The sequence below is a fragment of the Rattus norvegicus genome, chromosome 10 (assembly GCF_036323735.1).
Source record: "Rattus norvegicus strain BN/NHsdMcwi chromosome 10, GRCr8, whole genome shotgun sequence".
In the NCBI taxonomy this organism is placed as follows: domain Eukaryota; kingdom Metazoa; phylum Chordata; class Mammalia; order Rodentia; family Muridae; genus Rattus; species Rattus norvegicus.
In genome coordinates this window covers 8,471,085-8,543,173 of record NC_086028.1, presented here as the reverse complement: position 1 = coordinate 8,543,173, position 72,089 = coordinate 8,471,085, and positions in this window count along the sequence as shown.

The following is a 72,089-nucleotide window of genomic DNA, read 5'->3' as shown; positions in this document are numbered from 1 at the left end:
GATGTCATAAGGGTTAAATAAAACAACACAGACAAAAAATTTCAAGAAGTACCTGACACACAGAAAATGCTCAGTGCTGGCACTTACAGTGATTTCCTTCATTATTCAGTAGTCCAAGTTTTACCTCTATGACTGCTATGTTGGCCATTTATACAGTGACCAGGAAATAGGATAGAAACTAGCGTTTCATGTGACATTTTTTTCTGGTTTAAGTAGAAAAATGGCTCCCTTCAGAAAAAAGACCTTCACCCGCAGAGCAGCTGTAAAGTATTGTGCAGACACTGCACAAAGTTATAACACAGAAAGTCTGAGACATAGAACAAAACTTGGCAGGCCTATTTCTCCAAGGTCTCCAGAGGATCAGGGCAGGTGCATGTTTCTGACCTTATTCCACAATGGTAGGATTTCTCTCAAGCACTAAGCATGACTACACAATTCCTGTAAGACCTGGAGGCCATGGCCCAGGGAAATTGGGATCACTGAAAATAAACATTCAGAATTTTAAAATGTTTCATCTTATTAGTATAGGATTAGAGAACAATACTTGCTTCAGTTGAAAACTTCAAGGTTCACTTACACATGCATATGCCTACCTATGGCTTCTTGGTCTAAGTCTACTATTCTTTTGAGAATGTCATGAGAGAAGCGTGTTCTTTGCCTATATCATAGGATTATTATCATAGTTGATTTCAGTTTTCTTCTGATTCTTTTTTAATAGAAAGCAGAAAACACAGGGAATTATGAAAAGGAAATAAGTCATTCAAGATCTTAGCTCATCATGGGATCACCATGAAACAGCCCTTAACATTGGTAATATCTTATCCTGTGCATTCATGTTTTCTCTCTCCTCCTTCCTTTTCCACCCTCCCCTATTTATGAATTTATCAATGCATACTTGTGGGGATGTGTTGTAAAAATGAGTCAATAGTAATGTACTGTTCTGCCAAGTTATGCTGCCAGCATCTATATCAAGTCACTCACAATTACCTGTAACTCCAGGAGAGCTGATATTCTATTTTGTCCTATTCAGCTATACAGGATATACTCACACTGTACACACACACACACACACACACACACACACACACACAAACACACACACACACACACACTTTTCAAATTTATTGTTATAGTTTTAAAATATTGAATAAGAATTAGAATGCTCTATTCTTTAAACCTATTTATCAACTTTAAAAAGAATAAGAGAAAGAGGCATGTGCCCAAAGAACTATGCAAAATGTTTGCTAAAATAATTGTAATAAAAAACTAAATGTCCATCAATATAAAGATGTTGATGAGGTATTCACTTGAACTGAAAGACATAGAATATGTTACATCTATATGTACTAACAAGCCCAAATCTACTAAACATTGATGACTAGGGCAAACAGGAAAATGATTCCTGAAATTAAAGCAGTTATGTGAATTTAAAAAGTACAGTGAGTCAATTATATATACTATTAGATTATCTGTAATATCTTCTTTTGGTGATAGTAATGTACCATGATAACCATTTTGGAAAGTGGTCTAGAAATAACCACCAAGACTGTTCTAATCTTCTGGTCACCTATTTTTACTCCTTAGAATGAGCTCAATGAAAGGAACAATGACATGCTCCAAAAAATTCATTAGAATACTTTCCTTATCTCTATTATTAATAGCTTCAGTTGTCAACCCAATCCCTATCAACATTACAACCGAGTGGAATAACTTTGTTGCTTCAAACAAAGTTGCTACCCAGAAATAAAAAGAATAAAACCAAATGCAATAAAAATATCACACAGAGGGTTGGGGATTTAGCTCAGTGGTAGAGCACTTGCCTAGCAAGCGTAAGGCCCTGGGTTTGGTCCCCAGCTCTGAAAAAAAGAAAAGGAAAAAAATATATATCACACAGAAAACAGAATAATTGGAGTCAGACAAACCTTATGTTGTATTATTCCCTGTATAAAGTTCACAAATATGCAAACATAGAAACTGGAGACAGATGGTACTTTTGGGGAGGGGGAGCGCTATTTGCATTTGATGACTACTTGGAGAAGGGTAGTCATTTTCTTGATCCCGTGGTATAGCCATGGGAAAATTGTTCATACCATGCCCATGTGGATGGCTCTGGTAAAAGAGTGTGGGTTTCGAAGCAAATCCAAATAGTGGCACTTGTTTGGAGGAAGGTGTGTTGATGAAGAGAGAGAGTTGAGTGGATGTTGTGAGTTAAGTATTAAATCTCTGTCATAAGCTCTGGCATTTGAACATTTGGCTCCAAGTTGCTGGTGACATTTGTGAAGATTACAGAATCTTTACAAGATGGAGTCTTGCTGGAGGAAGTACCTCACTGGGTATAAGGCAGGTGGCTTCATTCTGTGCACATTTAGGAAGCAGAGAAAGATGGATGCTAGTGCTAAGGTTGCTTTCTTCTTTTAAGTCCATGACCCCAGCAAATGGGATGGTGTTGCCCAAATTTATGGTGGGATTTCCATAACCCTAGTTTCAACCTAGTTTAAAGACTCACTCACAAACTTGCCAAGAGACTTGTCTTCTAGATGATTCTAGACCTTGTCAAGAGGACAATCAAGATTAACTACCACAATTCATTCCTTAATGATATTTTTCCCATCATTCCCCCAAGGCTGCATCAGATAGAAGTGTTTCATTTCAGCCTTTGAAGCACTGAATATATATTCCTTACCAAAACTGAAGCAAAAACTGCTCTTACTGGATTTTGGAATCATCCAGAGTCAAATCCTGCCTAGTGCAACTGAACACTAAAGGACAGCACACTTTCCAGTGCTCTTCAGGGTCATAACCAGTGGCCACTGAATTGAGTTCTGAATCTCTCCTTTCACTGGCAAAGGTGGAACTACAGTTGCCTCAATCCCACTCTTCCCAAGGGTGCTGGTGTTTATAGGGCTTTGGCTAATACCATACTGACAGTGCTCTTTGCACAGGGCCTGTTGGAAAATTAGATCAAGTGGCTTCCCCACTGTAACATATGACACTCTTCTAATTAGGGCAATGTTTAATTTACTGTCTCATGGCTTTTTGAATAAATATAAATTGTCATACTAAAGTGACAGGTGTAAAACCCAGGATGGCTGTGTTAGAGAGGTTAATCTGCTGTTAATCAAATCAGTTCTGCTTGACTTTCTCTCGGGGAGTGAGAGATAATGGCCCTGTTTAACTGGAGATTAGCCAGCTTTTGGCTGGAAATCCCTCAGGGTTCACCTGAGCTTCTTTGTGCCTTGTTCAGAATGAAGATATTCAAATGTGTCGATAATTAAACTTGGGCCTTTCTCCCTCCTTCAGCATCTCAGGACTGAAGGACATTTTCCACTGAGCCTTTTTCTTTTCCTGGAAGGTTTTCTCTCTAGATATAGTTAGTATCAGAACATTCTGGAATATGATTAAAAGCTCCCATTGTGTACAGAGTTGTCCTTCCAGTTCCCATTGCTATAGGACAGAGTAAAGATAGACAATCACTGCATGATGGGAAGAAGATTGGCCTTGCCCTTGATGGGTACCCAATTGGCACATACTTTCTCAACTTTGGATCTGGTAAAAGTAATTAGTATAAGGCACTCAGAAAATGGACTTGACTGAATCATTGATTTACAGCCTAGATTAGAAGAGTTTAAAGTGAGGAAGAAGGGACATTATCTTCAATTTTTGCCAAGTTTACACCTTCTTTGGTACTATGAATATTGGAAGAACAGCATCTCTGAGTATCCCTAGAGATTAGCAGCTTGCAGGACACTAAGGATCTCACAAAGAAAATGTCAGCTTCAGCATATAGAAATATCAGATCCATCTTGGATTCTGGTGACAATAATGAGGTATTCTGGTGGCTGGCTCTTCAGGTAGTGAGGCTAAGTAGCTACAGACAAGGAGAGATCTGCTCTGACTCCCTGTATTCTCTCTGGAAGATCTTAGAATGGGTTCCTGCATTCTTAGGCTGATAGGAGAACAGCAGACCTAATTTTTGTTATTACATTATGACTGAGTCTCCTGTAAAAGAAAGGTGTGGTAGCCTATGTGTGACTGTGAACAAACCCCTGGGCCACAGCAATACTCAGCATTCCCTCTGTCAAACAAGTTGGCTCTGACTAAATGCATAATGCATTTAAAACTGCTTTAAAATTAAAATATTATTAGTGATATTTCCTAATCATCACAATGACTGTTACTACCTTTACCACCATCTTTATATCATCTTCATCATCTCAACTATCACGAACACCATCACTATCATCATCTTCATAATTGCTGTCACCATCACCATCATCGTCTTGCCATCACTACCTTCACAATCATCAACCCAGGTCTCTTCACACATCTCTAGGGTCTGTCCTCTTCCCTGAAAAAGAACTGATGGAAAGAGAAATGAGCCTGTGAGACAAGTGACCAGACAGCAACAAACAGTGCAGGGTTCTCCATCTTCATTAATTTAAGCTGTGACATCATTACATGGTTAGCTGGTTTCAGAAGCAAAATGTGTTCCTAATTACTGGGAGCTGGAGTTTTATTTTTTATTTCCTACCTATAGATTGATGACCTGGCAGAAATAGGCTAGTTCTCTTCTATCTTCACAGCCAGCATCACACTGTTTATCTCCCCTGTGACCCTGAACTGTCTCTGGATTTTGGAGAGCACAAAAATACATCCACTTATTTTCCCGTAACTCACCCAGCATGTAAAACAAATAACTAGGCTGACATGTCTGAAGTGCTGTGTCGTGGGCAAAACAAGGAGGGAAGACAGTCTTGGTCTTCTATTTATGGACTATAAACCCTTTACAGTGGCATTGATGAAAGGTTTATAGTCAGTGCACAAGCTGGTTACACCATAAATTGTAATGTTATATGATAAACTGGGACTTTATACCAGTAGTAGATATCAAAGAAAAGAATGAGTTGGAACCTAAAAGAATCCGTCACAGAAGATGCTGTGGCATGTTTAAATATTCAAGCTTGTTTTGTCTTCATTTTGTTCACACATTGGGTGATTCATCTTCTTTGAGAAGAGATTTATAGATTTACCTAGAGATCAGCAACACAAACAAACAAACAATTCAAAAAGCAGAATGAGCCAGCAACAGTGAATGGCAGAGGCTTGGTGTGGCTAGAGAACAGATTCAGCACTGAATTATTCAAGCGTGTGGGCTTTCTATTTCTGTACCAGCAGGTGACAGGTGAGGCTTCCTCCCAGTTCCCAGCCCCACTAATGCGGCACTGTTGTAAGACATCTTGGTTACTGTATGAGAAACAGAAAATATTTACAAGAGAAATGTGTTGAATATAACTTAATTGCCTCACATTTACATTAAAGCTAAGAGCAGCAGAATGTCAACAAATGTTATCTCCCAGCCTCTCTAATGGGTCTGTACTCTTTTAGCTCCCCATTCTATCCTTACTCATTATGGAACTGAGACTGCTAATATTTACTTATTACTTATTTATATTTTCATTTGAAAGTAAAAATAAGCTCATTTGCCATAATAACAGCTTAATATTAGCACTACCAAGAAACTGACTTTTAGGAGATTTCCATTAATGGACTCTCAGCAGAAGAGATAAGAGAGCTCTCACATTGTAAAGATGGGATCATTGACTGCAGATAGGATTACTGTGCACTATCATGCGGGCTCAATGCTATGGACCAGAAGATTCCCTGAATGCTCACAAGGAAGGGTCAACTTAAGAGTGGCAGGGGGTTCAAATCAACCTGCAGAGAAGTGGGGCTAACAGAGGCTGTCCAAAGAAGCTAGGAGCTTGCAACCCATCACAATGATCATACTGAAAATCTAGGAGCATAGAGATAAAATTCCTCAGTACTGTTGCCAGAAACTGGGGAAATTGTCACCATGAACTCTGAACTAAGTGGATTTCCTCCAGAGAGTCACTCCTCAAAGCTCTTTTAGAATCTGTAGGTCAGACATTCCCAGACCCACAAATACAATAGCAGATTGTTTTCCACATTGATGACTGCTAACTCAGATGACCACTAGAAGAGTCAAGCCTCAAAATTGGTCTTGAAGGATGTGACTTCTGGGGACAAGGCTTCTACTTTATATCAGTGAAGTCCACACACAGGAATATGCTCCCCCTCTGTGACCTTATGTTACTACTAGCAGTGGTTGAGGTAGAGGAATTCTTATAGCTCTTTATGTCTGGGTGAGATGAGGGAATGAGAAAGATATAAATTGAGCCCTGGTGTGATAGCTCTAGAAAAGAAGAGAGGTCCAGACAAAATAAGGAAACCAGCACCTCCTTGGATTATGGCTCTGATTGTCCAGAAATGAGAGCCTGGAGTGTTGGTGTTTTCAGAGGTACAGCGAGACCACGTCCTGATACAACTCACAACTCAAAGTAAAACACGATCAGCAAATACGTAACTTAGAGGCCTGGGGCCTGGGAGAGAAGTCAAGGACACAGAGGTGGGGGCTGTGGGAGGGAGGAAGGATGAGAGAGAGAGAGAGAGAGAGAGAGAGAGAGAGAGAGAGAGAGAGAGAGAATCAAATACCTAAGAATAGGATGCAACCTCTGTTTAAAACTTAATTTAAAAAAGTGTTTCTAAATAAGCTGGAAGCCATCATGACCGTGGAGGAAAAAGAATGGAAAAACCCAAAAGACTGATGCAAATGGGACTGTGTCGTGTTCTGTGCATAAATGAATTCTCAACAAATGCCCCTGTTTGTGTTGTTTGGCTGAATTATTTTTTTGTCTTACTGTGTTCAAAAGGTTGTATTTTAAGCAAGACCTTTTGTATTAAATATGATTCTACACCCTCGCTGCAGACAGCTGTGAAGTATTATTACAGAGTATGTCCAGGCTTGCTTAACAGCTCTTCCATTATGAGACATTTGACTGTTAATATTTTTACCAAGTAACACTGTAGTTTTACTCAGTTTAATCTGAGAACACATTGGATCCCATGCCAACCTAGTAAGATATGTCCTATAAGAGTGGCAGCACTGTTTTTCTCTTTATTTTTCTTTCCTTTGAAACAGGATTTTAGTGCACAACTTAGGTTTGCCTTGAACTTGAGATCTCTGCAGCACAAGTTTTAGGATTTCAGATGTATACTAGCAAACCCAGCTGTAGCGATCCTTGTAGCTAGGAGTTAAACACTTCTACTACTTTTTCTTAGGGAGAAACTTCTGAAAGATGAGTTGAAAATTCTAAACATGCACTCATTACAATCCACAAGCCATCTATATTTTGTTTTGGTTTGGTTTGGTTTCCTTACTAGGTACCTTGGCTGGGCTAGAATGCACTACATAGACTATGCTAACCTCTGACTCCTAGAGATCTCCCTGGCTCTATCTCCAGAGTATTGCATTAAAAAGTGTGTATCACCATGTCCACCAAGACATCAAATCTTATATTTTTTATCACAGTGTGTTGGTTAGTTTTAAATACTTACTGTCTCCTATAATATAGGAGAATGCTAATTGAGAACAACTGTAGATTAGATTGGCCTGTGAGCATATCTGTAGAGACAGTTTTTACTATAAATTGATGTAGGAAGTTACAGCCTACTATGAGTGATGCTAAACCTGGGCCAGGGTCTGGAGCTGTATAAGAGAAAGCTGAAAGAGAGGAAAAAGTAAGTAGGCAGCATGACTGCATTCGTTTCTTCTGCTCTTGACTGGGCATGTGATATGACTAGCTACTTGAGTTCCTACCTTTATCCCCCCTCAATGATAGCCTATAACTTGGATTTATAATCCGAATAAGCCCTCTCCTCCCTGTGTGCTCAGGGTATTTTATCGCAGCAACAGAAATGAGACTGGACCACATGAGGTGGTGTCTGTACGCTGATCCACAATCCACTATGGAGAGAAACACCTGTCACAGCAGCATGGTGTGCTGTCCAGAGATGTGCAGAGCAGAAGACAACCTAAACAGATACATGCAGGCTCTCCTAAAATGACAGAAGCCCCTGACCTTCCTACTGAAGGTTCAGAATAGAATGAAGCAAATATGGACACCATGTTCACTCTTAAGAATATAGCCAAATTGAAAAGACATGCTTAGGCCACTCAGTGGGTCTGTATCAAAACAGTGCTCTTCCAGCTCCAAAGAAATCTTCACACTCTAGCTTTGTCAGCATACATGTCCTAAAGTATAGGAATTATTCATGGGATAGAGCAGAAAGCATATACATTCTTTTGTTATTTTTTCCATGTTATCTACCAAATGCATCAAAACCCTAATATTTTTCTCATACATATTTGAACATTGTTATTTTGAAGTCTACTCTTAGACAACCAAAGTCATCCCATTTACCCATACTAAATGGGATGTGCTGGGAAATGCATAGATATCCCAGAGTATCTTTCAATTATCTTAGTTTATATGGAAAATAGAAATCTAATGAACAAGAAGTGAGTGTGTGTGTGTGTGTGTGTGTGTATGTATGTATACATGCACCATCATACAAACATCAGGGTCAGAGGACAACTTTTAGAAGTTGGATCTCTCCTCCTACACTTTGGATCTTTGGGAACTGAATCTGGTAGTCAAGCTTCACAATGAAGCATAGTTCTGCACTGAGCCACCTCACTGACCCCCTTCCTAATTCATTGAGACAGAGTCTTCGCTGGCCTAGGACTCACTAGGTTAGGCTGGCTCACTAGGGTAGGAGGAGCATAGACTCACCTACCTCTGCTTCCTCAACTTCGGGATAATAAATGCTTGCCAACACACCCAGCCTCCTGGTGTGGATTTGGGGGCTTGAAATCAAGTCCTCCTGTATGAAGTAAGTACTTTATCAAGTGAAATATATTCCCAGCCAAACTCATACTTCTGAGGGTGCTGGGAGTGAAATGGAGGCTACTGTAATAGCCCTAGGTTTTTTCTAACTTGGCAAAGCTTATCCTCTCAAAGGGTAGTGCTTTTAGAAATTGTAATGGCTCCGCTGGCACTCCCGTAGACTTTATGAAGAGCTTGCCCATTTCTTGGTTCCTTTCATTCTCGTTGCCTTTCTATCCATCAGCAGGTAAGAGGTTGGCTACATTTCTTTAGAAGGGCATGTTGAGACTGTGCCATTAAGAGTGTATCACAATGACCTAGAAACTGTGCTGTAGAACCATGATGCCAGGCTCTCTATGTGCGCTGTATTTAAGGGACAATGGGATAATCAGGTGCCTGAAATTCCAGAGTTTTCATTCTTGTCTTGTAAGTGGGAACATCTTTTGCCTGCCTTGTCTTCTCTTTTTGTTTTCTATCACTCAAATAACACTGAGTGGGCTTGGTTTACTGAGGCTTCTCCCTTTAAGCTGGTGAGTCTGAATTCCTAGCAGAATTCATGTGTTGCTTACACTTCTCATTGCCACAGCCTGACAAAAGTAATTTAAACAAGGGATGGTTTATCTTGGCTTATTGTACAGTCTATCTTAGCAGGAAAGGCATGGCATAGGAACATGAAGTGGCTGGCTTTATTGCATCCATAATCAAAAGCAGAGGGAGATGAATGACAGTGTTCCATTAACAGTTTCCTTTTCCTTCGGTCCAGGACTCTGGCCTTTGAAATCCACTCTTAAGGCAAGTCTTCCCATGTCAATGAACCAACTCTGGAAACTGTCTCATAGACACAGCCAGATGTTTGTCTCATGGGTGATTCTAGACTCTGTCAATTTGACCTTCAATTTTTACTTATCATAATCACCCAAGGTACTAAAAAATATACCTAATATATGAACCCCAATATGCTAATTGAATTTGCCAAGGTGGTGCCTAGAAAGTGGTGTCTCAGAATATGAACACCAACAATAATACTAAGGTGTCCTTGGAACTCACTGCATGTCCAGCTTAAGATCAGGTTGGAATTTCAGAATACCAAGATCATCTTCCCTTCATGGCCTATGTCTGCATGAGAACAAACCTCGTGCTTTGCATGTGCATTATAATTTGACAAGCGCAGTTGTCTATCCTCAGCTGCTTTACCATTGTGTGGCTTACTTCTTGTGACAGTTTTGTAACAGGGTTAAAATGGCAACCAATTCTGAAAAACTAGTCAAGAAGCAAGTGAACAAATAGCCAACCCTAGCATCTTGGCTTGAGGAAAAACACAAGGCAGTTTTTCATCATGAGGATGTTGGTGTTACCACCAAATCTCAAATGTTGGTACCTTATCCTGAATGAAATGGAATAATTAGAGACTTGACCTTCATTGAGCCCTTGGATGTTTGAAAGGTGAAAAGGGCTTGGGATGTCAACAGCATTTTTAATGCAAGTGTCTCTTTGCAATTGACAGTTTGAGTAAGTCCACAGGATTCATTTGGGAGTGAAAGAAATCATACAAGGAACTCTCAATTAATGTATGTCCATTAGATGTCCAACCTGAGGGAAACATGACCACATGTGTGGTCTTCCAGCTCTGCTGCAGAATGAGAACTGTGTGAAGAGACCCTGGAATTAACAACTATACATCTAGTAGAATTTCTGACACTGAAAATACTCAATGAATGATTATTTTCTTGGTCTCTATCCTTGGTTCCTTGAGATGGCATCTCAGGTATGTAGATTGGTTTTGATTTAGGAATCTGACCTAAAAGTTAAGATAGACAAATTAGAAATGGTAATAGTAATTGAGAGAATCTAGAATCACTTGGGAGATGAGGTTCTAAGCTTGCCTGCGTGCATGCGAGCGTGCACGCGTGTGTGTGCATGTGTGTGTATTTCGGTTGTGATATTTGAGGTTTGAAGACTGGGCCCACAGTTGGTGGAACTAGTACCTGGGCAGGAATTTTGGGCCCTATATATGGAGATATGGAGCTGAGACCAGCGTTCTCTGATTCTTGACAGAAATTTCAATGTAAAGTGCTGCTTTTCCTTCCTGCCACTGTGACATCTGTTGATGAAAAAACCATAGCTCTCACTTTAAAGGGAGTAAAAGCTTCCTCTGAAGCCATTTTGAGTGACTGTGGCTCAGGAACACAGATTTGGGCTACTTCAAATTCCACCTTCCAATATGGAAGCAATTTTATGAAGACTTTATAGTTTCACAGAACAATGAAAGTCAAAAACCACAGTAAGTTTAAAAGATTCTGGTCTGTACGTAAGAGACCCAGGAACATCAAGACAATGGAAGCTTTTCTATAGGTTCAAGAAGCTATCTACTAACATTCTTCAATTTTAGATTGGTGGGAGCCAGTGGCTTCCTAAGTTAATAGCTTCCAAAAGGTTTTTTACTTTGTTAGTAACACGATGTTACTTCTAACACGGGGGCAAAGAACTGGTGTTCCAGGAGGCTAGAAATAGTGGGGGTTGAGGAAATTAGCCTCTAAACATGCTACATTTTAATATCTCCATGAAATTCTAATCACTCAGTCAGTCTGTAGACACAGCTTCTTTTCAGCTTTTGTTTACAAATTCATGCTTTCTATACCATTAGACTGAGTCAGAATAAGCTCACTCCCTTAAGTTGCTTTGCTCAGAGTTTTTTTTTTAAGATTTATTTATTTATTTTCTAGGTGTATGCATTATTTCCTTTTATTAGATACTTTTTATTTACATTTCAAATGTTATTCCCTTTCCTGGTTTCCTGGACATAAGCCACCTATCCCATTGTCCTTCCCTTCTTCTATAAGTGTGTTCCTCTCCTCATCCACCTCTCTTTCCCATCCCCCCAACATTCCCCTACACTGGGGGTCCAACCTTGGCAGGACCAAGGGTTTCTCCTATCATTAGTGTCCAATAAGGCCATCCTCTGCTACATATGCAGCTGGAGCCATGAGTCTGTCCATGTGTACTCTTGGGGTAGTAGTTTAGTTCCTGGGAGCTCTGGTTGGTTGTTATTGCTGTTCTTACGGGGTTACAAACCTTTCTCTAACTCCTCCAGCAGGGTCCCATTTTCAGTTCAATGGTTTGCTGCTAGTATTCTCCTCTGTATTAGACATGTTCTAGCTGTGTTTCTCAGGACACATTTATATCCAGCTCCTGTTAGCATGCACTTTCTTAGCTTCATCTGAATGGCCATTTCTTCAGCCTAAGCTCCAAACTTTACCTCCATCTCCCCTCTTACGAATATTTTTGTTCCCCCTTTTAAGAAGGAGTGAAACATCCACACTTTGGTCATCCTTCTTGAGCTTCATGTGGTCTGTGGATTGTATCTTGGGTAATTTGAGCTTTTGGGCTAATACCTACTTATCAGTTAGTGCATACCATGTGTGTTTTTCTGTGATTGGGTTACCTCACTCAGGATGATATTTTCTAGTTCAGTCCATTTGCCTATGAATTTCATGAAGTCATTGTTTTTGATAGCTGAATAATATTCCATTGTGTAGATGTACCACATTTTCTGTATCCATTCCTCTGTTGAAGAACATCTTGGTTCTTTCCAGCTTCCGGCTATTATAAATAAGGCTGCTATGAACATAGTGGAGCACGTATCTTTGTTGTATGTTGGAGCATTTTTTAGATATATGCCCAGGAGAGGGATAGCCTGGTCAACAGGTAGTGGAATGTCCAATGTTCTGAGGAACCTCCAGACTGATTTCCAGAGTGGTTGCACAAGCTTGCAATGCAACCAACAATGGAGGAGTATTCCTCTTTCTCCACATCCTCACCAGCATCTGTTGTCACCCGAGTTTTTTTTAATCTAACCCATTCTGAATGGTGTGAGGTGGAAATCTAAAGATTGTTTTGATTTACATTTCCCTGATGACTAAGAGTGTTGAGCATTTCTTTAGGTGCTTCTCAGACATTTGATATTCCTTAGCTAAGAAGTCATTGTTTAGCTCTGTACTCCATTTTTAATATGGTTATTTGGCTCCCTAGAGTCTAACTTCTTGAATTCTTTGTATATATTGGATATTAGCCTTTTGTCAGATGTAGGTTTGGTAAAGATATTTTCCTAATCTGTTGGTTGCCATTTTGTCCTATTGACAGTGTCCTTTGCCTTAAAGAAGCTTTGCAGTTTTATGAGGTCCCATTTGTTGATTCTTGATCTTAGACCATAAGCCATTGGTATTTTGTTCAGGAAAATTTTCTCCAGTGCCCATGTGATTGAGATTCTTCCCCACCTTTTCTTCTATTAGTTTGAGTGTATCTGGTTTGATGTAGAGGTCCTTGATCCACTTGGACTTAAGTTTTGTACAAGATGATAAGAATGGATAGATTTACATTCTTCTGCTGACCTCCAGTTGAACCAGCACCATTTGTTGAAAATGCTAACTTTTTCCCACTGAGTGATTTTAACTCCCTTGTCAAAAATCAAGTGACCATAGGTGTGTGGGTTCATTTCTGGGTCTTCAATTCTATTCCACTGATCTACCTGCCTATCTCTGTAACAATGCCATACAGTTTTTATCACTATTGTTCTGTAATACTGCTTGAGGTCATAGATGGTGATTCCCCTAGAAGTTCTTTTACTGTTGAAGATAGTTTTTGCTGTCCTGGGTTTTTTGTTATTCCAAATGAATTTACAAATTGTTCTTTCTAACTCTATGAAAAATTGTGGGAATTTTGATGGGGATTACATTGAATCTGTAGATTGCTTTTGGAAAAATGGCCCCATTTACAATATTAATCCTGCCAAACCATGAGCATGGGAGATCTTTCAAAATTCCAAGGCCTTCTTCAATTCCTTTCTTCATAGACTTGAAGGTCTTGTTACACAGCTCTTTTAATTCCTTAGTTAGAGTCACACCTAGGTATTTTATATTATTTGTGACTCCTGTGAAGGGTGTCATTTCCCTAATTTCTTTTTCATCCTGTTTATCCTTTTTGTTTGAGTTAATTTTATATCCAGGCACTTTGCTGAAGTTGTTTATCACACTTAGTAGTTCTCTGATGGAACTTTTGGGTCACTTAAGGACACTATCATGTCATCTGCAAATAGTGATATTTTGACTTTGTCCTTTCCAATTTGTATCCCTTTGACATCCATTCGTTGTCTGATTGCTCTAGCTAGTACTATATTGAATAAGTTGGGAGAGAGTGGGCAGCCTTGTCTAGGCCCTGATTTTAGTGGGATTGTTTCAAATTTCTCTCCATTTAGTTTAATGTTAGATACTAGTTTGCTGTATATTGCTTTTACTATGTTCAGGTATGGGCCTTGACTTCCTGATCTTTCCAGGACTATTATCATGAAGGGATGTTAAATTTTGTCAAATGCTTTCCCAGCATCTAATGAAATAATCATGTGGGTTTTTTCTTTGAGTTTGTTTATATAGTAGATTACCTTGATGGATTTCTATATATTGAACCATCCCTGAGTCCCTGGGATAAAGCATACTTGATCATGATGGATTATTGTTTTGATGTGTTCTTAGATTCAGTTTGGGAGAATTTTATTGAGTATTTTTGTGTCAATATTCAAAAGGGAAATTGGTCTGAAGTTCTCTTTCTTTGTTGGGGCTTTGTGTGGCTTAGGATTAAGCGTAATTGCGGCCATGTAGAAGGAATTTGGTACTGTTCCCTCTGTTTCTATTTTGTTGAATAGTTTGGACAGTATTGGTATGAGGTCTTCTATGAAGGTCTGATAGAATTTTCCACAAAATCCATCTGGTCCTGGCCTTTTTTGGTTGGGAGACTTTTAATGACTGCTTCTATTTCTTTAGGAGTTATGGGACTATTTAGATGGTTTATCTGATCCTGATTTAACTTTGGTACCTGATATCTGCCCAGGAAATTGTCCATTTCCTCCAGATTTTCCAGTTTTGTTGAATATAGGCTTTTGTAATAGGATCTGATGATTTCTTTTACTTTCCTCAGATTCTGTTGTTATGTCTTCCTTTTCATTTCTGGTTTTATTAATTTGGATACACTCTCTGTGCCCTCTGGTTAGTCTGGTTAAGGGTTTATGTATATAATTGATTTTCTCAAAGAACCAGCTCCTTGTTGGTATAGTCCTTTTTGTTTCTACTTGGTTGATTTCAGCCCTGAGCTTGATTATTTCCTGACTTCTGCTCCTCTTAGATGTATTTACTTCTTTTTGTTCTAGAGCTTTTTGTTGTGCTGTCAAGATGCTCATGTATTCTCTCTCCAGTCTCTTTTTGGAAGTACTCAGAGCTATGAATTTTCCTCTTAGCAGTGCTTTCATTGTGTCCCATAAGTTTGAGTATGTTGTGCCTTCATTTTCATTAAATTTTAAAAAAATCTTTAACTTTTTTCTTTATTTCTTTCTTGATCAAGTTATCATTGAGTAGAAAGTGTTGTTCAACTTCCATATGTATGTGGGTTTTCTGTCATTTTTGTTGTTATTGAAGAATAGCCTTATTCCATGGTGATCTGATAGGATGCAAAGGATTATTTCTATCTTCTGTATCTGTTGATGCCTGTTCTGTGGTCAATTTTGGAGAAGGTACCATGAGGTGCTGAGAAGAAGCTATATCCTTTTTTTTGTAGGATGAAAATTTTTATAAATATCTGCTAGGTACATTTGTTTCATAATTTCTGTTAGTTTCTCTGTCTCTGTTTAATTTCGGTTTCCATGATCTGTCCATTGATGAGAATGGGGTATTGAAATCTCCTACTACTATTGTGTGAGGTGCTATGTGTTATTGAGCTTTAGTAAGATTTCTTTTATGAATGTACATGTCCTTGCATTTGGAGCAAGATATTTAGGATTGAGTTCATCTTTTTGGATATTTCCTTTGATGAATATGAAGTGTCCTTCCTTAGCTTTTTGAATGACTTTTGATTGAAAGACAATTTTATTCAATATTGGAATAGTTACTCCCCTTGTTTCTTCAGGCCATTTCCTTGGAAAGTTGTTTTCCAGCCCTTTACTCTGAGGTCTTTGTCTCTGAAGTGTGATTCCTGTATGCAGCAAAATTCTGGGTTCTCTTTAGTATCCAGTTTGTTAGTCTGTGTTTTTTATTAGGGAATTGAGTCCTTTGATGTTAAAGATATTAAGGAAGAGTGATTATTGCTTCCTGTTACTTTTGTTGTTAGAGGTGGAATTATGTTTGTGTGTCTCTCTTCTTTTGGTTTTATTGCAAGGGTATTATGTTCTTGCTTTTTCTAGGATGTAGTTTCCCTCCTTGTGTTGGAGTTTTCCATCTATTATCCTTCATAGGGCTGGATTTATAGAAAGATATTGTGTAAATATTGTTTTGTCATGGAATATCTTGGTTTCTCCATCTATGTTAATTGAGAGTTTTGCTGGATATAGTAGCCTGGACTGGCATTTGTGTTCTCTTAGGGTCTGTATGACATCTGTCCAGGATCTTCTGGCTTTTATAGTCTATGGTGAGAAGTCTCGTGTGATTCTGATAGGTCTGACTTTATATGTTAGTTGACCTTTTTCCTTACTGCTTTTAATATTCTTTCTTTGTTTAGTGCATTTTGTGTTTTGAGGAGGAATTTCTTTTCTGGTTCAACCTATTTGGAGTTCTGTATGCTTTGTATATCCTTATGGGCATCTCTTTCTTTAGGTTAGAGAAGTTTTCTTCTATAATTTTGTTGACCATATTTATTGGGCCTTTAAGTTGGGAATCTTTATTCTCTTCTACACTTGTTATCCTTAGGTTTGATTTTCTCATTGTGTCCTGGATTTCCTGGATGTTTTAGGCTAGGAGCTTTTTGTGTATTACATTATTTTTGATGGTTGTGTTGATGTTTTCTATGGTATTTTGTTCCCCAGAGATTCTGTCTTCTATCTCTTGTATTCTGTTGGTGATGCTTGCATTTATGACTCCTGATCTCTTCCCTAGGTTTTCTATCTCCAGGCTTATCTCCCTTTGTTCTTTCTTTATTGTTTCTATTTCCATTTTTAAATCCTAGATGGTTTTGTTCAATTTCTTTAGCTGTTTCTTGTGTTTTCCTATAATTCTTTAAGGGATTTTTGTGTTTCCTCTTTAAGGGCTTCTACTTGTTTACTTGTGTTGTCTTGTATTTCTTTAAGGGGGTTTTTATCTCCTCTTAAAGTCCTCAACCATCATCATAAAATGTGATTTTAAATCTAAGTGTTGCTTTTCCAGTGTGTTTGGATATCCAGTATTTGCTTTGGTGGGAGAACTGGGCTCTGACGATCCCAAGTAGTCTTGGTTTCTGTTGCTTAGGTTCCTGTGCTTGCCTCTTGTCATCAGGTTGTCTCTGGTATTAGCTTGTCTTGCTATCTCTGACAGTGGCTTAACCCTCCTGTAGGCATGTGTGTCAGCACTCCTGTAGATCTGTCTTCTTCTAGCCGGATCTGGGAACAGAGAGCTCTGCTCTCAGGTGTGTAGGCATGACTGGTGACTGGCTTTCAGTTCTCGGTGCAGGCAGAAACCAGAAGGATCCTGTCCCTGACGGCTCCTAAGTCCCTGTGCCCACGGGGCACAGATGGCACTAGGCAATTTCCTCTTGGGTCAGGAATGTGAGCAGAAAGTAGTCGTCTCCTCTGAGTTCTCAGGAGTGTCCCCACTTCTGAGAGTCCAGCTCTCTCCCCTTCAGGATTTAAGTGCAGGAAGCTGTGGGTCTGGTTCAGTTGAGTTCTGGGTGCAGGCAGAAGCCAGCAGGTTCCAGATGCTGACTGCCTATTTATTTATTGTGTGTGTGTGTGTGTGTGTGTGTGTGTGTGTGTGTGTGTGTGTGTGTGTACACTGCAAGCCTCTTCAGACCCACCAGAAAAGGGCATGGAATCCCATTACAGATGGTTGCTGGTAATAAAACTCAGGACCTCTAGAAGAGCAGTCAGTAGTCTTAACCTCTGAGCCATCTCTCCAGCTTCAGAGTATTTTTTTTAACCACAGCAGCAACAACAACAAAATAATAAAATAAAATAGCCAAAACATTATGTATGTCTTCGTTGTTTATCTCCTCTCTGCTGCTCCTCCCAATTTTGCCCTGGTTGGTTAAGTTACTCTCATTGCATTCCTACCCCAATAATAGACCTATGAAAGGTCAAGCCCATCTTCTCCTAGACATGATGCCATTACTGCATTCTTAATGATCATCTTCCCTAGTTCCTGGTATCAGGAGCCATGTGGGGCCTGAACAGGGACTTCATCTTGGTGATATGCCAAGATTTTAATCACCTAGAATGAACTGGTTTTCTCAGACACACCACAGAGCCTGCCTCTGAGGTGGGTGAGCAGGACACAGTTCTGATTAGCTACAGAGAGTGGGGTGGGGATGAGGCAAAGTGCAGACATTGTCTTTAGAGAATGTCTTTAGAAAGCACCAGAATGCTCGTCTTTCCCAGTCTTCTCACACGAGGCAGGACCCTCCTCGACACAGCTGCCTCAAACATTAGACCCTGCCTTTTTAATAGGATCCTGAACACTTGTTTCCCAGATTTGGGTCTGATCCAGCAGCTTCCTCCTCCCTTCCTTGCCCCACTGAAGTTGGAGAGTCATCCAGCTTCTGTGTTCTCCTGTGTAGAATTACCCAATTATCTTCTAAATTATAAAAAAGGGGGATCTTCCCCACCAATGGTTCCAGGCAGGAGCAGGATAAGCAGTGTTGGTAAACTGTAACAAAAAGCTTTAAAAAAATAATAAATAAACAAAAGAATTCCTCGGAACAGAGGGCAAGCTGTCCACATCCACCAATCCCAGCGGCTTCAATCAAGGCAGAATTGCTTCTCCAATAAATGAAGCCAGAACAACGAATAAACTCTGGTGCTAATTGCTGGCTGCAGATGTATTAGCTGAAGCAACTGTGATGTGGGCAACCATTAATTATCTAATGAGGCCAGCAGTCTTCTGCTGAGGTGGGGGCTGATTAAATATTAAAGGCTGGCATATGGAAGATGCCAGGAACAAAAGGTTTTGCTATGTGGGGGAAAGGAAAAGAAAGGGAAAAGAAGGCAGGAAGATGAAAAATGTGTGCATCAAGGAAAATATAAAATCTCTCTCTCCTTCTCTCTCTCTCTCTCTCTCTCTCTCTCTCTCTCTCTTTCTGTGTGTGTGTGTGTGTGTGTGTGTGTGTGTGTGTGTGTCTTTCTCTCTCTCAAGACAAGAGCCACCCTTGTGTCTGAGAAAGGTAATTAAAGTCTCATTGCTAGCACAAGTCTCAGAGTGACTTCAGTGAGGTGCCTTCTGAAGCTGCCAGGCAGATGAAAAGGGTTTACCTTAAAAGAGGCTGACAAAAATCACCCCAACGTGCAGGCTTTTGGTTACCTCTTTGTTTAACCCTCAGAGCTGGGGTGAGCACCTGCTGTTCAACTGCTGCTCCTGCTTTTCATCTGGTAGAAGTGAACTTCCCCACTGAATCTCCCCAGGAGGCAAGAGGTGGGGAGGGTCCCCCAGGAAGCTGCTTCCAATTTGGGCTTCATGCTTGCTTCCAAATCAAAGAGTAGAAGTCTCAACTTTATTAGCATTGTTGTTACTGTTGCTTTATTTTTACTTTGTTATACAAGGTTAAACTCAATCTTTTTTCTTAACTTTTGTAGTGTGTGTGTGTGTGTGTGTGTGTGTGTGTGTGTGCGCGCGTCTGTGTGTGTCTGTGTGCGTCTGTGTGTGTGAGCTTATGTCGCAGCACACCTGTTTTTTGGCATGCAGGATAACCTCAGGTGCCAGTCTTTCTCTTCCAGCTTATTTGAAACAGAGTCTCTTGTTCACTGTTGTATAGGACAGACTGCCTGGTACTGAAGCATCATTAGGCTCTCTTATCTCATCACAGAGCCCCTGGGAGTACAAATGTGCTTTATTGCATCTAGAATTAGGTGAGTGCCTGGTATCTGAACTCAGGTCCTTGCCCTTGAGTGCTTGACCTACAGACCCAGCTCCCCAGCCCTTCTGAAAGTAATAGTGTATTCTCAGCACATTCTCTTGTAATTCAGCATGTTGCCTTCTGCTCCCTTTAACCACATCTTGTTCCCCATATTTGATTCTGCCATCACATCATCTGCACATGTCTGATTTTTGTCTCTGTAAAGTCTAGAACCCTCAAAATGAAAGAAAACATGAAAATCTTGTCTTTCCGAGACTGTCTTCTTTACTCCATATAATAATCACCAATTTTTTCCTGCAAATGATACGATTTTATCCTTTATAGCTGAGAATGATATAGAAAGAACTAAAAGAAGGAAACCTAGCAGTCCAGTCAATAAACAGCGAGTGAAATGAGCAGAAATTTCCCCTAAGATGAAATCCAAAGGGCAAAACAGATGTAAAAGAGTGTTCAGCATCACAAGCCATCAGAGAAATGTAAGCCAAAACTACACTGAATTCCACCACTCCCCAGAGGGCTCTGTTTATGGCATGCTACCCATGCTGGCCACACAGCTGAGCACAGGGCACAGGTGATCTCAGTGCATCCACCAAGTGTCACTCAAGATAGATGTTGATTTTCCTCCTTCCAAAGGCAAAGCTCTATGGAGTGGTCAAATTAATATTGCTAGTGTCCCAGTTATGTTTCTATTACTGCAATAAATATTGTGGCCAAAAGCAGTTTGGTAAGGAAAGTGTTTATTTCACACATTTCTGGGTAACATAACTGGGAGGAGTCAAGGCAGGGACTAAAGCAGAAATGATATGTTTGTTCACTGTGGCTCGTTCAGCCTGACTTCTTATATATTCCCAGGACTGCCTGCCCAAGGGTGATGAGACCCAAACTGGACTAGGTCCTCCCACATCAATCATTAATCAAGAAAATTTCCCACAAGCCAACCTGAGAGTGGGGGGCAGACTAAGAGATAGAGCCAGGATATCCTTTCTTCATTTAAAATTATTAAATTTGGATTCTTCATGGACAAGTTCACACACATGCAATTCATTTAAGTCTTGACTCTTAATCACTGTACCATCTTTCCCTCAGATAAAGACAATTTTCTGTTGTGTGAAACTTAAGCCCTCCATGATCATGTCACCTGAGAAGAGGAGAAAGTTGGGAATGCAGAATAAATGTTTTTCTAGGTGGTTCTTTAGAATATTGGAAGATGCCTCAAGTCAGAAAGGAGATTTAGGATTTCTATCCACCTAGTTTTCCAGGTGTGAGGGGCTCTCTAGAGGCAGGCAGGACTCTAAATACTGAAAGCAGGGCCATTATGGCCCCACTGTGATGGTGCAAACTTCAACATGTGATTACAAATGTTTCTCAAATTCTTTCATTTAAAACCAAGTAATATTCAGAGGACATTTTAAAATGATATAAATGAAGCTAGTTTTTAAATGGGATATAATTATGATACAACAAGGATATAGTTGAAATAATATCTGGAGTAACTTCAATTATAACCCTACCTCAGCCAGGACCAATTGATTGCTCATACCTCCATCACGTTTGAAAATCTGAAGTGCATGGGCCAGCAAGATAGCTCAGTGGGAACAAGCTCTTGTTGCCACTGTGGTGACTTGCATTCCATCCCTGGCCCCTAAATGGTGAGAAGAAAGAGAACTGACCCTGAAAGTTGTCCTCAACACATACATATGCTGTGGCACATGCACACATACTCATGCATGCCATAAATGAAATACTATAAATAAAAATACCATAAAATACTTTTAAGTTAAAATGCTCCTTGAATTAGGTAATATCTATATCCTGTTATGACTTTAAGTTCCCAGGAGCCCTGATATTCATGCTGCTGTCACCAATGGCAGTAGTAAGCAAGCACAGAGAAATTTACAGTTTGGGGAGCTCTTTATTTTGGATACTCCTTGCCTTACTTAGGGTCTTACTGCTGCGAAGAGACACCATGACCCAAGCAACTCTTACAAAGGCAAACATTAAATTGGATCTGGCTTACAGTTTCAGAGGTTTAGTCTATTATCGTCATGGCAGGAAGCACTGCAGCGTCTAGGCAGGGATGGTGCTGCAGAAGGAGTTGAGAGTTCTGCATATTGATCTGCAGCCTGAAGAAACTGACTCTTCCACACTGGGAGAAGCTTCAAAGCCCCCTCCTACAGTGATGCACTTCCTCCAAGGCCACACCTACTCCAACAAAGCCACACCACCTAATGTCAGTTCCCAAGGGCTAAAGATATTTACACCCCCACAGTCCAGTTCAATATTTGTGAGGTATAAGAAAGCAACTGTGTGTGTCACTGAGAAAGAAATACACATTAACCTGAGGCTGTTGTAGAAATTGTTTATTCAAGTATGCTATTTACTAATAACCCAGGTTTCTGGGAGGCAGCACAGTTGGAAACTTGTTTGCCACACAAGCGTGAGGATCTGAGTTTGAAAAGCCAGGAGTTGTGCCTGCTCCCTGGAGCTGACCCTGTGCCACAGGTCTCTGTACACAGATCCTATGGGAGAAAGCTGTTCTCTCAGAAGTGCTGAAACACTCGAGAGCACAGGTCAGACCACCATTACTGCTCACATTCCTGGCCCAAGAGGAACTCATCCAGAGCCCTCAGGACACAGGAACCTAGGAACAGTCCAGGACAAGATCCTTCTGCTTAACACCTGTGCCCTGAGCTGACCTTGTGCCACAGCATTCTGTATGCAGATCCCACAGGGAGAGAGCTGGCCTCCCAGTAGTGCTGAAACATAGGCTTACAGGAGGGTAAAGCCACTGTCAGAGACAGCAAGACCAGCTAACACCATGGATAAGCAGATGGTGAGAGGTAAGTGCAAGAACCTAAGCAACAGAAACTAAGGTCACTTGGCATCCTCAGAACGCAGTTCCTCCATCACAGCAAGCCCTTGATACCATAACACAGCAGAAAAGCGAGACTTTGATTTAAAATCACAACTCATGAAGATGTTAGAGGATTTTAAGAAAGGCATAAATAACTCCCTCAAAGAAACACAGGACAACAAAGGTAAACAGGTAGAAGCCCTTAAAGAGGAAACACAAAAATCAACCAAAGAGGAGAAGGAATTGAACAAAACCATCAAGGATCTAAAAATTAAAATAGAAACAATAAAGAAAGCACAAAGGGAGACAACCCTGGAGATAGAAAACCCAGGAAAGAGATCAGGAGTCATAGACTCAAGCATGACCAACAGAACACAAGAGACAGAAGAGAGAATCTCAGGGGCAGAAGATACCAAAGAAAACATTGGCACAACTGTCAAAGAAAATGTAAAACACAAAAAGCTCCAAAACATCCAAGAAATCCAACACGCAATGCGAAGACCAAACCTAAGAATAACAAGTATAGAAGAGAGCAAAGATCCCCAACTTAAAGACCCAGTAAATATCTTCAACAAAATTATAGAAGAAAACTTCCCTAACCTAAAGAAAGAGATGCCCATAATCATACAAGAAACATACAAAACTCCAAATAGATTGGACCAGAAAAGAAATTCCTCCTGTCACATAATAGTCAAAACACTAAATGCACAAAACAAAGAAAGAGTATTAAAAGCAGTAAGGAAAAAATGTCAAGTAACATATAAAGTCAGACCTATCAGAATCACACCAGATTTCTCACCAGAGACTATGAAAGCCAGAAGACCCTGGGCAGATGTCATACAGAGCCTAAGAGAACACAAACACTATATCCAGCAAAATTCTCAACTAACTTAGCTGAAGACACTCCATGACAAAACAATATTTACACAATATCTTTCTACAAATCCAGTCCTACAAAGAATAATAGATGGAAAACCCCAAAACAAGGAGGGAAACTGCACTCTAGAAAAAGCAAGAAAGTAATATTTTTTCAACTAACCCGAAAGAAGAGAGACACACATATAATTCCACCTCTCCCAACAAAAATAACAGGAAACAATAATCATTGGTCCCTCATGTTTCTCAACATCAATGGACTCAATTACCCAATAAAAAGACATAGACTAACAGACTGGATACATAAACAGAACACAGAATTTTGCTGTATACAGGAAATGCACCTCAATGACAAAGAAAGACACTACCTCAGAGTAAAAGACTAGAAAACAATTTCCAAGCAAATGGTCCCGAGAAACAAGCAGGAGTAGTCATTTGAATATCGCTTAAAATCAACTTTCAGCCAAAAGTTATCAAAGAACATAAGGAAGGTCACTTCATATTCATCAAAGGAAAAGTCCACTAAGATGAACTGTAAGTTCTGAATATTTATGCTCCAAATGCAAGGGTACCTACAATCATAAAATAAACCGTACTAAAGCCCAAAGTACACATTGCACTTCACACAATAATAGTGGGAGACTTCAACACCTCACTCTCATCAATGGACAGATCATGGAAACAAAAAATAAACAGAGATACAGAGAAACTAACAGAATTTATGAACCAAATGGATTTAACAGATACCTATAGAATATTTCATCCTAAAACAAAAGGATATTCCTTCTTCTCAGCACCTCATAGTACCTTCTCCAAAATTGACCACATAATCGGTCACAAAACAGGCCTCAACAGATACAAGAAGATTGAAATAAATAATCCCATACATCCTATCAGATCACCATGGACTAAGATTGATCTTCAATAGCAACAGAAACAAAAGAAGTCCACATACACATGGAACCTGAACAATGCTCTACTGAATGATAACCTGGTCCAGGAAGAAATAAAGAATTTAAAACCTTTTAGAATTTAATAAAAATGAAGTCACAGCATACCCAAAATTATGAGACACAATGAAAGCAAGCTAAGAGGAAAACATGAGTGCTTCCAAAAAGAAACTGAAGGGAGCCTACACTAGCAACTTAACAGAACATATGAAAGCTCTAGAACAGAAAGAAGCAAATACGCCCCAGACGAATAGACAGCAGGTAGCAATCAAACTCAGGGATGAAATCAACCAAGTAGAAACAAAAAGGACTATACAAAGAATCAACAAAACCAGGAGTTCTCTCTTTGAGAAAATCAACAAGATACATAAACCCCTTAGCCAGACTAATGAGAGAGCACAGAGAGTGTATCCTTATTAACAAATTCAGAAATGAAAAGGGAGACATAACAACAGAAACTGAGGAAATTCAAAAACATCATCAGATCCTACTACAAAAGCCTATATTCAACAAAACTGGAAAATCTGGATGAAATGAACAATTTTCTAGACAGATACCAGGTACCAAAGTTAAATCAGGATCAGTTAAACCATCTAAACAACCCCATAACTCCTAAAGCAATAGAAGCAGTCTTTAAAAGTCTCCCAACCAAAAAAGTCCAGAACCATATGGGTTTAGTGAAGAATTCTATCAGACTGTCATAGAAGACTTCCTACCCATAATGTCCAAACTATTCCACACAATAGAAACAGACAGAGCACTACCAAATTCCTTCTATGAAGTCACAATTATGCTTATACCTAAACCACACAAAAATCCAACAAAGAAAGAGAACTTCAGACCAATTTCCCTTAGGAATACCGATACAAAAATACTCAATAAAGGGGTTGGGGATTTAGCTCAGTGGTAGAGCGCTTGCCTAGGAAGCGCAAGGCCCTGGGTTCGGTCCCCAGCTCCAAAAAAAAGAACCAAAAAAAAAATACTCAATAAAATTCTCCCAAGAATCTAAGAACACATGAAAATGATCATCCATTGTGATCAAGTAGACTTCATCCCAGGGATGTAGGAATGGTTCAGTATACAAAAATCTGCCAACATAATCCACTATATAAGCAAATTCAAAGAAAAAACAAAAGACACATGATCATCTCATTAAATTTTGAGTAAGCATTTAACAAAATTCACCACTCCTACATGTTAAAAGTCTTGGAAAGATGAGGAATTCAAAGTCCATACCTAAACATGGTAAATAAATTTACAGCAAATTAGTAGCCAACATCAAGCTAAATGGAGAGAAACTTGATGCAATCTTACTAAAATCAGGGACTAGACAAGGCTGCCCACTCTCTCCCTACCTATGCAATATAGTACTCAAAATCCTGGCCGGAGAAATCAGACAACAAAAGGACATCAAAGGGATAAAAATTGGAAAGGAAGAAGTCAAAATATCACTATTTGCAAATGATATGATAGTATCCTTAAGTGACCCAAAAAATTCCACCAGAGACCTCCTAAACCTGATAAAAAATGACTTCAGCAAAATGTCTGGGTATAAAATTAACTCAAACAGATCAGTAGCCTTCTTCTTCTCAAAGGATAAGCAGGCTGAGAAAGAAATTAAGGAAATGATACCCTTCACAAGAGTCACAAATAATATGAAATACTTCAGCGTGACTCTAACCAATCAATTGAAAGGTCTGTATGACAAGACTTTCAAGTCTCTGAAGAAAGAAATTGAAGAAGCTCTCAGAATATGGAAAGATCTCCCATACTCATGGATTGGTGGGATTAATATTGTAAACATGACCATCTTGCCTAAAGCAATCTACAGATTCAATGCAATTCCTTCAAAATTCCAACTCAATTCTTCATAGAGTTAGAAAGAGCAATTCACAAATTCATTTGGAATAACAAAAACCCCAGGATAGCAAAAACTATCCTCAACAATAAAAGAACTTCTGGGGGAATCACCATTCCTGACCTCAAGCTGTATTGCAGAGCAAGAGTGATTAAAAAGTGCATGGTATTGGTACAGTGACAGGCTGATACATCAATGGAATAGAATTGAAGACCCAGAAATGGATCCACACACCTATGGTCACTTGATCTTTGACAAAGGTGCTAAAACCATCCAGTGGAAAAAAGATAGCATTTTCAACAAATGGTGCTGGTTCAACTTGAGGTCAGCATGTAGAAGAATGCAAAATGATCCATTTCATCACCTTGTACAAAGGTCAAGTTCAAGTATATCAGGACCTCCACATAAGACCAGATACACTCAAACTAAGAAAAGAAAAAGTGGAAAAGACCCTCAAACACATGGGCACTGGGAAAAAGTTCCTAAACAGAACACAAATGGCTTATGCTCTAACATCAAGAATTGACAAATGGGACTTAATAAAATAGCAAAGCTTCTGTAAGGCAAAGGACACTGTCAAGAGGACAAAACCAACCAACAGATTGGGAAAAGATCTTTATCAATCTTTATCTCTTGCATCCAATAGAGGGCTAATAATTATATATATATATATATATATATATATATGAAGAACTCAAGAAGTTAGACTTCAGAGAATCAAATAATCCTATTAAAAATGGGGTACAGAGCTAAACAAAGGATTCTCAATTGAGGAATACCAAATGTCTGAGTATCACCTAAAGAAATCATCAACATCCGTGGTCACCAGGGAAATGCACATCGAAACAACGCTGAGATTCCACCTCACACCAGTCAGAATGGATAAAATCAAAAACTGAGGTGGCAACAGATGCTGGCAAGGATGTGGAGAAAGAGAAACATTCCTCCATTGTTGGTGTGATTGCAAGCTGGTACAACCACTCTGGTAATCAGTCTGGAGGTTCCTCAGAGAATTGGACATAGTACTACCTGAGGACCCAGTCATACCACTCCTGGGCATATACCCAAAAGATGCTCCAACATGTAACAAGGACACATGCTCTACTATGTTCATAGCAGCCTTATTTATGACAGCCAGAAACTAAAGAGAACCCAGATGTCCTTCAACAGAGGAATGGATACAGAATATGTGGTACATTTACACAATGGAGTACTACTCAGCTATTAAAAACAATGACTTCATGAAATTCACAGCCAAATGGTTGGAACTAGAAAATATCATCCTGAGTGAGGTAACCCAAACAGAAAAATGACACACATGATATGCACTCACTGATAAGTGGATATTAGGCCAAAAGCTTGAACTACCCAAGATACAATCCACAGACCACATAAAGTTCAAGAAGGATGACCCAAGTGCAGATGCTTCATTTCTTCTTAGAAAGGGAACAAAAACCACCATCCAAAGTTTACACATGGACAGACCCATGGCTCCAGCTGCATATGTAGCAGAGAATGGCCTTGTTGGGCATCAATGGGAAGAGAAGCACTTGGTCCTGCCAAGGCTTGATTCCCCAGTGTAGGAGAATGTCAGGGTGGGGAGGTGAGAAGGGGTGAGTGGGTGGGGGAACACCCTCATAGAAGCAAGGCAATGGGATAGGGGGTTTAATGGATGGTAAACCAGCAAAGGTGATAACATTTGAAATGTACATTAAAAAATATACAATAAAAGAATGAAGAAAGAAAGATAGGAAAACTAAAAAAAATGAAAAAAAGAAAAGCTGAGAGTTATGTAAAAGCAGGTTATCTGCTTCCTACATATGTCTCCTCAGCACTTCTGGGACAAGGGAAGCCTATCCATGCCATGATGCTCACTGGTCAGCCAGTGTAGCCAAAAATGATAAGCTTTGAATTCTATGAAAGAACTGTCTCAAACAATAATGTAGCTAGAGAGACCAAGGAAGACACTTGACATCAACTGCTGGTCTCCAAAAGTACCTGCATATGTGAACATGCCTATGTCTATACATGTACACGTATGCACACACGTGCGTGCACACACACACAAACACACACACGCACACACAAACACACACAAAACAAAATTCTACAAAACATACTTTTAAAAAAGTATGATGCTCTCTCATTCATCTAGTTTTAAAATATTCCATATCTGTGCAGGAGAGACATTTAAAGAATCCAGATTGATTCAGTATATATTACTTGTGAAAAAAAGTTAAAATAAAATAAATCCAAGCTGAAAAGTGGTGGTTATTTCTTTATGTTAAAGACAAGAGTCTAAGTTCTCATTGTTTTCCAAAATCAAGATCCTCTGATTCATAGGACCCTATGATTCACACTCATTGTATAGCATCCTTCCACAGTGACACATTCAACAAAGGAAAGTACACATATGCTTAAAAGCCCCCTCATGAATCCCACAGCATCTTGCAAAGTGAGAGTAGATTCCATTTAAATAAAGTTTTAAAACTCAAAGAAAAACAAACAAAAACAAACTAGTTCCCTGTTGAAAATCAACTGTGAATGGTGACTTTTTTCTCTGAGGTAGTGAGAAAATCTAGGACAGTGCATTTTCTCTGAGAGAGTGGGTGTGAGTGACGTCGAATTGGATGAATCTGTGGAAGTATTCTGAGCTGGTGAATTTAGACCATACAAATAGATGATGTGTTGAAGTCATCGTTTAGTAAGGAAGCAAGCACCTCTAGGTGATCACAATGTGTCATGTACATATGTACCAAATCTCAAAAAATGAAATGGTGATCCCATTAGCAAAAGATTGGTTTATATTTTTAAATATCTATATTAATATCCTTATCTATATATTCTAAATTATGTTTAAATATGGCTAACAATATAGATTGACGGGTGGGTAGATAGATAGAAGGAAGGATGGATGGGCAAATGGATAGATAGGTAAAGAGCTAGCTGGTGGATGGGTGGACAGATGGGTAGATAATAGGCAAATAAAGTGTCTATTACAACATTTGTATGATAATGTGAGAAATCACACCATAATTCAAACCTTCAATTTGTTTGAAAATTTTCACAATAAAAAGTTTGAGAAAATAAACAGAATATATTCTCTTAAAGGTTTTTTTAATTAGGAAATGCTACTCTCTTTATCCTTCTCATCCTCCCCTGGGAGATGTTCAGAGCACAGAAGCAATCAGAGGTTTGAAGTCTTGTAGTTAAAGCAAAAGAAGTGAACCTTATTTAGCTTAACATTTACTAAAATTAAATTGTGAAACTCCTGGTTTTGCTTATATTTGTGTTTTGTATTTACTACCATAGTTAGCTCTTGAGTAAGAGGCTATCATGAGAATATCATGCATGTAGAATCAAGTTTCAGGACCACATAGACTGTTCAAAATGCAGTCTGTTCAGGGGTGGTAATCATTAGAATACGTTCTTGATCCTTCACATTCTGAGTGGGAGTTTGTTGGCCTGTGAGGTGGATAAAATGCTCCCTTCTTTGCGAGGATGTTGTAGGAAGCAAATGAAGCAATGATGCAACTGTCTGACTGTAACAAAAACTTCACTGCAGCCTTTGTTTTTCCCATGAAAACCACTCAGTCATGCATGGAATAAGGAATAAGTCCATCTCAAGATACTGCAGAGGAAAACCAAACCAACGGCAGCCAGTTGTGGTGGCCCACCCCTGTAATCCTAACACTTGAGAAAGACAGGAAAATCTGGAGTCCAGAGTCATCTTCAGCTACAATGGTAAGTTCTTGGCCAGCCTGGGGTACAGAAACAAATAAAAAAATTAAAAATTGCCAAGACAGCAACAACAATTTCAGGCAGATATTCCAAGAAGGATGTTAAATCCCCAGAAGAAAGACTGGAATATATAGAGCACAATACTCCACCAAGCTATGCAAATGAAGCTCAGAACAAAATGAAATACTCTCTCCAAACTTTTAGAAGACACAAGAAACCACCAGGCCATGTATAACCTGGAGAATGAGCGAATGCATTGTGACAGTTATAATAATGACCAGCAGTGATATAGGACAATACAGATGCATTCTACAAAGTTTATGCTATGTTAAAAAGCCATCCCTGAAATGTGCACAACCTATCATTTTATTCATGTTTGTGAGACTTGGTGAGTATAGGGCTGGTAACGGGAAACAGAAGAGAGTGGAGGCAAACTAACAAAACAAACCAGAAAGGAACACTGTCGCTGTGGTATCATAAAGACTTGTATCTCACTGGAGAGGACCCACATTGCGCTGCTGAATTCTCTTGAAATGACCAAGCCTAAAGTTAATTGTTCTGTTTTAATGAAAAGATCACAAACAGTACAGAGAATCAGACAAGTTTTCTATACTTAGCATCTGAAGTGTTGGATTTATTCGTGCGTGTATGTGTGTGTGTACTCATGAGCACAACATTGAACATATGTATTCAGGTGTCTATGCAGTCAGAGAAAGATACTGGATCACCTGGAGCTGGAATTATCAATGGCAGTGAGCAACCAGATGTCAGTTCTGGGAAAAGAAATTGGGTCCTCTGCAAAAGAGCTCAATGTTCGTAACTATTGAACAACCTCTCCAGCCTCCATGCTGAACATCTTATGAACATAAGAGAATAGTAACAAAAATAATTTGCCACCAGACAGAACATAGCCCATGTTCACCAGCAAGGGAATACATTTCTGACTGAGTTGGTTGAAAAAATACATTACCCTGAAGAACAGTGAATAAAACAGACATGTTCAGATAGGGAGTGACAAGATCATCAACAAGTGAGAGTTGAAGTTACAATGCTATCACCAAGAGGCATCTGCTGCCGAGCAGTATCTGTTGTTGGGAACTGCAATCCTTTGTTGTATACATTAGAATTCTCACACGAGGAGACTGTGCCTCCCTTTGACAATCTAGAAATTTTTAATGATGTTATGGAACCAAGTCTTTCAGTGTTCTGTGTACACCCTAGAGTACAGAGTGTCCAGGACAAGGGACAAAGGAGAAAGGGAAAATCGAGGGAAAATGCTGACCTATGGTGGCCAGCTAAAGAGACAAGATTAGCTCTTAGCAACTGCTGTAGTTTTCAAAAAGGGCCCCCATGTTATACTCGTACAAAATTTTTGTCAATGGCTTTATCAATTTTAAAATGTTAACATAAAAGTTATTTTGAGCCAAAAAGGGGTGTTGCCTAAACTTTAAGTGTGTTAAATTTGGCAGAATTGCTAATGCATGGAAAGTACACTGCAGTGTGTGGGAGGTGTGTTACAGTGTGTAGCTGCAGTCTCTTTCGTGTTGTTTTTGGATAAAAGGGGTCAGAGGAAAATAAGTACGGTAGGAACAAAAAAAGCTCTTTTCTCTCTCTTTCTGCCTCTGTCTGTCTCTGTCTCTCTCTGTCTCTGTCTCTGTGAGTATGTGTGTGTGTGAGTGTGTGTGTGAATGTGTGTGTGAGTGTGTGAATGTGAGTGTGTGTGTGAGTGTGAGTGTATATGTGTGTATGTGTGTGAGTGTGTGTGTGAGTGTGTGTGTATGTGTGTGAGTGTGTGTGTGTGAGTGTGTGTGTGTGTGTGTGTATGTGTATGTGTGTGTGTGAGCACAGGCACCTACAGAGGCCAGAAGAAGATGTTGGATCCCCTAGGGCTGGAATTGCAGACAGTTGTAAACTGTTCACAATGAGTGCTGGGCAGGGAACTTAGCACCTCTGCAAGATCAGATGTTTGCTCTGGGTCATCTCTCCAGCCCATACCCCTTTCTGTGAGAAAAGTTCTTCTCTAGCCTAGAACCACCAGTTCAGCTAGATTGGCTGGCCAGTAAGCACCCAGGATCCATCTGTCTCTGCTTCTCCTCTCCAGTGCCAGGATTACAAGTATGTGCCACCACACCTGGCATTCAAAAAATATACCTACTTCTCTATTTCAATGGTGTTTTATGCATGTTATAGTACTGAACTGGAAGACAGAGGGTATTTGTAAGCAGTATGCAGAATGTTCTTTCTCTCTGCCATGTGGGTCCCTGGATTTGAACTCAAAGTACCAGACTTGGCAGCAAGGGCCTGTACCCACTCAGCCATCTCACAGGCCCACATGCAGAACTTTAAATAAAGGTTCTGGTGGGTGAGTGGCAAATGCTTTAGCAACTGAGCCATTTCCCCCAACCAAAAGAGATTGACTCTTTTAGGTAGCAAATACAGTAAGGGGACCTGAGGAGACACTGCATTTTTAGAGAGGGATGTTGCACACACTCACATGCCATAGGCAGTGGGAGAGAAGCTGGGGACTTAAACACTCACGGCACACTAGTGCAAATCCCTGTGGTATGACCAAGATGCTGAGGGGTTTTACTTCCTAAGAAAGCCGTATCAGACATTGGAAAGCACTTTACCCCCAAAACTGATTTGCCTTAAGTGTGAGAGCCATCCTTTCCCCAACTCCCATTTTCTTTTTTCTGATAATCCCCTCTTTATTATAAGCTTCTTAATATCCATCTGTTACCCTTTAGGCAGAGGCTTCTTAAATTCAAATATCAGACTATTTTTATCACAGAAGAATATGTAAACCAATAGAAAACAGTTTAATGGATTTTGGAGCCTGTGGTCCTCTTTAGCAACATTTCCATAATGGAATCCAGTTACAGGCAACCGTGTAGCCACAGTTGATGGTTCACAAGGTGAGAAGTGAGTGTTTTCCTCTTGTAAGTAAGGAATTCAGTAGAAGAGTGTGAGATGTCTAGATAGGCATGCCATCTTGTCCCTTCTGCTCTACACTGGAGGCCCATGTGCCCAACTTGTGATTTGGCAACAGGCTGGCTCTTGGGAGGTGTGTTCCAAGCTTATGTGGAGGAAGATCATGAGGTGATTTCAAGAATAGGGCCTAGAATACTTTGGCACCGGGAACAGGTGTGCCTATTAATCCGGAAGCCAGAGACTTCCTGGGATCGCATTGGGCTAAAAAAGGTATGGTAGTGCAATTCTGTCATCCCAGCAACTCCAAAGGCAGGGGGATTGAAAGTTTAAGGCCAGACTGCAATAAAGAGTGAGTTCAAGGCTACCTTGAGCAAATTAACAAAAGCCTATCTCCAAGTCAAAGGTTATAAAAAAGGCTAAGGTTATGGTTCACTGGTGGAAGGCTTGCATAGTAAGTGTGTTGCACTTTTAATCCCCAGGGCCACAGAAATACAAATAGCGTCCTCAATTCTTTACATACTAGCAATAAAAGCAGAAAGAGGAGCTCGGAGAAGAGGGCTCAGGCTCTACAATCAGATGTTTCTATGTATCAAGGGAAATAGCAAAAGCTTCCTGGATCCTATGAGATTCTGCAGCCTTTCAGTTAGAAGTGGTATGGTGTTCATGAGAGAAAACGAAAGAACTGAGAGTTACATGCGGGTAATAGGATCGTCAGAGGACGAAACTGATAGAAATAAATTGACAGTATGAAAATGAATTTACAAAACCATTTCAGCAACTCAACAGGGCTGGCCTACACTCTGGAGAAGCTCAGAACTTGGTAGCTGCTCCAAGAGGTCAAGTGCCTTAGTCTTCTAAAGCTAGTCCTGTAGTTGTGCAGGATTGCTGGAAAACAACTGGTCTTCATTCCAAGTAGAAAGGTTGAAGAAGCTATTATGATGTCAGTGGTGGATGCTGGTAACAACAGGGTAGGCATATGCATCAGCAAGAGGGGAAGATGGGCAGGCAAAGCCACACAGCTCTTACCTTGGACCTCTTAAGGCCTCTGCAGAAAGGGTTCTCCATCTCACACAATTCTTCCCACAGTTAAACCCATTCAGGAAATACCTCCCCAGACCTCCCCAGAGGTGTGCTTCATTCTTAATTTCAGATCAAATTAAGTTACAAATCAAGATTAACCACATCATGCTATGTTTGGCTAAGTGTTTTGTAAAGTCTCATGGAGGACTGTTGAATTGTATGTGCTCTGGTTCTGCCTTCCTGGTAGCCAGCCTGGTCCTAAGATCCATGACAACAAGTTATTGGTTCCATGGGAAAGGAGCCCTCTTCTTCTTGTTCAGCATGGGCAGACCAAGGACACAGCAAGCAAGGAAATCTAGGGAAAGGAAGAGTCTTAAAGCAGAAGCGAAAATGAGTTGAGTTCTGTGTGTCATGGTAAGTACAGCTCTGTGTGTTCATGTATATGAGTGGGTTCATATTTGTGTGTGTGTGTGTGTGTGTGTGTGTGTGTGTGTGTGTGTGTGTGCATGCACTGGCACCAAACAACAACCTTTGATCTTATTTCTCAAATGCGATTCTCATTGACTTTTTTCAGTGTGTAAGCACACACGTGTTTGCGTACACTAATCTGTGTGTATATACATAGGTAGCAGTCAGCACAGATTGTCACTTTCCACCTCAATGTTTGAGATTAAAGTATAACACTGAATCTGTAGCTTGCAGACTTGACTAGAATGCCTGGTCAGAGAGCCTATGGAATACTCTTGTCTCTGCTTCCATCAACACATGGGGTTACGGCACATTGCTACTTCTATCTTTTATATAGGTCTGGATTTCCCAACTCAGTTCCTCATACCTACACAGACAGGCACCTTTCTGAGCCATTTCCCAGGGCCTCCTTGGTTTTGGAGATGGGATCTCCTACCAGGAGCTGGGACCTGCACTTAATCTGCTAACTAATTTGCTGTCTGGCAAACGAGTCCCAGAGTTCTCTCTCTCTCTCTCTCTCTCTCTCTCTCTCTCTCTCTCTCTCTCTCTCTCCTGGAATTATAGGCATAGACCACCACACCTGTCTTTCACATGGCATCTTGGGATTTAACTTGGATACTCATGCTTGGGAGGCAATTTATTAACTAGATGATTCTCATTACTGCCTTAACAAGTTCTGAGGGTCATGTCTTTGAACCTTGAAGCAAGTCTATGGCGCTTTCTATTACTCTCGCCCATTTTAAAGAAGGAAATACAGAGGCTCATAAGATTCCTTCGCACAGTCAGGTTTACTATTTACTGAATGGAGTTGGTTGTGCAAGAAGCAGATCCATCTGTCTACAAATATTGTAGCTCACATGACCAAAATGAAACACCTTGCCAGATGGAGGAACTGGTATTTTATGAGAGATGACATAAACATCAAAGGATGTGTTGACATGATGGAGGGGAGGTGGAAATCAGGTGTCTTGGGAAAATCATTCTCTGTAAATGTAGATCATTCAGATGGTATCAACAGGTGGGGAGACTGCATCCCACTGGATTTGCTCTGTTGACTGAGAAAATGACACTGGGTGCAGGCCCCTGCCCTGATAGTGCTGTTGAGCCCATCGGTAGGATATGGTTTTCAAGCAGAAAATGTGGCTAATAGCAGCAATAAAAGAGAAAGCCCAGTAGGGTCCATATCTACTTCTCAGATCTGTTTAAGTCACCTTCGTTGTCAGAAAAATAGGCTGTGTGACTGTAGAATAAGAAACTACCTACAAGACCTGAGCGATGGCTCAACAAGTAAAGATGCTTGCTTCCAAGACTGATGGCCTGAGTTTGAGCCCCAAGATCCACCTCTCTCTCTCTCTCTCTCTCTCTCTCTCTCTCTCTCTCTCTACACACACACACACACTCGCACCCTATAAATAATAATAACAATAATAATAAATAAAATAACATTTTAAATAATATTATCCATATAGTGTGATTTTATAGGGAACAGTCATACCTTGAAAACATCACATGATCTTTTTCTCTTACTCAAAGGATCTATAAAAATGTCTGGCTATTTTTCATTTTAGTTAACACATATACCAAGTCATGCATGCATTTTTAAGTTAATCTCTTGTAGAGAGCGGCGTAGCGAAACAAAGATGGCGCCGACATCCAGCCTTGTCTGGATATAAACGACTCACTGCGCATGTGCAGGCTTGTCCCCTTGCTAGGGCTCCCTCTAGTGGTGAACAGCGGTACTGCACATGTGCGGTTTATGCACCAGGTGTTAGTTGACCGTTAATATGCTAATGAGGTGATTCATTCTCCGCCAATCCCTGGAGGACAAGTAGTGGGGTGATCCAAGCCCCACCAATCCCTGAGAGATAATTAGCATACTGTTGTCTATATAAGCCGAGCGATTTTGCTGCTCGGGGTCCCTGTTCAAGAGAGCTGTAACACTAAGAGAGCTGTAACACTGAGAAGAGCTGTAACACAGTAAAGGCCTGTTCGCAGAAGAATCCTGTTGCCGCGCGTTGTTCTTGCTGGCGGGACATTGGGCGCGCGATAAGTGGTGCCGAGACCCGGGAACCAACATCGCCGGTGCCGAGGGGACCCTTCAGTGTGCTGAAGAGGATTCAGAACTGCGAGAAGATAAATTAAAAGGTAAGCTTCGAAAGGCATGCCCCTTTTTGGAAGAGAGCATGTCAGAAACGGAGCAGAGTGAGAAATTAGGCTTCGAGAGGCATGCCCCTTTTTGGATTTAAGAGAGCATGTCAGAAACGGAGCAGAGTGAGAAATTAGGAGCGGGCAAAAAAGAAAAAGGTTACTAAAACAAAAGTGAAAGAGATACAAAAGGCGGAAGAAACGCTGCCAGAGGAAAAAATAGGTATGCCCCGGAGGACGAAGTACAAGTCATCCGGAGAGGATACTTTGTATCCATTAAAAAAATTAGAAGCCTTAGAACTGGCTGGCAGTGACTCTGAGCAAGAGTTGTCAGAGTCCGAGGAGGAGGAAATAGAGGAAGAGGCAGCCATATATGAGGAAGAAAGATATGGGCCTAGGTGGAGAGCCACTGTGAAGAAACCTAAAGTTATGGATCCTTTGTGGGCAAGGCTGGTAATTTTGTTTTTTTTTTTTTTTCTTTGTGTGGGATAGAGAAGCCACAGACAGCAAGCTTAAGCCCGGACCAAAACCTCTTTGGCGAATGGTCCCTGCCTGCTTAGAGGATAAACGATGTGAGGAAGCTGTTAGGACAGGTCAGAGAGTCCTTGCAGAACAACAAGAAAGTATGTCAGAGGGAGAAAAGGTCTCGAAAGAAAAAAGAAAAGAAAAGGAGATAAAATGAACAGAGAGAAGGTAGAGATAAAAAATGGGGTCAGTGCAGCTTTTGTTGTGGCTCAAGTTGAGGCTATTGCTAGGTATGTGATTAGGCTCTGGAAACCTCACAGAGTCATACTGATCAGATTTGATAGAGGTAGACCGCCTGAAAATTTATTCAGGAGAATCAAACAAAAAGATAAACTTGAGTGTGCCTACTTGGATTCCTGGTCTCGAGGAGATTTAGCAAGTGACAAGGTGCTTCTCTTAAAAAAGCAGTTTCAATCAGCCCTTGGAGCCTTGCACCTGTAGCTAAGATATGTTTAGCCACTTCAATTTTGTTTTCTGATTGGTTTTAAATGTATAAATATTCTCTACATGCCTTGGTTATGGACTATTGGCTTTTAAGTTATTGGATATGGTTTAAAAAATGTAACATTGATAACAGAAAGTTGACATAAAACTGGTAAAATTTAAAATATGCTCATGTTTCTGTTGATACCTGTTCCGGTATTATACACGCTACTCTGATGACTGGTGAAAAGGCTTGTAATGCCATTAGCCATTGCTTAGAGGCATGGGCAGCCTGGGGAAAGCCTGATAGTCTCAAGACAGACAACAGGCCTGCCTACACAGCAAAGTCCTTTCAGGCATTTTGCCAGACAATACAGGTCGGTCATACTACAGGCTTACCATACAATCCCCAAGGTCAAGGAATTGTGGAAAGAGTACATCGTACCTTAAAAGAGCTTATACAAAAACAAAAAGAGGGAATTGCCAGCGGCCAAACACCAAAAGAACAACTTTCTTTAGCTCTTTCTACTCTAAATTTCTTAATTTTGGATGTGCATGGCCGCTCTGCTGTGGATCGCCATGCTGCTACTACACCTATAACTAATGCAGAAGTAAAGTTGACGGATGTCTTAACTGATGAATGGCATGGCCCAGATCCCGTGATTTCGAGATCTAGGGGAGCGATTTGTGTTTTTCCGCAGAATCAAGAAAATCCAATTTGGGTACCTGAGCGTTTAACTCGAAAATTGCCTTCTGCTCTTCCTGAAGATGAGACTACGAACCCTACTATTACTACTGGGAATGGTAATACAGGTTAATTTGCTCACCCTGTGGGCTATTGCCAGATCCTGGCCAGTACCCATGCCAGTTCATAGCAATTCTACTGTTTTGAGAATAAGACTGACAAGCATAATCTCTGGCCTTGGTTTCAATGGATGCTGTCCAATGAGCAAGGGTTATATACATCCCTGACCCCCTTTGCTAGGTTGATGGGTGAGAACTTCGTGCTGTATAATGTTTCAGCTACCAGAAAAAGGTGATACCAGGTTGATCAATATTCAATATAATAACCTCTTGGTAAATAATACTGCCACTAGTACTTCAGTATGTGCTAGATCACCTTTTTTCTGATAAGCACTGATGTAAACAGTGGTGTTTTAAATTGTAATAGCTCTGATGTAGTCTGCTATTTAGCTGAATGCTGGAATGGCACCAATGACACCGCAGTGATGGTTAAGATTCCCTCCTTTGTGCCAATCCCAGTGGAGGCAAACCCAGATAGCTTTCCTATTCTTAATTTGCTGAGAGCCAAAAGAGATTTTGGAATTATGGCAGCCATAATTTCAGCCATTGTGCTGTCTGCTGCCGCAGCTACCACAGCTGAAATCGCTATGACCAATCAAATACAGATGGCTGAGACTGTCAATCAGATTGTAGAAAGAACTGCAGTGGTGCTAGAGATACAAGAAGAATTTAATACCCATTTGGCATCTGGCCTTCTACTAGCCAATCAAAGGATAGATTTAGTTCAAGAACAAATTGAAGCACTGTATCATATGACACAGCTGTCTTGTGTTTCCTCCCTTAGAGTTTTATGCATTATTCCTTTGCGAGCTAACTTTTCTCAGCATTTTCAACAGAGCAAAGAAATCTCGAATTATCTGAAATGAAAGCAGAGCAACTATCAAGACAATTGCTGATGCAGATTGCTGTCCTTAACAGCACTAGGCTGGACCCCATCACAGTTGAAGACTTTACCTCATGGATTACCAATGCTTTCTCCCTTTTCAAGGAGTGGGCGGGCATGTTTGTCCCGGGGAGCTATTGTCCTCCTGGGATGCGGAGTAGGTCTCTGGCTTATTGGTCATTTAAAAAGAGAACATGCCAGACACAAAGTGGTTGTTTACCAGGCTATGACCACCATTAAAAAGGGTGCTTCTCCCAACATATGGCTGGCCTCTTTGAAAGATTAAGAGTTCGCCCTAGATCATTTTTGTCACAGTCATGTGGAGTCATTGTATCCAGGGACGGGCAACTTTCCTCGAACTCGGACCAACCTAAGACACGGGGCCCAGTGGCGATAGGGTAACTCTATGACGGGTAAGGCCGAGTTTGGATGAGAACGACCTAAGACAGGAGCAATGACAAGATTGACGTGACACCCAGATCTAGACCAGTCATTTTATTAAACAAAAAAGGGGGAGATGTAGAGAGCGGTGCGGCGAAACAAAGATGGCGACTTACTGCGCATGTGCAGGCTTGTCCCCTTGCTAGGGCTCCCTCTAGTGGTGAACAGCGGTACTGCACATGTGCGGTTTATGCACCAGGTGTTAGTTAACCGTTAATATGCTAATGAGGTGATTCATTCTCCGCCAATCCCTGGAGGACAAGTAGTGGGGTGATCCAAGCCCCACCAATCCCTGAGAGATAATTAGCATACTGTTGTCTATATAAGCCGAGCGATTTTGCTGCTCGGGGTCCCTGTTCAAGAGAGCTGTAACACTAAGAGAGCTGTAACACTGAGAAGAGCTGTAACACTAAGAAGAGCTGTAACACAGTAAAGGCTTGCTCGCAGAAGAATCCTGTTGCCGCGCGTCGTTCTTACTGGCGGGACATTAGGCGCGGGACAATCTCTAAAATTATTTGTAGTAGGATAGAGCACATATAAGATCAAAGTTGTAACTTTAACCCCTTTAAGTGTGTGATTCAGTGATATTAATCAGATTTACTTTTTATAAGGACCATCACCCTCAACCCCCAACACTCTTCTTATAAAACTGCAACTTTAGGTCCCTAAGACCTCACTCTCCCCTTTCCCTATAGCTCCTATAGCAGGCGTTCTGTTTTTGCACCTAGGAATTGACTCTCTGAGGTACTTCACATAGTGGACAGGTGCGTGGAACAGGCAGCTTCTTCTCTTAGCCTCTATCCTCAAGGTTCAACCTCAGTGTAACCTAAAGTTGAATTTTCTTCTGCTTCAGGCTACTGGTATAGACCACAATTCAAATGTGTTTGTCAATAGGCGGAGGGATGTTATTTCAATACAGTCTCAATCATTTTGGATATATAATTACATAACCACAAAGGATTATAATTATGCATAGAAATTCTATTCTACTTTTTGTTTCATTATTTTAAATTTGTGTGGTGTGTGTGTGTGTGTGTGTGTGTGTGTGTGTGTGTTTTCTGTGTGGGTATGAGTGCAGGTATCTGTGGAAGCCAAAAGCTTTGATCTCCCAGTGCCCGGTAGGAATACTGACAGTAAGTCAAATTCAGGTTCTGTGCTGTGACAGTGTGGGCTCTTAACCACTGAGCCATTTCTTTGGCCCCCATTTTTATTTGTCTGGTAACCAAGTACTCTTTTTTTAGCCACAATTGGGTATCACCAGGATACAGAAATGAAATTACCTAAAACTTCTAAGATAATGGGAAAAGCAAACATACAAATCTACAACCATAGTAAGTGGAACATGGGCAGTGGCCAGAACAACCCGAGGGTCCTCGGAGAGTGGGTTTTGTACTTCCCAGCGAGAGCAAGGGCCCTTTCAAACAGTGGTAGTATTTTAAGTGACTCTTGAACACATGCTCATGAAAAATGGGAGCTTTTTATCCTGCAGGAGAAGCCTGGGGACTCTTGACTGTTGCTTTCAAGTCTCTGAAGGGCTGTTATGTGGAAGAGAGAGCAGGTGTCTTCGGTGTAGCCCTCTATGGGAAGGAGGCAGGTTTCAGATCAATAGAAGAATGAGATTGCTCAGACTCCGATCTGTCCGGTAGCAGAACAGGCTGTCAGAAGACAGACAGTCGCACATCACATTCCCAATGACAACCCATCAGAGGGTGGCAGGGAAGATTCGCTTAGCAGTTACGGTAGAATTGATGTTGTCTGAGGCCTCTGCCAACCCAGGACTTCAATTATTCTAGCACTTGTTCCATTAAAGATTCTCTTAAGGTGTGAATTTATTATATTTTCCCCTCTGAGGAGATATAGATACAGTGGGATAAGCACACTGCAAACACAGACGCACATCAGAGCATATATTTTTTAGAATCCATGATAATAAGAACTAATCTATATATTACATAATGGAGTTAATGCAACACATCTTCTATGAATTTATTATCATTGTTTTTAATCTAATATTCATGCTATGTTAGGCACTCATCAGACTTACCTCACCTATTTGATACCTGTAGGAACAGAACTGAGTGACTTCTCCAAACCGACAGTCTGGCTGCACAAGTACGAGAACCTAAGTCCTAAGCACTGGACTCTGTGCTGCCTCCATACAACACAGTCTCTCTGAGTGCAGCTGCTTTTTAAAATTGGCTAATGTGGACAGTGATCTCGGTCGTTTCACCTGAGGCACCTGTTGTAATAGTCTCCTTGAATCAACAGAGGAACGGAAAAGTAGGAAGACCTACTAGCTTACCTGCAAATCAGAAATGGAAGTCCAATTGGCGTATCTCCTAAAACCACCAGGCGATGTTATTCACAGCATCCAGCTGATAATGTAGCATCAAGAAGATGAGAGGAAGCTTCTTCTTCCCCATGCCTTAAGAGCAGGATATCAAATATAACATGACACATGCTAACTTTTGACAGATGTTCATCTTTAACTCTGCTCACACATCCCACCCTGTCCAGATAAATATGTTCTTGAGAAGTTCTGTGTGTGCTAATGAATTGCAATTTAGACACACACACACACACACGCCTATCTTTTGTTCTCCCTAATGTATCATACACGAAGCATCAAAGAGGGCTTGGTCATAAAATGGAATTGGTTTATTTTTAATGTTTATTGCTGGAGAGGACCAAGTTGAAAATCAAACACATGGGTCTCACAGCTTTAATCAGGAGGAAACTTGCTAATAGATTTTTTTTGAAACTTTAAATTTAACAACTTAACAACTTGGCAATTTAATTAACTTTTTAAACACAACATAAAGCAGCCAGTGGGACTTTCTGCTGCTGTACTTAATACAGCAAATCGCCCAGGAAGCAGCGAGGAAAACAGACAAGACACCTTTACGGTGGAAGAGACGCCATCTGTAGTCACCAGCTAGAAGATTTTGTCACAATCCACATCCAGGAAGTGTAACTCAGGTGTTACAATGGCTCTCTGTGGGCTCTTCCTTGGAAATTTAGCCATGGCATCGCAAACATCATTAGGAGAAATTGATACTACAATTCCATGCTTGGAGAATGTGTTCAGTCCGGTCAGTTAACTCTGAGGAGGACATCCATATTCTCCTAATTAATTAATTAATTCAACATGTATCAGAGTTTCTACTAGAGGGACCTTAAGGAGGGAATGGACAAGGCTTGCTGACAGTGAGAGAGGAGGCAGCACAGGGAGCAGCAAACAGATGTATACTGCCATTTACCCCCCTTAGCATCTGTAGGGTACCGCTCCTACATGGACACCTTCTCTTCTCTTCTGAGCAGAAGCTTTAGGAAGAAATATGGACACACCCAGACACATTGCCATCCACCATCTCTGTACCATGAACTGAGCATGCCCAGATACTTTCCCAGCCACCATTTTTGTAATATGAACTGAACGTACCCAGATGCAATCCTGTCAGCCATTTTTATAACTTAGATGAGCATGCTCAGTGGTGCTCCTGTCTACCATTTTTATGATACAAAGGGAACATCCCCCTACGTTCCTTCTGTCATGCCAGCCCTTCAAATGTCTTGAACTTAAAGTCACCATTCTCAAAAATGTGTCTACCATCTTTCCTTCTTAAACAACACCTTTATGTGAGCTCCTGGGGAAATGGACTTTTAAACTGCGTGTGTTGAGGAGCTTGTTAGGTCTTACATGTTTTCGTACATGAACAGGCATAGGCCCGGCAAATGAATCCCCATGCTTTCTTTGTCTGAGGAGCACATTGTTTCAGAAAGACCTCCTATGCTGTCCTTCCAGTCGCTAGAATCCCTAATGGTTACCAAATGATCTCGGGAAAATTGAGGTCTTTTCTGGGGATTCTTAGTCTCGCTAATATAATAATTTAAGAAAAGACTCAAACCAAAGCTCAAGGACAATTTTATTAGAGTTTAAAAGAAACACCTCTGGGCAGGCAGAATGCAAATCCCTGCAGCTGCCCAGAGGAGGAGAAGAGAATGGAGAAGGGAGGGCGGGGAGTCATTTCTGTTAAGTCCTGGAGCTCAGCCACACTGAGGAGGGGAGGCTTAGAGATACGGGAAAGCTTGGCGCGATAAGGAAGCATGCTTAGATCAGGTACAGAAAAGGAAAGTAAGAAACAAACAAACAAACAAACAAACAAAGAAAAAGTTAAGATTTTCCAGATTTTCCGAATAATTCAGCAAAGCAGGCAGACCTACCCAGCAGCCTGGCATCTTATTAACTCTGCCTACTTCTTTAGCATCAGTTCCCCCTATCGATGGGTTCCTGCCCAGATGACGGGCCAATGGCATGTTAGACCTCCCCCAAGCCAGAGACTTCATCCTTTTGCCCAGAAGGGACCCCTCGACTGTTGCTGTGCCTGATGTGAGGAACCTTAGATCCATCTGGCTTCACTCTTGCTTCTCAGCCACCTTTGTGTTTGGTTTTGTGCTCCCCATTGCACCTGGTTACATTCTTGCCTCCCAATCGCCATTATTTCAATTTTTATTCCCTGCCTGGAGATTTCCACATTATTATCTCTCCATACACAGCAGAGTTGATTACTTATCTTTCGTCTGAATGGAACAGAGATAAGTGAGTTCTTCCGAATGCCTGAGGTCTTAGGGCTTGGCTACCTGACTGATAGTTCAGATACAGATTCAGGCATTTGGAGCAATTTAAAAAATAATAATTGGAACGATTTGCATGCCACTTGTTTTCTCTTGTATTGTGCAGCATCACATGCTAGGCCAGCCTCTCTGCCACTGATCTACACACCTCTCCCCCATAATTATCTCCTATTTACGTGTTACACCAACTAATAGTTATTTGAGTTTTTTTTTTTTTCCATAATGCAACTCAGTCCTGTTCTCAGCAGTAAGAACTTCAGGTTAACATCTTCATTTAGCCTGCTAATCACAGCGGGCCAGGATTTAAACTGGCTGCCTCTATTATGCTATGGAATTTTCTCCAGTTGTCTACCAAAAAGGAGTCAGAAACTTTAGGACAAGGGCTACTAGCATGAAAGCCTTCTAAACTGTCCATTGACCTCTATGATGTCTATGTTATCCCTGTTGATTCTACCAATATTTCATGAAAGAAATAACAAAATGAGACTCATTTCGGGAGGCTCTGAGGAAAAGCTAAGCCACAGAACCGGATGCGAAATCAAAAAAAGAAATTATAACATTTTTTAAGATTCCCCAGGTAAGACCCAGTTTTGTTCAGCTCTAAACCCTTGGCCTCAGTCTATGTTGATACTTCATGTAGCAATGTCACTCTATCTAGATTGTCGGTCATTGCTGTTCCCATCTTTCTCCTGAGAATGGACAGACATACCACACAGAATGCTGTCAACCTTCTCCCATTGCTATCTTCCTGAAGTACTTAGGCCAGTTTCACGCAAAATAGATACAGGTCAAAATCACTCTGGAGTCTCTAGGGACACATTTTGTCAGCTACCCTTCTGGTATAAGCAAACCTTGTATACAGAGATTCCATTGCATGTCCTGCCAAAGAGAAGTCCTGTGGCTGTGTGGGGTTTCTGATTCTTGTTCCTTTGCTTGCAATGAAGTAGTTTTACTATTTTGATTTTCCCAAGCTGGGGACACAAGTCAGTAGTAGGTAGAGTGAACATGGTGGTCTGAGTTTATATATCCCCTGGAAGGTGGAGAGATCTCAGTATCTAGGACTCAAGGGGCAACTAGCCTAGTCTACTTAGGGAGTTCCAGGGCAGACAGAAGTCTTATGTGGTCTTAAAAGCATAAAGTGTCAGAGCAATGACACCTAAGATTGTCCTCTGATCTCCACAGTCAGGCACACACACAAACACATATGCATAAACACATGCATACCCACATGCATAACATTCTTAGGTGTTTTCCTAGAAGTCAATCTTAATGCCAATAGTGTGAGGGGTCTTTACAGAAAGAGCAGCAGAGCAGGCTCAGGTCAGGGACCTGCTTCAGATTCCACTAAAGTCTCTTTCCTTCCTTCGGTCCGACTTGTAAATTAATTGCGTTGTTACTGTTAAATCAGCATTCCATGGCTGCATAATAAACTTTGATGAGCACCCACTGTCAAAAGACAAAATTGCAACGATTTCATTTGAAGATCTTAATTGGCTTAACTTTGAGTCAGGAATCAGATGCATGAAATAGAATAATAACCATTTGGAGGAGGTGGTCAGAAGATGCTTTTATAGACAGAAAAGAGCTGAGAAAAGGAAGGAATGAATGAGACTCAGTGAGATTGGCTCTTTCTAAGTAACTTCCTTTGTGAAGTGGAGACGGGGAAGGGGCAGTGGAAAACTGTGGGACTGGCTAACCTCAGGGAACTTCAGGGTGAGACTTATGTTTAAAGAGGAGAGGAGAGGCGATTCATTGCCAGATTGAAATGGAGCATTTTGGGGGAACTTGGCCATTACTCTTGACATCCTGACTTCTTACAAGACCAGGTAAAGTTAACCTACTAAGTGCATTTCTATAGAAGCCAGACAATAACGTGGCTTCACTCCTGGGTTCTAGCTTTCTCATATTATGCAAGACAGTATCTCACTGGCCCTAGAACCCACCAGTTAAGCCAGGTTGGATGCTATGGAATGGCAACAGTACCCCCTGCCTCTGGGGAACCACCCAGCATTGGAATTAGAAACACATGCCACTACAGCTGGTTTCTTGAAAATATTAAACTTGCATTGCAGGGCTTGAACTCAGACTCTCATGCCCGCAAAGCAGAAACTTTCCTGAAGGAGTTATCCTTACCCCAGACCTCTTATAATAACAACACCTCCTAACAGGACTCTTTCATTGTCATGGAGTGGAGTGGAATGATGTTTGGGAATAGAAAGAAATTGACTTTCCTGGATTTCTCAATATTTTGCTGGGCAAAGTTAGACCCTAGATTGAGGTATTGTACAACTTGGAAACACATTCCTCCACCTGACCGCACTATCATGGGGTGACATCTACTTCAGAACACTCAGAAAAACTATCAGGCACTTCCTTCTGCAGGACCAATTTTCTTTGACAGTGAGTCGATTTTGTGGGAGAAATGTGAGGTTGTTCTCAATGCTCTCTGAGGTCCCACATGGCTCTAACACTCAGAGGTTCTCTCTCCGAACCTTTCTTTTATTCCCCTGTGGTACAGCGGTGTAATGTAATGCACTACAGTGCGAGCCAACTTTCAAAGTCTTAGTGGATCCTAAATAGACTCATTTAATCTACACGGGGATTTGAATCCTCACGTAAGACATTTTGCTTAATTAAGGCACATTCCAACATGGAAAAGTCATGTACATACAAACTCAAAGATCAGATTCGAAAGCGCTGAGAACCTACAGTCTCAATTAGCCTCCTCCTGATGCCTGCTGGGAAAAGGTCATCCGAGTTTTCAGCCTTTTAGTTACTTAAAAAAATCAAGTCAGATGTGGCGCCATGATCAAGTGTGAAAAGAAGACATACCGTAGTAGCAGGAGGAAGGTGGACTTCTTGCTTCGTCTCAAAGCATATAGTGAGTGCCACTTCCTGTGTCAGTCACTCAGAAGCTCACTGGCAGTGGCGATGCCTCTCCTGCCTGTTTTTTTGACCCTTCCAAGTTCTTTTCATAATGTTTATTCTTAATTTCAGGTATGTGTATGAGTGTGTGTCTTCCCATGTGGACATGTGTGTGTGTGTGCAGTGCCCTAGAGGCCAAACTAAGGTGTTAGAAACCACAGAGTGAAAATTACAAACAGTTGTGGGCTGCCCAACACAGGTACAGGGAGCCAAACTCAGGCTTCCTGGAAGTGCAGTGCACACTCTTCAACACTGAGCCACCTACCCAGCCCCAACTGTTACAGCTTGATGATACGAAACGAGACTGTGTGTAGAGAGATTGGACAGACCGTCGTCAGGTTGTATCAGAGGAAAGGAGCGAGGGAGAGTGGCATTGGCGTTCCCGCTCTTAGGGCTACCTATTTTCTCATCATACATTTGTTTATTTAATGATGCTGAGGGTCTGTGTTCCCTTCCCAAATAGCTTCCCTTCTACTTTTGTGTGTTACATTCATGTAGTCTAGATTCCACATAGGAGAGGAAATATGCCGCATTTTTTCGAATTCAGCTTATTTCATTTAATATGATTGTTTCATGTTTTCCTTCAAGTGACATGATATCATTCTTCCTGTTCTTAACTTTTCTCTCTTCTCTTTTTCTTCTCTTCTCTTCTCCTTTATTCAAGACTGTCTACCTGTCTGTCTGTCTGCTTGCCTATCTACCTATCTATCTATCTATCTATCTATCTATCTATCTATCTATCTATCATCTATCTATCTATCTATCTATCTATCTATCTATCTATCTATCATCTATCTATTTTGGAGTCAGTAAGTATATTGCCAAGGCTGGTCTTGCACTTCTTGGCTTAAGCAATTTCCTTGCTCCCGTTTCAGGATCATAAGTGCATGTCTTTTTAATGAAGAATTGCATGAAAACACTAAACAGCTAAACAGGAATAAATAACTCAGCTGACACACCCATTATCATTTGATGAATATTGAGGCAGCTATCGTGTATTTGTTTAAAAGGAATGTATTTACTTTATCTTTTTCTTCATACTTGGAGAATTCCATATAATGTATTTGATGATAGCCACCCCTTCCTCCCAACCATTCCCAGACACACCCTCCCCTGTGCACATACAACTCTGTGTCCTTTTAAACAACAATGATAACCACAGTCCATGAATTATAATCTGTGCTACCATCTCCTCTAAGGTGTGTGGCCTTCGACTGGGGTACGTTCAACTTACCATGAGCTAGACGGGTGGAAGAAGGAAAGGTCGGGGGATAACTAAAGAAGAACCATATGAAGAGTCATATGGTTGCTCTGATTTGTACACAAGTATAGATTTAAACAAAACAAATGAATCAAATTTTCTAACACTTGGTGTTGGAATCATAAAAAGTGATGTGAATTTGATGAGTTAGCTGAGCCCCTGGTTACAGCTGTCATTGCCGAAGAAGACACAGCGATGTGAGTGTCTTCTCTAATACAAGAAAACATGCTGTGAAAATTCTAATCACTGTGATGTCTTAAAATTCCTTGCAGCAGAATGCGGTTGGACATAAGAAGTGATGCTCTCCGCATGTGTGGACCATGAACTCACTTTTCCACACTTTGCAGGTTGGCCAGCTAGGCCAGTGTTAATTTTTACAGTGCAGCGTATCATGACTTACAGTATTCTGTAGCCATAGCTTTCATACTTGCCAAACATCAGTATTCTACAGGGCCACAAGCTGTATTGAGCATGCACCTGGTACTGGTGCACAGTCCTTTCCCTCTAAAGTCCTCTGGCTTCTCTTCGTAGACCTGTGGAGTACGTGTGACTGGCCTGCTCTATACCATTGCACACTGTTCCCCAGTAACTGCACAGGGCCTGAGTTATTGTCGCTGCTCTCAGATGGCAATTGTAAACCATGGTTTCAGTAGTAAGGGCTAATCTTCTTACCGACCTTCATATGCTATTTTTTTTCCTTTTCTTTTTAATTTAAAATTAAATTTACTTATTTGTGTATGTACACACACATACACACACACACACACATATGTTCAGGCACATGTATGCCCTGCACTCATGTGAAGGTCAGAGGTCAAAGTCAATGCTCTTCTACCTCATTGGTACTAAGGATTGAACTCAGGGCTTCACTCTTGGTGGCAAGCATCTTCATTAGCTGGGCCATCTCTATGGCCCTTCCTGACTATTTTTTTTAAAACTGTGTGTGCACACATGTGTGCCTGTACGTGCATACCCATGCATGCACACTCATACACCTACAGTGGTGGGTGGGAGAGCAGGTAAATGTTGTATGTACACATATAGATGCACACGTGTGAGTCTGAGCATGTGTGTATGATGTTAGAGTTTGTATGTTATACGTGTATGCATTTGTGTGTGTGCGCTCAGAGGCCATAGCAGGAAGCATGACTAGTGTTGGTCTTCACCTTCTACCTTGTTTGAGGCAGGGTTTTTGTCATCCACTACCATGTGCACCTGGCTAGCAGACCCATGAGCTTCCAGAGATCCTCTGCCTCTGTCCCCCACCTCCAGCCTCCTCCATGAACTCTATGGAGTCTATCAGCACTGCCTGCCACTGTCGCAGCACACCAATCCATTTGGCTGGGAATATACCTGAGTGGCATTCATTTACATCTCGCTGCATATTTTTTCAGCATTACTTGTGGCAGAAATGCAAGAACTGATTAAATTCCATTCATTTTAAATCATATTTTTGTACTCTTAAAATTTTAAAAAGGTAAATCATCTATTTAATAAAGTAAATAAAATAGCCCTTTGTGTATCTTTTAAAATCAAATTTGTTTGGAAAATGCCATGTCCTTTGTTTGTGTAATTCAGTTTTTTTTGTTGTTGTTGTTTTGTTTCTACATTTCAAAACCTTATTCTTGTGTTCTGTCTTGGAAGACATTTAATTTCTTCTTTGTTTTGCAATACTTTACGACAAGGACATTTACTTTCATTTACTGTATCTTAAGTCATTGATGTTTATCTCCCAAAACTATTATCTTCACTCAGATTGCTTGAATATATTTTTTGAATGTTTAATCAAAGTTAATGTCATCAAGTTAAAAAGGTTTTCTTATAGGCTGGGCAGTTGTCTGCTACTCTGTCGCGTCACCTTCTTGTGTTTCCTTAATTTGTCACTTGCGCCCGCTGCTTAGCATTGTTATTTTTAACATTTTCACGTTATCTTACCTTTGAGTAGTGATTATTCCTTTCTGAATCTGTTCTGGCAAGAACATGCTTGAACCTCCTTTGTTTGTTGTGGTGTTGGAGTGACTAGCCTCCCACCTTGGCCTCATTTTTTCTTCCATTTGTGTTTACTTTTGACAATTTTTTTTAAATTTATTTAATACTTAATAATAATTCTTTGGTTTCCGGGCAAACATCCCCCTCCCCCCTACCCTTCCTTATGGGTGTTCCCCTCCCAACCCTCCCCCCATTGCCGCCCTTCCCCCAACAATCACGTTCACAGGGGGTTCAGTCTTAGCAGGACCCAGGGCTTCCCCTTCCACTGGTGCTCTTACTAGGATATTCATTGCTACCTATGAGGGTGGAGCCCAGGGTCAGTCCATGTATAGTCTTTAGGTAGTGGCTTAGTCCCTGGAAGCTCTGGTTGCTTGGCATTGTTGTACTTTTGGGGTCTCGAGCCCCTTCAAGCTCTTCCAGTTCTTTCTCTGATTCCTTCAACGGGAGTCCTATTCTCAGTTCAGTGGTTTGCTGCTGGCATTCGCCTCTGTATTTGCTGTATTCTGGCTGTGTCTCTCAGGAGCGATCTACATCCGGCTCCTGTCGGTCTGCACTTCTTTGCTTCATCCATCTTGTCTAATTGGGTGGCTGTATATGTATGGGCCACATGTGGGGCAGGCTCTGAATGGGTGTTCCTTCGGTCTCTGTTTTAATCTTTGCCTCTCCCTTCCCTGCCAAGGGTATTCTTTTTCCTCATTTAAAGAAGGAGTGAAGCATTCACATTTTGATCATCCGTCTTGAGTTTCGTTTGTTCTAGGGATCAAGGGTAATTCAAGCATTTGGGCTAATAGCCACTTATCAGTGAGTGCATACCATGTATGTCTTTCTGTGATTGGGTTAGCTCACTCAGGATTATATTTTCCAGTTCCAACCATTTGCCTACGAATTTCATAAGGCCATTGTTTTTGATAGCTGAGTAATATTCCATTGTGTAGATGTACCACATTTTCTGTATCCATTCCTCTGTTGAAGGGCATCTGGGTTCTTTCCAGCTTCTGGCTATTATAAATAAGGCTGCTATGAACATAGTGGAGCACGTGACTTTTTTATATGTTGGGGCATCTTTTGGGTATATGCCCAAGAGAGGTATAGCTGGATCCTCAGGCAGTTCAATGTCCAATTTTCTGAGGAACCTCCAGACTGATTTCCAGAATGGTTGTACCAGTCTGCAATCCCACCAACAATGGAGGAGTGTTCCTCTTTCTCCACATCCTCGCCAGCAACTGTTGTCCCCTGAGTTTTTGATCTTAGCCATTCTCACTGGTGTGAGGTGAAATCTCAGGGTTGTTTTGATTTGCATTTCCCTTATGACTAAAGATGTTTAACATTTCTTTAGGTGTTTCTCAGCCTTTCCGCATTCCTCAGCTGTGAATTCTTTGTTTACCACTGAACCACATTTTTTAATAGGGTTATTTGTCTCCCTGCAGTCTAACTTCTTGAGTTCTTTGTATATTTTGGATATAAGGCCTCTATCTGTTGTAAGATTGGTAAAGATCTTTTCCCAATCTGTTGGTTGCCAATTTGTCCTAACCACAGTGTCCTTTGCCTTACAGAAGATTTGTAGTTTTATGAGATCCCATTTGTCGATTCTTGATCTTAGAGCATAAGCCATTGGTGTTTTGTTCAGGAAATTTTTTCCAGTGCCCATGTGTTCCAGATGCTTCCCTAGTTTTTCTTCTATTAGTTTGAGTGTGTCAGGTTTGATGTGGAGGTCCTTGATCCACTTGGACTTAAGCTTTGTACAGGGTGATAAGCATGGATCGATCTGCATTCTTCTACATGTTGACCTCCAGTTGAACCAGCACCATTTGCTGAAAATGCTATCCTTTTTCCATTTGATGGTTTTGGCTCCTTTGTCAAAAATCAAGTGACCATAGGTATGTGGGTTCATTTCTGGGTCTTCAATTCTATTCCATTGGTCTATCTGTCTGTCTCTGTCCCAATACCATGCAGTTTTTATCACTATTGCTCTGTAATACTGCTTGAGTTCAGGGATAGTGATTCCCCCTGAAGTCCTTTTATTGTTGAGGATAGTTTTAGCTATCCTGGGTTTTTTGTTATTCCAGATGAATTTGCAGATTGTTCTGTCTAACTCTTTGAAGAATTGGATTGGTATTTTGATGGGGATTGCATTGAATCTGTAGATCGCTTTTGGTAAAATGGCCATTTTTACTATATTACTCCTGCCAATCCATGAGCATGGGAGATCTTTCCATCTTCTGAGGTCTTCTTCAATTTCTTTCTTCAGTGTCTTGAAGTTCTTATTGTACAGATCTTTTACTTGCTTGGTTAAAGTCACACCGAGGTACTTTATATTATTTGGGTCTATTATGAAGGGTGCCGTTTCCCTAATTTCTTTCTCGGCTTGTTTCTCTTTTGTGTAGAGGAAGGCTACTGATTTATTTGAGTTAATTTTATACCTAGCCACTTTGCTGAAGTTGTTTATCAGCTTTAGTAGTTCTCTGGTGGAACTTTTGGGATCATTTAAATAAACTATCGTATCATCTGCAAATAGTGATATTTTGACTTCTTCTTTTCCGATCTGTATCCCCTTGACCTCCTTTTGTTGTCTGATTGCTCTGGCTAGAACTTCAAGAACTATATTGAATAAGTAGGGAGAGAGTGGGCAGCCTTGTCTAGTCCCTGATTTTAGTGGGATTGCTTCAAGTTTCTCTCCATTTAGTTTAATGTTAGCAACTGGTTTGCTGTATATGGCTTTTACTATGTTTAGATATGGGCCTTGAATTCCTATTCTTTCCAGGACTTTTATCATGAAGGGGTGTTGAATTTTGTCAAATGCTTTCTCAGCATCTAATGAAATGATCATGTGGTTCTGTTCTTTCAGTTTGTTTATATGATGGATCACGTTGATGGTTTTCCGTATATTAAACCATCCCTGCATGCCTGGGATGAAGCCTACTTGATCATGGTGGATGATTGTTTTGATGTGCTCTTGAATTCGGTTTGCCAGAATTTTATTGAGTATTTTTGCGTCGATATTCATAAGGGAAATTGGTCTGAAGTTCTCTTTCTTTGTTGGGTCTTTGTGTGGTTTAGGTATAAGAGTAATTGTGGCTTCATAGAAGGAATTCGGTAGTGATCCATCTGTTTCAATTTTGTGGAATAGTTTGGATAATATTGGTATGAGGTCTTCTATGAAGGTTTGATAGAATTCTGCACTAAACCCGTCTGGACCTGGGCTCTTTTTGGTTGGGAGACCTTTAATGACTGCTTCTATTTCCTTAGGAGTTATGGGGTTGTTTAACTGGTTTATCTGTTCCTGATTTAACTTCGGTACCTGGTATCTGTCTAGGAAATTGTCCATTGCCTGCAGATTTTCAAGGTTTTGTTGAATATAGGCTTTTATAGTAAGATCTGATGATTTTTTGAATTTCCTCTGAATCTGTAGTTATGTCTCCCTTTTCATTTCTGATTTTGTTAATTTGGACACACTCTCTGTGTCCTCTCGTTAGTCTGGCTCAGGGTTTATCTATCTTGTTGATTTTCTCAAAGAACCAACTTTTGGTTCTGTTGATTCTTTCTATGGTCCTTTTTGTTTCTACTTGGTTGATTTCAGCTCTGAGTTTGATTATTTCCTGCCTTCTACTCCTCCTGGGTGTATTTTCGTCTTTTTGCTCTAGAGCTTTTAGGTGTGCTGTCAAGCTGCTGACATATGCTCTTTCCTGTTTCTTTCTGCAGGCACACAGTGCTATGAGTTTTCCTCTTAGCACAGCTTTCATTGTGTCCCATAAGTTTGGGTATGTTGTACCTTAATTTTCATTAAATTCTAAAAAGTTTTTAATTTCTTTCTTTATTTCTTCCTTGACTAGGTTATCATTGAGTAGAGCATTGTTCAATTTCCACGTATATGTGGGCATTCTTCCTTAATTGTTATTGAAGACCAGTTTTAGGCCGTGGTGGTCTGATAGCATGCATGGGATTATTTCTATCTTTCTGTACCTGTTGAGGCCCGTTTTTTGACCAACTATATGGTCAATTTTGGAGAAAGTACCATGAGGAGCTGAGAAGAAGGTATATCCTTTTGCTTTAGGATAGAATGTTCTATAAATATCTGTTAAGTCCATTTGGCTCATGACTTCTCTTAGTCTGTCTACGTCTCTGTTTAATTTCTGTTTCCATGATCTGTCCATTGATGAGAGTGGGGTGTTGAAATCTCCCACTATTATTGTGTGAGGTGCAATGTGTGTTTTGAGCTTTAGTAAGGTTTCTTTTACGTATGTAGGTGCCCTTGTATTTGGGGCATAGATATTTAGGATTGAGAGTTCATCTTGGTGGATTTTTCCTTTGATGAATATGAAGTGTCCTTCCTTATCTTTTTTGGTGACTTTTAATTGAAAATTGATTTTATTTGATATTAGAATGGCTACTCCAGCTTGCTTCTTCTGACCATTTGCTTGGAAAGTTGTTTTCCAGCCTTTCACTCTGAGGGTAGTGTCTGTCTTTGTCTCTGAGGTGTGTTTCCTGTAGGCAGCAGAATGCAGGGTCCTCGTTGCGTATCCAGTTTGTTAATCTATGTCTTTTTATTGGGGAGTTGAGGCCATTGATGTTGAGAGATATTAAGGAATAATGATTATTGCTTCCTGTTATATTCATATTTGGATGTGAGGTTATGTTTGTGTGCTTTTCTTCTCTTTGTTTTGTTGCCAAGACGATTAGTTTCTTGCTTCTTCTAGGGTATAGCTTGCCTCCGTATGTTGGGCTTTACCCTTTATTATCATTTGTAGTGCTGGATTTGTAGAAAGATATTGTGTAAATTTGGTTTTGTCATGGAATATCTTGGTTTCTCCATCTATGTTAATTGAGAGTTTTGCAGGATACAGTAACCTGGGCTGGCATTTGTGTTCTCTTAGGGTCTGTATGACATCTGTCCAGGATCTTCTGGCCTTCATAGTTTCTGGCGAAAAGTCTGGTGTGATTCTGATAGGTCTGCCTTTATATGTTACTTGACCTTTTTCCCTTACTGCTTTTAATATTCTTTCTTTATTTTGTGCGTTTGGTGTTTTGACTATTATGTGACGGGAGGTGTTTCTTTTCTGGTCCAATCTATTTGGAGTTCTGTAGGCTTCTTGTATGCCTATGGGTATCTCTTTTTTTAGGTTAGGGAAGTTTTCTTCTATGATTTTGTTGAAGATATTTACTGGTCCTTTGAGCTGGGAGTCTTCACTCTCTTCTATACCTATTATCCTTAGGTTTGATCTTCTCATTGAGTCCTGGATTTCCTGTATGTTTTGGACCAGTAGCTTTTTCTGCTTTACATTATCTTTGACAGTTGAGTCAATGATTTCTATGGAATCTTCTGCTCCCGAGATTCTCTCTTCCATCTCTTGTATTCTGTTGGTGAAGCTTGTATCTACAGCTCCTTGTCTCTTCTTTTGATTTTCTATATCCAGGGTTTTTTCCATGTGTTCTTTCTTGATTGCTTCTATTTCCATTTTTAATTCCTTCAACTGTTTGATTGTGTTTTCCTGGAATTCTTTCAGGGATTTTTGTGTCTCCTCTCTATGGGTTTCTACTTGTTTATTTATGTTTTCCTGGAATTCTTTCAGGCATTTTTGTGATTCCTCTTTGTAGGCTTCTACTTGTTCTCTAAGGGAGTTCTTCACGTCTTTCTTGAAGTCCTCCAGCATCATGATCAAATATGATTTTGAAACTAGAGCTTGCTTTTCTGGTGTGTTTGGATATTCCATGTTTATTTTGGTGGGAGAATTGGGCTCCGATGATGCCATGTAGTCTTGGTTTCTGTTGCTTGGGTTCCTGCGCTTGCCTCTCGCCATCAGATTATCTCTAGTGTTACTTTGTTCTGCTATTTCTGACAGTGGCTAGACTGTCCTATAAGCCTATGTGTCAGAGGTGCTGTAGACCTGTTTTCCTGTTTTCTTTCAGCCAGTTATGGGGACAGAGTGTTCTGCTTTCGGGCATGTAGTTTTTCCTATCTACAGGTCTTCACCTGTTCCTGTGGGCCTGTGTCTGGAGTTCACCAGGCAGGTTTCTTGCAGGGGAAAAGTTGGTCCTACCTGTGGTTCCAAGGCTCAAGTTTGCTCGTGGGGTACTGCCTAAGTCCTCTCCACGGCGGCAGCAACCGGGAAGATCTGTGCCGCTCTTTCCGGGAGCCTCCGTGCACCAGGGTTCCAGATGGCGTTTGGTGTTTTCCTCTGGCGTCTGGATGTGCGCAGAGTACAGTCTCTTCAATTTTGACAATTTTTATATCCTCTCCTTCCACCTTTACTTTATGGTTTTGTCGTCATTTCCCTCTTGCTTAGACAAATTTGCAAGTTATCCTTTTAATATATTTCTCTCTCTTTTCTTCTTCTTCTTCTTCTTCTTCTTCTTCTTCTTCTTCTTCTTCTTCTTCTTCTTCTTCTTCTTCTTCTTCTTCTTCTCCTTCTCCTTCTCCTTCTCCTTCTCCTTCTCCTTCTCCTTCTCCTTCTCCTTCTCCTTCTCCTTCTCCTCCTTCTTTTTCTTTGTTTGAATATGAAATCTTCCCACTAGGCATGTGAACACTTGCTTCCTAGTCACTGGTGCTTTTGGAAACATTATGGAACTTTTAAGTGGTAGAGCTTTGCTGGAGCAAGCTTAGAGGGTGGGCCTCCTGGTTGTTTAGCACAGAACCATTTTCTACTTTGTGTCTCTTTAATTTTGAATGCAATGTGGCCTGCTGTTTAATCTTCCTGATGCCATTCCTCCCCCACTATAGCAGAACTGTACCCTCCTCAAAACTTTAGGCTACAACAGACCTTTTCTCCCCTAAGTTGTTTTATCCTAGTATTTTGTTACAGGAAATAAAGACACTTTCTGACAGTTTCCCTAATGCTTGGATCAGAGGAGTGTCCAGTTTCCCATTCAAAGCACACAAGAGAGTGCACAGTGAGCTATAGATTAATTATTAAAATTAATAATTAATTATTAATTAGCAACATTAAATGCACATACTTTCCTGTAGGCCAAGGCTGTGGACTGGGACAAAGAGCTCACCTGAGGAAGATACTTTCGTTTTCAGGAACCACGCTTTGAAGAGACTCCCAGCTTTTGTGAAAGACGCCAGCTCATGCCTCTGTGGTCCTGGATGCATCTTGCTCCCTGAAGAAGGCTATATACATCTGTGTTTCTCTTCCAATCATTATCTTCTAAGATGGACATGCGCAGTTTTTGCTAGTTTTGTTTCACTTGTTTTTGCCCCACAAAAAAAAAAACAAACCATTTTTTTCATTGCAACATTATTCACCATAGCCAACACAGGGATACAAGTCATGTCTAGCGATAGCTGAATCATAAGAAAACATCGCACATGTTTGCCTAGAAATGCTACTCCCTTGCTCAGAAGGAATCTCTGCCCTGTGCAGCAAAGTAGATGAATACAGAGGATATGGTGCTAAGCAAAATAAGCCATTTATAAACTGGGAAGAAACAGCAACAATGAAGATCATCGGAATCAGTGAAGCATAGACAATGTTGTTTCCAGGGGCATGGAAAGAGTGGTGCACAGTTCACACAAGCAATTTAAGAATACTTGTCTCCTACAGTGTACCATTTTACTATATTATTGTTGCTGGTCTTGTTAGTGTGCACATGGCATGATACAAGTGTAAAAGCCTGAGGACAACTTTGTACTCAGTTCTCTCCCAGCTGTGTGCTTCCGGCTTTGAATTTAGGCTTGCGCGGTAAGCACTGCTTCCTTAGCCCTCGTGTGATGTGGTTTTACAGAAAAACAGAAAAGAAGGAGCTTCCTGAGAAACTTTAGGAGTGGGTAAGTGTTCATCCCCTTGATTTTAGAGATGTACCTCTGTGGAAAGCACAAATATTCAAAGCTGTTATGTTATTTTGTACGGGAAACTAAGTCAGATATTTTTGAATCTGCTGCACCTCCATGACACTCTTAATGGTAATCTTAGGAAAGGGAATGCAGTTTAGTCAAGGTAAAACTGAATGAGCACAGAGCTGGGTTGAGTTTCAAGGCAGCATGAGCTCATAACCTGTGCTGTTTCATTTTCACATTAGCCCGGATTCTCGGGAAAGGTCAAAACAGCCAAAGGAACTGCTTAGCTCACATTCGAGAGACATGGATAACCAAAGGGATAGTACAGCTCACAGGGGTTTGCTCTGTGTGTGTGTGTGTGTGTGTGTGTGTGTGTGTGTGTGTGTGTGGTATCTAAATAGGAGTATTGCAATACCTATGGAGGCCAGAAGAGGGCAATAGATCCCCTATGCTGGAGTTACAGGCAGTTGTGAGCTACCAAGTGTGGGTGCTAGGAACTGAATGCCTATTCTCTGTAAGAACAGCAAATGCTCTTAACTGCTGAGCCCCACCTTCGGCTCCCATATTTTTGTTGTTGTTGTTGTTGTTGTTGTTGTTGTTGTTGTTGTTGTTGTTGTCACTTATGACATAAGATTTCATATGAGGATTAGGGTTTCCGTAAGTCCGGGGCATCAGTAGCTCTGTTAAGGTAGCTTTTGCAACCTTCACAAGGACAGGTGGCAATGACTGAACCATGGCTGTCTCTCTTAGATGATGCATGTATTCTGACAAACACCATGCCCTCTCTTCCCAGAAGCGTCTCTGACTTAGGGAAGCTGGCCCAGCCTCAGCCTTCGCACATGGTTAGGGTGTGAACCGTCATAGCTGGGAAACCACCATAGTATCAGCAAGCGCCATCCTGACATTAACATTGCCTGAGAGACCATGAGGACATCGAAGGCTGTCCCTGAGGACCCCTCAAGCCCTACCCTGCAGTCTGGGATGTCACTTTATTCAGCTAAGACTCATGGTGGCCTGTGAAGATGATGCTCTCTGAGGACAATACACAAATCCTTCAGGAATAGCTTGAGCTGAGGCTGTTCCCCGAGGAAAGCCCAAAGAGGAGCAGCCTGAAATGTGGCAGGATTGATTCTTCCCCAGGGACAGAGAGCTAATGAGAGCCAAGAAGGCTTGTCTTCCAGGTCCAACAGAGGCTTCTCATGGGGTAAAAAGATGCCAGGCTGCTTCTGACAGGCCTAAGGGGACTACTAAGGGATTTACTCTGGAGAAACAATGGGTTGGCATTACCCCCATATTGTCACCGCAGGGGACCAGCCTCCCTTTTTGCTCACCTGTGGGAGATCTACTGAATGATTGCATCTTGCTTGAGAGAAACCTCACTTTCCTGGTAGTTTTTCTAAAGGTGCTTATATTTTGTTGTCTGCAGATCTCCTCCTGTGTGGTTTCTCAATTGTAGCAAGTCCCTGCCCTTAAATTAACGCCAACCAAGTAAATCTGTTGGCAGAGTCTTGGAATTTAACAAACAGCTCAAGTGTTTAAGATAGATGGGCCAGAATTTAAAATGGTGGGGAAAAATCAATATAGAAATTTCTAGAAAAGGTAAAGCTGTGAAGACGGAAAGCAGGTCAGAGGTTGCACGGGGCTGAGGTGGGTCAATGGATTAACTACATGTAGACATGAAGGAATGGTTTGAGGGTAACGGAAATGTCAAGCCATGAATTTTAGTCATGATTGTAGACTGCATGTGTGAAAACTCATTAGTCTGTGCCTAGAATGGGTGAGTTTCATGGCCCGTAAATTAAACTGCAATAAAGCTGTTAAATTTGTACAGAGAGAAAGACAGGCTCAGCTGTGGAGAAGGCTGGTTCTGTCTGTAAAGTGCTTGCTTTGCAAGCACGGGCCCTTGAGTTCAATGCCCAGAACCCATATATAAAATCAAAGCATAGTATCGTGTATTTACACTCTCAGCACTGGGGAAGCAGAGACAGATAGAGCTCTGGGGCTTACTGCCTAACCAGCTTCTCTGGAGTGATAAGCACAGGCCACTGAAAATGCCTTGATCAGTAAACAAAGGTGGATGACCCCCAGTGAATGACAATTGAGGTAGCCCCCACATGCATGCACACATGTACATGAGTATGCACACACATACATACACAAACATAGGACAATACACACACACACACACACACACACACACACACACACGAAAAACCCAGAAACACACAAATCCTGCATGCACAAACTCTCAAGTGTTATCACAATGTCATGAGAGCACCATAGGAAATGGTTTCATGAATGGTGCCAGAGATGCTCGCATATAAAAGGAGGGAGCAGACAATGTCAAAGCCAGTGCTAAGTCAAATTCGTAAGTCTCTCTCTCTCTCTCTCTCTCTCTCTCTCTCTCTCTCTCTCTCTCTCTTTCTCTTTCTCTTTCTCTCTCTCTCTGTTGTGTGTGGGTGGGGGGGGGTGTTGACATAGCCTGATCTATGGCCTACCTCAAATGGATAAAGTCAAATGCCAACCTTATGTGTCAGCCCTCTTTCTCCACCCTATTTGCTGTTTGAGGTAGTCTCTTGCTTGTTGTTCTGTGCTCAAGGGTAGCTGACCTGGGAGCTTCCCAGGATTCTCCTGTGTCTACCTCCCATCTATTCTAGGTGCACTGGGTTGCAGATATATTCTGTCCTGCCTGGCTTTCACCAAGGTTCTGGGATTCTCATGCTTGTGCAGCAAGCATTCTAGTCCCTGAGCCATATTCTCAGACTGGAGACAAGATCTTACACCCATTTCATATCATTTCTTACCCCTACAACATGCATTCTGCCAGAATATGCACACTATCATCCTTGATTTGCAGTAGGGGAACTGGGGCTTGAGAGGCTCCATAATCTCTTCCTATGAACAGCCACTTGCTATATCACCATGAGAAAATACTTCAAGAAGAAATCTTGTCTCATGATGTCAGAAGATCAAGGTAGGGAAGGCAAACACTCAGTTCACAGTAGCACCAACTTGTGGCAGTGCAATTGTGATTCAGACTTGTTACACCATGGTGAACCACGAAGTGGAAAGAGTGTGGTAGGAATCAGGCATAACCTTCCAAACCCTGCTTCAGCAAACTACTTCCTCCAGTCAGGCTCTAACTCCGAAAGGCTCCATAACCTCTAAAAGTATCAGCATCTGGGACTCAAACACTCAAAAGAGGAGCCCATGGGTGACATTTCATATTCCAACCATAATAAAAGGTGTGTCTGGGTGTGAATGTGAAAATATAAATGCTTAGGGTGAGCCAAGGCTTGTGTATAAACCGAAGAGTTGAATGTGTCTGTTGCGTGATGCCTGGAGACCAACATACGCTTAACTTCATAGTGCCCAGTTGCTTAAACTCCAGCACCAATATTTGACTGTTTTCACAGTGATAGATAAAGATGAGATTGACTAGCTCATAAGGTTCCAAGAAGAAAGAAATCAAATAAAACAAGAAATGTCAGCCTGGTTCCATCGGCATTGCTATTCCACTAAATGGAGATGCAGGCGAGCTGGAATTGACACATCCCTTAGCCTAGGGGTAGATGCATTAAACGAGCTTAGAAAGTACTGTCTAGTATAACTGCAAACACTGGAATAATTTATTTTCTAATGATCACAGTGTGTTTGCCTAGAGTGTTAGGAGATTGTCTGAGATATCACACCAATAGAACACCCTGTTCTCCTAAGCAACAGCCATGAAGTCGAAGGACTGTAATTGAGTGTTTAAGGCAGTACAGGTATAGCTGTGTCTTAACTGGCTCCTTTTATGGTGGCAGAGAGAGAGAGAGAGAGAGAGAGAGAGAGAGAGAGAGAGAGAGAGAGAGAGAGAGAGAGACAGAGAGACAGAGAGAGAGAGACAGAGAGAGAGAGACAGAGAGAGAGAGACAGAGAGAGAGAGACAGAGAGAGAGACAGAGAGAGAGAGAGAGACAGAGAGAGAGAGACAGAGAGAGAGAGAGACAGAGAGAGAGAGAGAGAGAGAGAGAGAGAGAGAGAGCAGTGTCATAGAAGGAGTCAGGACAAGTGAGCAGGAAAGAGCAGGTGTCTGATCCTCACCACACAGAATCCTGGTCCTAACCATCATCTATTGTCTTTGTGTTTCCAGCATCTGCTCAAATCAAGAGGAGTCTGCAGAGTTTTTCCAGATTTCCAGGGTGGCAGAAACTTTTGCTTTTCTCCAGGAACCTTTGTTTGTTTAGGGATCTTGATGCCTCCTCCCTTCAGCCTTTGTTCCCTCAAAATCCCAAAGGCCCCATGATTCTCTCCAGGTGTCTTGGCTACTATTAGAAACCCCCATGCTAGCTTTCAGATGCTGCGGTGCAAAATATGGCTTCTTGGGGACCATGGGACACAGCAAGTTTGCATGTGACATCTCCACACATCCCCTGTAGTGACAAAGCAGCCATTCGTGAAAAGCACTTCTACCTGGAGTGCCATTGGGGTGCTGGTACAAGGAGCAGTTAGATATCTCCAGAATGACTTTAATTTAGGTAGGCAGAGGGGCTAATCTTGCCCCTCTTCCTTTCTCTTTAAAACTCCCAGAAGCATGTGGCTCCTGGCTAAAAGGGAATAGCACATTTTCTTTCCCTTGATTTTTTTTTCCAGTTCGGGAGAGAGAGTCAGTGGAAGGTGACGTCTGTGTTGCAAGCTTCATTAGGGGCTAGCAGGAGATGGAGCCAGCCTGAGACTCATAGGCTCCTTTCTTTTCAATTCTAAATTGCCAAAGTTAAGGGCAGCAACTTAGAAAATGGCTCTTCTAATTCTTAATAATGACTCTCCGCCTTCCTCCGCGGGATTGAAAATAGATCAGGGAAGAAAGATACACTGAAGGGCAGGACCTGGAATATTGTAATTCTCTTTAAAGCATGGACTCAGAAAGAAGGGGCAGGAAGGTAAGAGTTCACAGTCATTGGCAGAAGCACCAGCCAGATACAGGCGGGCTTCTTTCTAACATCTCATTATGTGGGAAGGGGGCTCTGTGCTTTACACAGGCATGTGGTAATTTATAAATTACCTGATTCGTCGTTCAGCTGGTATTCTTCCAATTGCTTTAATAGACCATAAAAATGGTAATGCCACGGTGAACTGTTAAATGCTCAGCTATTTAGCTCAGCAGCCCTCCTCGTTTAATAGTTTTGCTCATTTAGTGTGTGCAGTTTGCAACCAAGTCAATCTAATTTTGAAGGGTATTGGGGGAGCATTAGCACCTCCAGGAGGCCTGGACACACTTTTGTAGAAGGAACATTACTGACATCTACCAAGGCTCTCCGTGCATCTGCTCAGGAAGTCAGGTTCTTGGAATAGCTAATGTGCTTGACTATTTTTCCCTTCATAGTTCTGGGATTGAATCTCTTCGTGTGTCGTATGCAGATATTCCACCACTGAGCTATGTCCGTCCTTAGCACTCTTTCCACCTTTTTGTTTTGAGACAGGCTTTCACTAACGTGCCCTGTCTGGTGTTGAAACTCAGTCTGGAGTTAAAGGAAGTCAAAGTCAGACTTAGAATCCTCCTGCCTCAGGTTCCAGATAAACTAGGATGACAGATCTGTAATTCAAGGTCATGGTTGTACCTTTAAAAATTGTGGCAATGTTCAAGAGTTTTTATTCTCCTCCCTCCTTTACCAATATGGTGGTTAATATTGATAATTGACTTCACTCGACCCAGAACCACCTATCCAAGCTCTAGCCACAGTTATGAAGGATTTTCTATAGTGTGGATAGATTGAGATGGGAAGACCTGACCTAACTGTAGGCAGCACCAGTCTACGGTCTGGAGTCGTGCACTAAATAAGAAAGGAGGAAGCAGGGTGAGTGATGACATTCGGGCATTCCCCTTTCTGCTTCATTCCTTCAGATCCTACAAGGCCACGCCCCTTGTGTTCCAGCTGCCACACCTTCCCTAGTGTACACTCCGACTGTAGCCAAAAGATACCCTCGATTCTTAAGCTGCTTTTGTCAGCCATTTTGCCACAACAATGAGAAAGGGAACTGTTGTATATGTTTGTTTCTTTGGCATCCACCAAACCAGATACACTGGCATGCTTGGTAATTTATATAGACTGGTAACATGGCCCCAGCATTTGCCTGTGGCTAGAGCAGTTGCTGGCTTACCTCACAGGAGCTCAGCTGCACTTTAACTAGGTGCAAGGTCTAAACTAAGCCCAGATCACAACCTCATCCCTGCTTCTTATTCTGTGTACTCATCCCTGTTACAGATCTCATCCCATTTTATTTTCATCAACAATACCTACAAAGACTGTAAACATTGTAATGGAGAAGTAAGGGAAATGAACTTTGCAGAGATGGTGAGATGAAGTAGTGACTCCCTTTAGATGCTGGCCTGAATGTTGGATAGTTCAATGAAGGTGTCTGAAACCAGAATCTTCTCGTTGGTGACAGTGTACTCACTCATGTGGGGAAAGAATCCTTGAAACACTAATTAGGAACCACGTTTAGAAATATGAAGGTGTTAGAGCTTGGGATTGGGTAGTGTCGGGTCTCAATGAAGGAAAAGTGTAGATATAATAAATATTATCTGAGTATCAGTGGAGGCCGGAAGAGTGTCTCTAGTGGCGTCCCCTTAGCTCGAAGTCTGCCAGTCTTTATTTGTTTGCCCATCTATTGAGACAGAGTCTCTTGATACGCTGGAGCTCACCAAGCAGACTAAGCTGTGTGGCCAGTGAGGCCTAGGGATCTTCCTGTCTCTTCTCTCCCTAGTACTGGAATTATAAGCACGGGTTACCACACTTATATTTGTATTTTAATGGCATCAAACTCAGGACCTTTTACTCACAAGGCAAGCTTTACCAACTTAATTTACTTTACCCATTGAGCTATCTCCACAAGCCCACAGACAATAGAAAGTTACAATGGGTAGGTTCCTAAGATGGCTTCCAAATCTCTACCTCCCATCGACCCATAGATTAATTTAATTTCATTACTCTGATCATGAGAGAGACCTGTAAATAGAATAAGATATCAGCGGATTTGAACTGGGATGATATCAGGTGAACCCGAGTTAATTAGGCAAACCTGAGCTAATCAGGCAAACTTCATAATGAAATGTAACAGCCAAGACTGTTGTCCACTGTAGTAACCCACCTGGGCAGCTCTAGGAATACAGCCCAGTACTATATCCTTTAGATGCTGGCGTGTATTCTAACGAGAGACACAGAAAGAAATTGTGTGGGTTTGGATTGGGAGGTATGGAGGACCCAGAAGGGGAGAAGGGAAGACATAATTAGAATATATTTTATGAAAAATATCTATTTTCAATTTAAAAATAAAGGGAAAAAATAACAATTGGATCCCTGGATCCTCCTCTAGTTTGTGCCACAGCTTCTCATAAAATTTCAGACTGAGTTCAGCTTTGAGATTCTTTGAACAGAAGACCCAGATATATTGTATGCAAAATTCCAATACTTGATCTGGGAAATCACAGAGAAATATTGTTCCAATGGGACCAGATAGAACTTCAAACTAACTAGAAGGTGATTGACTGCCTTAGAAGATCAAATTTAAATGATAGGTGTAAATTGAAAATATGCAGGGTTTTTTTTTTTTTTTAGTCATCTGTATCACCCCTTGAAGGCCCAAGGAGCACCATGAAAAAAGTGGGGAGGAGTGCAATGCCTGGGGCGTGTAGCCGAACTTTGTGAAACACTGTCTGCTGAGTAAGGCATGGCTATCATGAGTGGGAGAGTGGGAATCCACAGTTCTGCAGCTACCTGTGCAAGACCTGTACAGGCACACATGTGCACAGGCGAGCGTATACACACACACACACACACACACACACACACGCGAGAGAGAGAGAGAGAGAGAGAGAGAGAGAGAGAGAGAGAGAGAGAGAGAGGGAGGGAGGGAAGAAGGGAGAGAGAGGGAGGGAGGGAAGAAGGGAGAGAGAGGGAGAAATATCAAGTATTGATGGTGTTCCAAGCAAAAGGACCTTCAAATTTACTTATTGATTATATATGCATGTTTGTAACCAATGTATTCAATATCTCATACCATGATGTTGGTTGCGTTCACTAGAGTCTCTAATGCTTTATAAACCACCATGACCAAAAAGCCTTGGCACCTCTGGACCACAGCTTCTGCATGGTAATGCTGAGAAACACTTCCACAGAAGCTGGTCGCTTTCTAATCACCACCAATTTCTCAGCTTCAGCTGGCCAGCATTGATTAGCCTAAAAGCAAAAGTTTTACTACAGTGGGTCTGGTCTCTTGTTAATCACAGCTGATTTAAGGATTCCTTAAAAGAATCTCAAACTTCATTCTGAAGCTCGGAAAGCCAGCCCTCCACTGTCTGCCTTGCTCTCAACATCTGTAATAGTAAAGCTTCCATAGAACCACCTATGGATCTTTCAGCATCCAGTGGTTTTTCCAGCCCAGAGTTCATGTGCCCAATAATCCTCACAAAAACACATAGCCAGGTCTGTCACAGCATTATTCATGACCCGATGACAATTTTTGTCTTAGTGTTCCTAATGCTGTGATAAAACACAATGACTGAAAGCAACTCGGAGAGGAAGGGTTTGTTTTATATCTACTTCTATATCACAATCAATCACTAAGGGAAGGCAGGGACCTGGAGACAGAAACTGATGTAGAGGCCATGGAGAATACTGCTTACTACATCAGCCAGTTTTTTGCTTTTTTTTTTAAGCACCCAGAAATATTAGCCCAGGAGTGGCAATAACGAAGAGAGTTGGACCCCTCCCACATCAATACCTATGTGGTGGCTGAATTTTCTCAATTGAGGTACCTTCTTCCAACACAACTCTGGCTTGGGTTAAGTTGACATAAAGCTAGCCAGAACACTGTGTGTTTATTTAAGCTTATTTTTCATTCTCCATATATGCCCTTCTGCTGACTCTTAAATAGAATATATCATTTTCTCCAATGACTGACTCTGGTTGGGCCAGGCTGTTCAGAATTCTATATTCCTGAACTTCAGAAAGTCTCCCCATCCAGTGTTTCACTGATACAACTGTGCCTTAAATAGGAGGAGGAGGGGGAGGTGGTGGAGGATCAAGAGGAGGAGAAGGGGAGAGGAGGAGGAGAGAATGAGGGAGAAGGGGAAGGGGAGGAGGATGTGGTGAAGGATTAGAAGGGGAAGAAGAAGGGGAGATGGTGGAGAAGGAGAAGAATGTGGAAGAGGAGGAGGGAAAGGAAGAAGAGCAGGGTAGGAGGAGGAGGAAGGGGAGGAGGAAGGGGAGGAGGAAGGGGAGGAGGAAGGGGAGGAGGAGAGGAACAAGAGGAAGAAGGAGGAGGAAGAGGGAGGAGGAAGAGGAGAGGAGAAGGGGAGTGCAGTGGAGGATAAGGATTAGAGGAGGGAGAGTAAGAGGGGGAGGTAGTAGAGACAGGAGAATTTGGAAGAAGAGAAGGATGTGGAGGAGGAAGGGGAAGAGAAGAGGAAGGGGAGGAGGAGGGGGAAAGAGGGGAAAAGGAAGGGGAGGAGGAAGGGGAAAGAGGGGAGGAGGAAGGGGAGGAGGAGGGGGAAAGAGGGGAGGAGGAAGGGGAGGAAGGCAGGAGGAGGTGTTCATTACAGAAAGCTGACTCACCAGTTCTCTGGGTTTCTTCTCAGGGACATTTGCTTTGAGGAATGAGTGGTGACCACAGAGCAGAAAGCATCATGGAGACTCAGATGATTTTTATTGTGAGCATTGTGGTCAAGCTGTTCTGCCCAGGTCCTAGCTACACATTCATACTCGAGCCTGAGGTACGTTTCTCTTTAACCATTGCTGGCTTTTGAAGAGCATCCATTGGGCCCATGTGTGGACTCAAGCCCAACATTGTAGACTCTATCACCTCATTGGGCCTGCATTTCCCCGGCCTATAACTTCCTGGACTCAACACTGTGAGCAGAGGGAGACCTTTGCACTCCTGTAAGGTGAGTGGGGGTGTTAGAGTTGCTGTTGCATAATCTACCCATTGAATAAGTCACACAAGCCGAATAGACATAGCAAGAATAAAACCAAAGCCAAAAATGTTTTTTACCCCAAGTCATTCTGGACCAGAGACAATTCACAGAGACTGAAATGAATATTTTTTTTGTCTTGAGTTTTATGATCTGAAGGATTTACAGGCCAAGGCTTAAAAAGCCCATTTCAGTTATGTAAAAGAAGGACCTGAATTTTAGCAGTGAATCATGATATCTTCAACTTTACTGGTGGTGGCAAAAGACAAAAAGAGACAGAGAATGACAGAGCAAAGGAGGGAAAAAAAGGAGAGGAGAAAAAGAGAGTAGAGGAGGGGAGGGGAGATAACTATATACACCTAAAACAGGATAATTTGCCTAAAGCAAATTTATACAAATTTTATTAATTGTCAGCTCTGGAAGGTACATATATGAATGTTTATTTTATTTGTTTTCTAAATTTTTCTTACTAAAATGCAGAACAGTGATGCGATTCGTGTTTTAATTCTATATGCAAATCCATAGAAGCCTTTTCTCTTCTTCCACGGTGTGGGCACTAAGTACTCGGTATGGAAGCCTCTCATGGAGCCCCTCCCTCTCCCATCATGCACATTCGGTCCTTTATCCCTTTACTCTGGGATGGCTGCTTTCCACTAGCTCTCTTCTCCTTAGAAATGAATGTCTGCTCTCTGCTTTTAATGTAATTTTACATTTCAGCAGCATAGGTTTGTTTTGGCTGCCTCTTTTTGCTGATGTCTTATTTAATAAATCATAAACTGTCCCCAGCCTCTGAGATGAAGCCCAGCCAATTGTCATTCAATTTCTCATCAGGGCAGGAGCATCAGTAACTCCCCTTCCTAGCCTGCCTGGAAATGACTTTGTGTTTAGTGATGGTGGCCTGAAGTTCCAGAGAATTAGATCCAACTCTATTTGACTCACTTTGATCCAAGCTTCTTAACATAATTTCAAGTGTTTGACCCAATCAAGATCACAAAGTGGAAAATTTGAGAAAATCTGATTCACTGGGAGGTATCTTCCCCCACCACCAGTTCTTTAGAACTACTGGAAAGTAGTTTTTAAAAAGTGACATTGTACAGGGGACTTTCAGTGTATAAGACAAGACAAGCAGCCAAAAAGGCAACTTGGAGTTACTGCACCAGAAGAACAAACTGGTCCCTGCAGATAGAGGAACACAGGCCTTGTAAAAAGAAACAAAAAACCTGACCTCAGAGTCAGAAGCTTTCTTGCCCCAGGAGCCTTTTGCCTGAGCACCCCTGGGAGCCTTCGGAAGTCCACGAGGTTGGCACATGGCCCCTAGAGTTGGAGTGGTCGCTTCATGGAATGAATTCCCCTGACATTGCTCACTTGCTCCAGCAGCCTGCAGAGGTGCTGGGAGAGTGAATCCATTCCCAGGTTAAAGCTTCAGAGTTTAAGCCACAAGCGAGTTACTGAGTTATTCCATAGCCCCATAGAACAGCTTTTAACAATAAATTCAAGGAAAAGACAGGACAAAAGATTTTCATTGGAGATAAACCAGAAAGGAAAGAGAGGGAGAGGGATAGGGAGAGGGAGGAAAGGGGAGGGAGGGAAAGGAGAAGGGAGATAGGGGAAGGGGGAAAAGGGGTAGGGGGAGAGGGGAGACTGTGTTTACCACCCAGCATAATACCAGGCAGAGATGACGCCATATCCTATGTGAGAGATGCAGCTTTCACTGCATGTTATCTCTTTCTCACAAAATGTTTTAACTTGTTCATTTCTACTTAGTTCATGAATACTGACTCATGTATCACTTTCCCAAAAGGTTGGAACTCTCTCCCAGTCTTGGCAGATACATCTTATCATCCTCCATCCCCAACCCCTCCATCCTTTCATTCCTCTACCCCCCCCATCCCATTTAAAAAAAAAAACAATAATCTTCCTTAGGCTGTCTCACAAGTTTTGAGTCATATACAGGCCCCATTCACACACTGACACAAAAACTTAAGCTTCATTTTTCTCTAATTGAAGCATAAATTAGATACAATAAAAGGACACATTATGACATGTAGTATGTTGGGCTAGCAAGATGGACCATCAGTAATAATACCATGGCTGACGATCTGAATTTGATAACCAGGCCCACATGGTAGATGGCAGAAACTGTCGTCCACAGGTTGTTCACTAATTTCTATGCACACACCATCACATGTGCAGTGGTAGAAAGGAAGAAAGAAAGAGAGAGAGAGAGAGAGAGAGAGAGAGAGAGAGAGAAAGAAAGAGAGGGAGAGAGAAAGAAAGAAAGAAAGAAAGAGAGGGAGAGAGAAAGAAAGAAAGAAAGAAAGAAAGAAAGGAAGAGAGAGAGAAAGAAAGAAAGAGAGGGAGAGAGAAAGAAAGAGAGGGAGAGAGAAAGAAAGAAAGAAAGAAAGAGAGAGAGAGAAAGAAAGAAAGAGAGAAAGAAAGAAAGAGAGAAGAAAGAAAAGAAGGAAGCTTAAGATACAGTTCTGAGAGTTTTTACAAACATGATAATACAGCTACAACAAGTCAAACTCTGAGACAGACTTCTCAACCCCCTCATCCCCTCATTCTCCATTCTCTCATCCCCTTTCCTCACCCTCTCATTCCCTCACCCCTCACCCTTCACCCTTCACCCCTTCATCCCCTCCTATCCATTATCATCCTCCTTCCCTCATTCTCTCATCCCCTAATCTCCTCATCTCCCCATTCCCTTATCTCCTTATCCTCCCCTCCCTCATCCCCCACCCCTCATCCCCTCATCCCCACCTTCTCATCTCCACATCCCCTCATCATCCCATCCAGTTCTTTCTAGTTTCTAGTATATACTAATCTGTTATATCCATATAATTAACTTTTCACTAAAATTATGCAATGTGAATATAATTGTGAATATAACATCAACATGAAACCTGACAGAATATATCTTTGATTGCTCTAAACAATGCATTTAAGTTGTTTTTCATATTACAATTTTGATATCTTTTGCTTAACAGTATTCCTTGGTACAGATGTGCCACGTTTATTATCTCTTCTCTCTCCATTAAAGACATTTAGATTATTACCAGACATCCATGATTATAATAAATAAAATTATTGTAAAAATTCATATGTGACCTTTTGATGAGAATATATAGCTTCATTTTACTTTAGGAAGATACTTGAAAATAAAATTTCTGGAATCAACTCTTTCATACTTTCTTTCCTCTTTTTTACCAGTGCTAATGGATGTCCACAGGCCTTGTGCCCACTAGCCAAGTGCTGTGACACTGATGGCATCAGCAGCCTTCTTCTTACTCCTCACATTGCATTGGGCTCTTAGTAGACCTCGGAGTCCTCAAGCCTGGGCTTCCCAGGTCACTGGGACTACAGGACTGTGATGACACACTGAATTCAGATCAATATTTTATTTCTTTAAATATAGCAGAAATACCTAAGGGAAATGTAATCAAATTAAGTTTAGCAAACATGAGTGGATGGACCACTGGTTATCTTCATGAAATTCTGTATCTCTTTGTCATTTAACAACAGAATTTACATATCGTCTACTATAAGTGAACCTGAGAGTAAAGATAACATAAGAAATATTGACCTTATGAAATTATGGCCCTGGAATTGTTTCTGATAAAATTCTTCTTAATCTATTGGTAATGATTCTACCTGTCACACTAAAACCCTTTAATGATTATACAATTATAATTGGGTTGAAATTGTTGAAATGAGGCAAAGCCCACTTATATTTTACTGGGTACAGTATGCAGAAGCAGACTAACCAACAAAAATAACAGCCAACAAAACTGGTTCTTCTCCTTCTAACCCCCATCCCAATCCCTTCCATTTCACTACTGCAAGGTTCTGCCTGGTTATCTTTTCTCATCTTGGTTTTTCTACAAAGAGCTTCCTTCCTCCTGGGGAGCATGTTTCCAAGAGCTCTTCTCTATTGCTATGATCCAACTCTGACTAAGAGCAAGGTAGAGGAAGGAAGGGTTTACTTGCCTTACACTTCCAGGTCATATCACTGAGGAACAGCAGGGCAGCAACTC